Source organism: Carex rostrata, chromosome 29 (assembly GCF_964058835.1).
Source record: "Carex rostrata chromosome 29, lpCarRost1.2, whole genome shotgun sequence".
NCBI lineage: Eukaryota > Viridiplantae > Streptophyta > Magnoliopsida > Poales > Cyperaceae > Carex > Carex rostrata.
The window spans coordinates 4,476,030-4,548,118 of NC_135946.1; the positions used below are offsets into that span (position 1 = coordinate 4,476,030).

At 33.3% G+C, this 72,089-nt stretch overlaps 4 protein-coding genes across 4 annotated transcripts; 3 read left to right on the top strand and 1 right to left on the bottom strand.

Annotated features, from left to right (window-relative positions):
* Window positions 1-14,285: 14,285 nt before the first annotated feature.
* LOC144546178 (ankyrin repeat-containing protein At2g01680-like) lies at window positions 14,286-15,391 on the top strand. Its single transcript, XM_078294701.1, has 2 exons — window positions 14,286-14,633; window positions 14,798-15,391. Exons 1-2 carry the CDS (start codon window positions 14,286-14,288, stop codon window positions 15,389-15,391), a joined length of 942 nt encoding a protein of 313 aa, XP_078150827.1.
* A 5,527-nt stretch (window positions 15,392-20,918) lies between these two features.
* On the top strand, window positions 20,919-24,884 carry LOC144546179 (uncharacterized). Its single transcript, XM_078294702.1, has 4 exons — window positions 20,919-21,451; window positions 21,892-22,438; window positions 23,678-23,965; window positions 24,291-24,884. Exons 1-4 carry the CDS (start codon window positions 20,919-20,921, stop codon window positions 24,882-24,884), a joined length of 1,962 nt encoding a protein of 653 aa, XP_078150828.1.
* A 12,724-nt stretch (window positions 24,885-37,608) lies between these two features.
* On the bottom strand, window positions 37,609-45,927 carry LOC144546180 (uncharacterized). The gene is made up of 8 exons (XM_078294703.1): window positions 44,227-45,927; window positions 43,007-43,968; window positions 41,385-41,682; window positions 39,066-39,177; window positions 38,564-38,689; window positions 38,066-38,467; window positions 37,745-37,957; window positions 37,609-37,644 (listed from the first exon to the last, which is right to left on the bottom strand). Exons 1-8 carry the CDS (start codon window positions 45,891-45,893, stop codon window positions 37,609-37,611), a joined length of 3,816 nt encoding a protein of 1,271 aa, XP_078150829.1. The 5' UTR covers window positions 45,894-45,927.
* Window positions 45,928-66,204: 20,277 nt separating this feature from the next.
* LOC144546182 (protein ACCELERATED CELL DEATH 6-like) lies at window positions 66,205-69,745 on the top strand. The gene is made up of 3 exons (XM_078294704.1): window positions 66,205-66,862; window positions 68,097-68,632; window positions 69,152-69,745. The coding sequence occupies exons 1-3, from the start codon at window positions 66,205-66,207 to the stop codon at window positions 69,743-69,745; spliced, it is 1,788 nt and encodes a 595-aa protein (XP_078150830.1).
* Window positions 69,746-72,089: the final 2,344 nt, after the last annotated feature.

Consider the following 72,089-nt stretch of genomic DNA (forward strand, 5'->3'; position numbering starts at 1 on the left):
TTTCACATGATAAAAATCTAGTAACTATTGAACCAAAATAACATACCTAGAGAGAGAGTGGTTTGTGCTCGGGCTTAGAGAGAGAGAGAGAGTGACATCAGGGAGGACGGTTGGTTTGTGCTCGGTGCTCGGGCTTAGAGAGAGAGACAGCGGGAGAGGGTTTGTGCTCGGTAGAGAGAAAGAGGGTGAACACAGCGAGATGGCGAGGCGGAGATGAAGCGAAGAGGGAGAGGCAGAGAGGAAAGGCCCCATGTAGGGTTTGGGTTGGGAGACGAACTTTTTACAACTTGCGCAATTTTTGTTGTAGTGAAGAGAGGGAGAAGAGAAGTGAAAGAGATTGGTGGCGGAAAGGGAGAGAGAATGGGTAATTAGGGAGCGGCTGAGGGAGAAGAGAAGTGAAAGAGATTGGTGCGGACGGAGGGAGTGGCGGGACTTATGCGCGAAATATTTGATAAACCTAAAGAAAACGTGTATTGATAGGAATGAAAGGGTGGGTGCGCGGGCCTAAAAGAAAGAGCCGACACTAATAACTGAGAATTAGTGTCGGCTGTTATAAATAGCTGATACTAATACTATTAGTATCAGCTATTTCAAAAGAACTGACACTAATACTTAGATATTAGTGTCGGCTGTTTATAAAGAGCCGACACTAATAGCTAAGTATTATTGTCAGTTGTTTATAAACAGCCAACACTAATTGTATTAGTGTCGGCTTTTTGTAATCGATCGATACTAAAGTATTAGTGTCAGTTTTTTGAGACGACACTAATTGTACATTCTCCACTAGTGGAAGAGAGAAAGATAGGATCTGGGGGGGGGGGGGGGTCGATTGTCAGTGAGGGGGATAAAAGAGAGGAACGGAGGAAATTTGAAATGGATCCGAAATTTTTGTATTCATTTGAGTTAAATCCCTTTTGTCATTCAATCCAAATCAAGTGATTAGATGATTTCAAGATTCGTGCTATCTATGATCCAATGGTTCAAACAATTTAGAATTTATATGAACTCACTTAATTTGTTTTATAATTCATTATGGTTATAAAAATTTCGATCCAAACTCTTATAAAAATTTACCATTAATTTGCACGAATAATTCACATTTTTATCTTTCAAATTTTAAAATTCAATTTAATATACATGATAATTAGAATAATTATATTCCAAATAATCTAACAAAACTTGTAAATAAATTTTCAGATTTCGAATTTTCTCAAAATCCAGATAATACAATATCAATTAGTATATATGTATATATACATATAATCATCAACTCACATTTTTATAATTCCTAAATAAATAAAATTTACAATTTATATATAAAATTATTCATACAAAACTTGTATATTTATTCTACTAATTACAAACTTATTTATTTATTTCTTTACACGAATCATTTTATTTTAATTTCAAATTCTCATTTTATTTATATAATTTCATAAATTATTTATATCTCAAAATTTTCAATTTATATTTTAAATTAATAATATAAGTTCTAAACAATCATTGGATTAATTAGTAAAAGTTTTATTTGAGTGACAAATTTAAAATTTATCATGATTAATATTTATTTAAAATTTTGGGATATAACAATTTGAGTGTAATATTGTCTTAATTAACATAGTTTTTTTTAGAAATTATTTTTATCAATTTTTTCTTACTTTTTGGCTACAAAACAAGGCTTCTGCCAAAAATACCTGAGTTACTGATCTGATTCTTCCGATTCCGATTCTGACTCAGCAGTCAAAAATCCAATTCCGATTCCGATTCCGATTTTTTGAACCATGCTCCTACATATATAATTTGTACCATATGTTCGGAAATAATGTATTCAAGGACCAGAATTGATTTCTACCTGACATATAGAATTACGGATTTTTACTGAACATAAGCGTAATTTTATAACATGTCTCTATGTAGTGATATTTTCTTCAACCAATTTCAACAAATAAATGAAGATTTTTACTGTAAAGTGTCTAAAAGACAAAAATGTCATTTAATAAATTGCAGAATTATGGGCCTAGCTACGATTCCTAAAAATCTAGATTCCCCACACCTGATTGCTTTGGAACAAGTGTTTATTTATTATTATTATTATTTTTTACTTTCTTCTTGCTTAGAAAGGTGTCTCTTTTAATAACGAAAATGAGTATTCTCCCGGTAACCTATTTCTCCTCCCGCTCAGATTATCCAACTTCTTCAATGAAAAGAGGACAACGAATCATATATGACATGAATAATATTTTTTTCCTGAATAAATGATTATCTTTTGTTTGTAAGTTGTGTACAGCTAGATAACGTGTGAGAACGTGCGAGAAAGTTTGTTAACTTGCGAGATATATAAATCCATTTTATCTTCTCAAGATCAATACACAAATTAAGGCTACCAACCAAGAAAGAAAGAAATCATGAGCAATTCAGCTCGCTCTACTTCCTCTTCACCTAGCTCAGCTTCCCCTTCCAGCCCACCTGTTATCCCAGTGGACACTCAACTACCACAAAGCATGAGCAATTCATCTCTATCAGCTTTCTGTTCAGCTAGCTTAGCTTCCTCTTCCAGCCCACCTATTATCCCAATGGACCCACGACTACGACAGTTCCTCAACGCATGCAACAAAGGTGATTTCGGCCTCTGCAACCACTTGGTTATTGCTGACCCTGATATCCTGCTCTCTACCACTCCTCACAATAACAACTGCCTTCACATTACCGCAATGCTTGGACATGACGAGTTTGCAAGGGAGGCCTGGTCCCGAGCCCCTTCCCTCTTCTCCGGCACCAACATTGATGGAGAGACCCCACTGATAGCTGCTCTGATGGCAGCTAACCTTTCGTTGGCTTCTGATATCATCACTGCTGCATCACAGTATATGCAGCATGACGATTTGGAGGAAGGAAGCCCATTCAACCACATGCTCTTGAAGGCCGATAGGCGCAAAGAAAACGCATTGCATCATGCCATGCACAATGGCTTCCAAGATTTCGCACTACAGCTCCTGGACGTAGAACCAGAACTGTCAGAGCAAGTTACCAATACCGGGGAATCGCCCATGTATATGGCGGCCCGCAGAGGATATTCTAGAGTTATAGAGCGATTGCTACAGATCCCATCTTCGGCAGTTTTTGGCCCGCATAATGAATCGGCTATGCATGCTGCTGTGAGATTCGATCACCCAGGTTCATTACTTATATACCCAATTCTGTGAATTTTATTTTTCATAGTAATTAGATACTTCATATGCAACCTTACATTCTGTTGTGGTTAGTCTTATGTATGTATTTCAGTTGAGGAAACATTTTTTTTTTGGCTTTTGACTGGCAAATTTGACTCGGAATATTTGTTCTAATTATCTCAAGTCTATAGTCACAAGTCAAAACTAAAAAGTACTCATTTCGTTTTGTGAAATTAACATAGAAGGCAAATTCGGCTGAGTCAGACCGGAATCGGACCATTCGGAGAGGAATTGGACCAGACCGAGCCGAATTTTGTATGAATTTATGGTGAGAGTGAATTTTAGAGGAATACCGAGTGGGAAGACAGGTATCAGAGAGACTTCGATTGGGGAAAGAAGAAAGACAAAAAATAAATAAGAAACTGGGTTGGGGAAATGGGGAGAAGAAAGAAAGAAGAAGGGAACTTTTTAACTAAAACGTTTGAGTGAACTTGGTGCATAAGCCTATACATTTTCTTTTGTTTAGATATACTATCGGTTATTGGCTCACCGTGAAATCTGATATAATATTTGTTTAGATATTTTTTTAAATTACTTTTTCTTTGAAATAGTGAAATTTATTTTTGTGCCGAATTATTTAAATGTTACTATTTCTTAAATATTTTGTGTTTTCTATGTTTCTTTTAATTTAAAATTAACTCTATGATGTATTTGCATTTTTGTATTATATTATATTAGTGGATTATTTGAATGTATTTATTTGTCTCAATATAAATTATTGACAATTTTTTTTTATCATTTTTTTTTCTTTTTTTCTTTAAGACAAACAAGTTTCTGGCAAAAATAATCTGATTTAGTCGATTCCGATTATAAGGTCAAATAATCGATTCTAATTTTTACTTCTATGTCGCTCTTGCCATCCTAGAAAGTTTTGCATCCGTTATTGTTGCTCCATGCATTTGAACCACTTACATCTCATAGATTTTAGGCAGTCTTAATAAATGTTCTAATTTTATCGTGACATGTATTGTCAGGTATAGTTCAGCAACTGTTGGTAGGACAGTCCCAACTAGCATACCATAAAGACAAAAATGGAGCCAATCCGATGGGCAGAGCTGTACTTGAAAACAAACTCATGTTGGTCAAGATATTCTTGGAATATGATCCTAATTTGGCATATATTAAGCATGAACCAACCGGAAATACTCCATTTCTTAAGGCAGTGGTAAACGGCTATCTGCCAATTGCGAAAGAGATCATGAGCACTTGCCCTGATTCTGTGTATACTCCCGACAAAAATGGATTCAATGCACTCCATGACGCTATTTATTTTGAGAATCCACATTTAGTTGACTACATACTCACAACACCCCAGCTTCATAGGTTTATTAACCAAGCCAACATTGATGGCGAGCTTCCCCTGCATGAAGCTGCTCGCAAGTGCGACCCGAAGATCCTTCGTTCTTTACTAACCCATGCAGGACAGGATTATACTGCTGTTAATGTTTACAACAATCATGCTGTCAATGAAGTCTATGCGAAGACCTCCTTATGGAAGACTTTGAAGTGGGTAAGTTATTTAATTTTCATTGCTCTTACACACAACACTTATTTAATTTTATACAATTCATTAATTCCATACAGTTTTAGTAGAACTTGGGTGTTCCTAAGTTCACCAAGTCCTTTTGTGGACTCAATTCTAAAATCTATTGTATTGGTTTCAAATGACGAATTCAAATCATTGAAATCTTTCTATCTTATGAGTTATGCATCTACATGTAAAAGATTTTAAATTTTAAAATAATTTTGTATAGAATAAAGTGGTCAAAAGATGTCCAAAAAATGAATGCATTAAAATTAATTTATAAACCTTCTAATCTTGACCACTTGACTTTATATTAAAATAATTTGAAACTTTAAAATTTTCACATATGGATGAATCACTTGTACGGTAGAAGGATTTTAATGATTTGGATTTGTCGTTTGAAGTCAATTCCCTTGGTTTTAGAGTTGAGTTCACAAAGGGCTTTGTGAACTTAGAAACACCCTAGTTCTACTCAATTTTTTTTTATATAAGGTCAAGAGAGATCATGTATATATTTTACCTATTTTTATTTGCTGTCACAGAATGAGTCGTTCACATTGTTATCAAATGTAATTCCCTCCGCATGGAATTACGAAATAAGAGATAATGCAAAAAAGACGATCCAGAAGCAAGCAAGAGAGAAGGTCCAGAAACTTACAACAAAGTACACTTCCAACACATCTTTGGTCGCTGCACTCCTTGCTACTATCACTTTTGCTGCTGCTTTTACATTACCAGGAGGATTCAGTTCTGATTCCTCTGATGCCGGACAACCCCTTTTTGCAAGGAAAGCAGCTTTTCAGGTGTTCCTCATCTCTGACACCGTAGCCATGTGTTCTTCTCTTGCCGTCGCATTTCTCTGCATTTTAGCGACATGGGAGGACTTGGATTTCCTACTCAATTACAGGAAAACAACAAGGGCACTAATGTGGTGTGCCTATGGGGCTACTGCAATTGCTTTTGGTACCGGTTTGTTCACAGTGATAGCCCCCAAAAACTTGTGGCTTGCAATTCTTATATTAGTACTCTGCACGATCCTTCCACTCATCTCCAAGATCATCGGTGAATGGCCTCTATTAATGCTCCGCTACAGGCTTCGTGGTAATTTTCGAAAAGAACTCGTTCCAAATATTTAGAAAGGTGCAAAATACTAGGAACTTTGTTTTTTTTTGTACCGCATCTTTGAACTTTGAATTCCAATGCTATGGTTTCAATTTGAATTTAGTAATTATTTTTCCTGACAAAGGTTGTTTCTCCTTCTCTTCTCCTACTCCCTCTCATCTCATAATTTATCTCTTCCCTGTAATCTCCACTTCTGTGCTCCATTTGTAATCTCTCTTTTTTATTACAAATACTAATTTTCATTTTTCTCTTCTATCTCCTTCTTAATACTGATTTCATTTTTAATACTCATAATTTTGTACTTAATTTTTAGAATCGAGTAGAAAATAAGTAAATTGATTATTGAAAGGTTAATTACTTATCATCTGTACATGTACAATAACGACTACAGTTCATATAAAACAGAGCACAGTTAAGTAAGCGATATAGTTTTTCAAAAGCATCACCTTTGACTAATGCCTTGCACAGTTAAGTACTAAAAGTCTCCAAAAGCGTGGAAAATATAATCAAGGCCCAATCAAGTTATTACTAATTCAAGAAAGCGACTCCATTAGGGGTGTTCAAATGGTTTGGTTTATTTGGTTTTGAACCGAAGCGGAGAATTTTGGTTTAAATGGTTCAGTTGTTCAGTTTAAATGGTTCGGTTCGATTGATTTTATGAAGTAATTCGGTTTAAATGGTTCGGTTCGGTTTTAATTTCGCAAAACCGAAAAAACCGAACCGACCGGTTATATAATAATTCAAATATTATTTTGGTTCTTTTATTTATTTTGGGGTTAAAAATCAAGAATAAATATTGATCTAGAACTTTGGATATTTTAGAACATCAATATATTTGTATAAAATTGAACCATGTGTGTAATGGTATCTTAATTTTCATTTCTATGAAATTATGAATGTATTGGCTGCTGTAATGAGTTTTGATTTTCTGAGATTGAATTCCTCTACTCGGTTCAACCGAACAAACCGAAGTTTAGTTTGGTTTTATCGGTTTGGTTTGGCATTTTAATTCGGTTGGTTCGGTTAGGTTTTAATCAGTTCGGTTTTAATTCGGTTTGACAAATTTAGTTTGGTTTAAATCGAACCGACCGTTTGAACACCCCTAGACTCCATATATCATATGTTTGGATTACCAAGCCTACATTTAATTTCTCAGAGCCCATGAACTCAAGTTACCTGGGCTATTCATTGGATATGGCTTACTCGTGAAAAGTTTATTCCAAGGTTTATTTTATGGTGTTTCTTTTTTGAAAAAAAATATATAAAACTAATCAATATTAAATGTACAATCAATTATTGTCATTTTTCTTTTATTATTGTAAATGCACTATCAAAGGATATATATATATATATATATGATGGTGGTGATTTTCAAAAAATAAAAAAAAATACAAAGGGAGCAACATAAAAGGCAATAATTTAGATTAATACTTAATTTTGTTGTGTATCACACTATAATGTTCATTGGGTCACTAGTTTAATCAGGGGACGGTTTAATTAGTCAGATTATATCGCTGATTGTTTTATCATTTAAAAAAAATGATCCAAGTTATTTGGATAAGTACGATACAATCAATTTATAAAAAAAATGCAATATCGTTGTTATTTCTGGAAAGACTAGCAATGTGTACCATTGTAACAAATTCGAATTTGTTATTAATTTTATAAGATTTAAAAGGTCAGGTTTAGGATATAATTTATGACTAGCTGCGTGATTCAAACCGAGGACCCCTTGAATAAGGACTAAGACAACTACCACCACACCATGTTACATTTAATTTGTTGCTATAGTACATAACTAAATATAAATATAAGTGTTTAAACAATTATATATTGAAGAGGAATAATGCTTGTATTACATTGTATTACATTGTATTAATGGATTATTTGATTGTAATCATTTGTTTAAATAGAAATTGTTGATAAATTATATATTTTTTAGTATAAAACAAGTTTCTAACAGAAAAAGTCCGAGTTTCTGATTCGATTTGGCCAATTTCGATCGATTTACTCAATTCTGATTCCAATTTTTCCTTTATGGGTGATATAATTTCAATATTAAAAAGAGGAAAGTTGGTCTTAGAGCTCGGTTGAGGAAACAAAAACATAAAAGGTTCAAAGATAAAATAATATTTTATTGTGCCTATTAAAATCACCTTTTTCATATTGTTTTCAAATTAGAAAGGTAGGTATTCCACCATTTTTTTTTTTTTTTTTTCTCTCTTATCACTTGTGGTAGTTCGTGTGGCTGGTGTAGTAGTTGTCAAAAATGGTGCCCACTGCATCAATGTTGCGGTCCGACTAAGCTATCCTTATTGGACTGCACAAATGATGCGGTTTCATCTGTTTGTCGAACAACCACAGGTACCCTTCCGTTTCAAGCAATAGATGATTTTTTTTAATTTAAAAAAAATCCTGGATTAAATTGATTTGAATTTTAATCGGAGAGTAGAACAAGTTAATATGTTTGGAAAAACCCAATCATTCATATCTTTCTCTAATTGATTTTCTTAAGCACACCTTATAATTCAGATTGATAGATACAATTCATACTTAATCATATTATAATTTATAATCCATACATAACTTTGATATACTCCATAATGCTACTAGACAATTATTTTGTACCCATTAAATCTATTTTTTTTTAAATTTAAATCAAATTTACATAAAAGTATGATTTTACGAACTTTTATGATTAACCTCAACATATTCTAACCGTCCAATTAATTTAGTTCTATTTATGATGATGTCAATCCTAACACATTCAGGGGCGAATGCAATATTTCTGCTAGAGGGAGGGGAGGGAGGTAAGAATCGAGTTCAAACTCATTAACTAATTGAGTATATATATAAAAAAAAATTAACGTAACAAAAAAAAAAAAATAAATAATATACTCTTACATAATAAAAAAAATTCAAAATTCAAGAGGGAGCAAAGTGGTATCAGACCCGTATTTTTCTACTGAATTTCAAAATTCAAGAGGAAAGAGAGGAGCAAGTGAGCAACTATTTCCGTGGTCCTCTTTGGATCCGCCCCTGAACACAAATACGTTGTCCTTGGTCATAATACTTAGAGGAATGTAACTACCATTTTGAAAATTTCGTCCATTAAAGCCCAATATGGCCTTAATTCTAGGTGCCACCAATGAAAAAAAAAATATCAAACGGGGTGTGGAGGCCAATGCCAACCATGTTATACTATTTCAACATGTCTAGTATCTGTATCATGCTGAAATTGTTATTATCTTTTGTTTGAAAATAATGATTTTTCATTCTCCAGATTCCATTTGCATAATAACCCAAACAAAATGCACAATCATAGGTTGCAATTACATATCATAGGGTAGACTCCATGAAATCCGTACCAGTCCCTGAACACTTATGGACCGGCACATATTAAAAAAAAAAAAAAAAAAAAACGACAGAGAAAATTATTTTTTACATAAATTAATAAAATGGAAGAGAGAAAATGAAAAAAATAAATCAAATTTTTAATTAGTAGAAAAGTCCGTAGGAATTCTACCAATCCTAATAATTCAAAAATTTGAATCAGTATAATTCCTACCTGATGAGCTCTTTTTATTTTTGTCTCTTCCATTTTATTAATTTCAATAGAAAATAATTCTCAAAAGAAAAAAGCATTCAAAATCCCTAAATACTCCTGGGTCCACACATATTAAAACAAAAAGGAAAAAGTACTCAAAGGCCTCAGCTTAATTAACCTATTCAATTAAAAAAAAAAAAGCATTCAAAGACCTCAGCTTAACCTAAACAAAAGGGAAATAATGATCGAGCCCACTGTCAATCTCATTCAAGTTCAATATTCTTAACTTGTCGAGTTTTATAAATCTTTTTTTTATATCTTTCAAGAGTTATAAAAGTGTAAAAAGCAGAAAAGCAAAAAGAACAAAAGAAGCAACAAAGCAACAAGATCCAAGTTGAATGGAACCGCTAACGTGATGACCTTCCATCTTTTACCGAGTTATTGATAAATAGTATCTAGTTTTGCACTACTGATGCATAAAAAAACTGAAATGTAGCTAGATTTTGATAAAGAAAACAACCAACTTTGTACAAAGGATAATTACACCCTCAGATCTTTGCTCATAGGTTTGTACAAACCGTTGGATCAGACATGAAGTAAGTTGGTACAATCGGATTATCTAGGGGAAGCCGACAACACAGCACTTGCGATAATGTTGATCCCCCATTGGATCAGACTTTAAAGATATGATATCTATATGCTCATATCAACTGCCTATATATATTCCTTGTTGCACTAAATTAACTCTATTTTTCATTTTAGCCCGCAATATATTTATTACATTTTGGTTTAATCCAAATTCAACAGTCACTATTTTGAGTAATATATACGAGGGACAAAGTATCCACTCTACAATTGAGCAAATTCACTTTTAAGAAGTATTCAAGAAATAAAAATTTCAAAAGATAGTGATTTTAAGTCTTAATATGAGTTAGCTAGTCTCGTTATTTCATATATTATATAACACCATAAAAAGCACAATTCCAATCAAAATCAGCAAAATTTAATTAGAATATGTAAAACTTATTGAGAAATTCGTAAAGATTGTTGACATATTCATGACAATTAGAATCAAAATAGCATTCTCAGCTATTTATAGAGCTATTAGATCTAAACACACTAGTCTATCTATCTCGCTCTTAGAACAAACCTTTGAGTTTTTAATTGCTATATTTTATGTTTGTTCGGTTGAACTCATATAGAATATTAATTAATCACAAAAATAACCATGTTTTGTTAAAAATTTTAGTTTTTTTAAAAGATGAATTTAAAAATTTTGTTTGGTCAGGTTTAAACGGTTTTGAACTGAACAAAGCTATATACATTATGAAGTAATTTTTAATTTTTTTTTAAATTTTTTGATTTGGACTGGTGATGGGGTTTAAAAAATTTAGTCAATTCTAATCGGGTTTAAAATATCTAAACTGAATCCAACTGTACTATTAAACTGGTTTTAAAAAATAAACCGAACCGATCCATTTTACTAGAAAAACAGTACCTTTTTAAACCAAACTCTTTCAGTGTGATTTAAAACCGATTAAACCGGACTAGATGAAATGAACACCCCTACATCAACTTCTTTTTATCTGTAGCATTTTAAAAAATATTGTCATCTATGATATCATTTCTGAAACGCTGACAATGACATCAATAATTTATTATACAATTTACATCACGGAAAAACTGTGACTTCAATTTATTATATCACTCTTTGGTTAATGTTATTAAATATGGATGCTTCAAAAAATGTAGCATTTTTTTTATAATTTAAAATCGTGCTGACAAAATAACTACAACAATGTAAACAATATAGATATCAATTATTTAAATTATTTTTATAATAGTAATATGGTTTCTTACCTTATGATTTATGTAGACTACAATTCTACAAATACCCATATATTGGATAGCATGATCTTATCTTTGTAGTATTAATGTTCCCTACAAATTAATTCTCCATTACAAAGTAAAAAATATTAAAGAATAAGCATGAGTAGGCACGCACTTCACTCTAAAATTAAAGTTACAATCAAACCTCAATAAATGATATATTGTCAATTCAGAAATATTTTGTATATCATGCTAAAAATGGAAACCAATCCTTAGAATTAATGACAAATAATCAAATATTATCTATTGTCTATTTCACTAGATATGATTGATATCCTTCAATTTATTATTTCCTTCTTTTGAGTAGATATAGATCTTTTAAAGGATTCGGCTCGATCCCCAAGTTATGCTGGAACCGAGTGTAATCTTAACAAAATTTAATCATTTCGAAATTATTTTCGTGATTCAATTAATTACTCCTGCTGCACAATCTTGAATGGGTTGCGATTACATATCAAAGGGTACCAGTGTCTAATTAAACACTCCTAGACCCACACATATATTTTGGGGCTAAAAGCCCATAGGCCGACACATATTAAAACAAAAAAAAGATAAAGCATTCAAAGGCCTCAGCTTAATCTAAACAACTTCAAAAAGGAAAAGCATTCAATGGCCTCAGCTTAACCTAAGCAATTTAAAAAAGAAAAAGTATTCAAAGACCTGGGCTTAACCTAAACAAATTAATAAAGAAAAGCATTCAATTTAAAAAAGCAAAAGTATTCAAAGACCTCAGCTTAAACTAAACAAAACCGAAGTAATGATTGAGCTCACTGGCAATCTCATGCGAGTTCAATATTCTTAACTTGTCGAGTTGTATAAATCTTTATTTCATATCTTTCACTGGGAAGTACTCTATTTAAGGCAACTAAGCAAACAAGCAACCCAACCATCAGCTATTAAGTCCAAAGTAGTTTCTTAACTTGTCGAGATAATTATATAAATCCATCATATTTTCTCAAAATCAATACCCAAATTAAGGCGACTAACTAAGCAAGAAAGAAAGCATGAGCAATTCAGGTACCTTAGCTTCCTCTTCCAGCCCACCTGTTATCCCAATGGCCCCACGACTACGACAGTTCTTTAAGGCATGCAACAAAGGTGATTTTGGCCTCTGCAGCCACTTGATTATTGCCGACCCAGATATCCTGCTTTCTACCACTCCTCACAAAAACAACTGCCTTCACATTGCCGCAATGCTCGGCCATGACGAGTTTGCAAAGGAGGTCTGGTCCAGAGCCCCTTCCCTCTTCTCCGGCACCAACGATGATGGCGAGACCCCACTGATAGCTGCTCTGATGGCAGGTAACCTTTCGTTGGCTTCTGACATCATCACTGCTGCATCACGGTATATGCAGCATAATGATTTGGAGGAAGGAAGGCCATTCAACCGCATGCTCTTGAAGGTCAATAGGCGCAACAAAAATGTGTTGCATCATGCCTTGAGGAATGGCTTTGAAAGTTTGGCACTGCAGCTATTGGAGATAGAGCCACGATTGTCAGAGCAAGTTACCAATACTGGCGAATCACCCATGTATATGGCAGCCCGCAGAGGATATTCTACAGTTATAGAGCGATTGCTACAAATCCCATCTTCGGCAGTTTTTGGCCCAAATGATGACTCAGCTATGCATGCTGCAGTGAGATTCGAGCACCCAGGTTCATTACTTATAAGCCCAATCTGTGCATGTTGTTTTTCACATTCTGTTGTAGTTGGTTTTATGTATGTATTTCAGTTGAGAAAACTATTATTTTGGCTTTTGAACTAACCCAATTTTAATAGAAATATTTGTTCAAATTATCTCAAGTCTACAGTCATAAGTCAAAACTAAATAGTACTCATTTCGTTTTGTGAAATTAACATAGAAGGGAAATTCAACCGAGCTGATTTTGTACCAATTTATGTTGAGAGTGAATTTTAGGGGAAAACCGAGTTGAACAGTAGTGACTCAGCCGAATCAGAGGAGTCTTAACCTATATAAGTACGAATTTTCTACTTTTAGATTGATTCTCTTATAGCTAGGACTGGAGAGTAGGAAGACAGGTATCAGAAAGACAAAAAATAAATTAGAAACTGGGTCGGCGAATTGGGGAGAAGAAAGAAAGCAGAAGGGAAAATTTTAACTAAAACATTTGGGTGGACTTGGTGCATAAGCCTATACATTTTCTTTTGTTTAGATATACTATCGGTTATTGGCTCACCGTGAACTCTGATATAATATTTGTTTAGATATTTTTTAAATTACTTTTTCTTTGATATAGTGAAATTTATGTTTGTGCCGAATTTTTTAAATGTCACTATTTCTTAAATATTTTGTGTTATCTATGGTTCTTTTAATTTAAAATTAACCCTATGATGTATTTGCATTTTTGTATTATATTATATTAGTGGATTATTTGAATGTAGTTATTTGTCTCAATATAAATTATTGACAAATTATTTTTTTATTATTTTTTTTATTTTTCTTTAAGACAAACAAGTTTTTGGCAAAATAAATCTGATTTAGTCGATTCCGATTGTAAGGTCAAATAATCGATTCTGATTTTTACTTCTACGGAAATTAAGAACTTTGTGGACCAACTCTTTAGAGTCCTAAATCCACTTCACCCGTTGTCTCACCTCATCTCCCATCAACTCCTGAAGCCTTGGAGCGAGCCAATATTGCCATCGCCCCCAGAAAGTTTTGCATCCGTTATCATTGCTCCATGCATTTGAACCACTTACATCTCATTATTTTAGGCGGTCTTAGTAAATGTTCTAATTTTATCATGGCATGTATTGTCAGGTATAGTTAAGCAACTGTTGGAAGGACAATTCCAACTAGCATACCATAAAGACGAAGTTGGAAACAATCCGCTGCACATAGCTGTACGTGATAACAAACTCATGTTGGTGAGAATATTCTTAGAATATGACCCTAATTTGGCATATACTAAGATCCGTATAAACGGATTTACTCCATTTCTTGCGGCAATGGCATATGGCTTTCTGTCGATTGCAAAAGAGATAATGAACACTTGCCCTGACTCTATTTATACTCCTGACAAGCTTGGGCATAGTGCACTCCATTTGGCTATTTTTCTAGAAAACCCAAATTCAGTCGACTACATACTAAGCACACCCCAGCTTCATAGGTTAATTAACCAAGCCGAAAATAGTGGTGTGCATCCCCTACATTCTGCTGCTTTCAAGTGCGACCCGAAGCTCCTTCGTTCTTTACTAACCCAAGCAGGACAGGATTATACTGCTGTTAATAATCAGGCCAATACTGCACTTAACAAGGTTATTCAACAGACCGACTTATGGAAGACTTTGAAGTGGGTAAGTTATTTAATTTTCATTGCTCTTACACACAACACTTACTTAAATTTAGTATTAATTTTATGCAATTCGTTAATTCCAATCATGATGTAGCTAGTTATTTTTTATATAAGGTCAAGAAAGATCATGCATACATTTTACCTATTTTTTATTTGCTACCACAGAATGAGTCGTTCACATTGTTGTCAAGTGTAATTCCCTCCGCATGGAATTACGTAATAAAAGATAGAGTAGAATTAAAGATCAAGCAGCAAGCAATTATGGAGGTCAAAAACCTTACCCAAAAGTACACTTCTAACACATCTTTGGTTGCTGCCCTTCTCGCTACTATCACTTTTGCTGCTGCTTTTACATTGCCAGGAGGGTTCAGTTCTGATTCCTCTGATGCCGGACAACCTCTTTTTGCAAGGAAAGCAGCTTTCCAGGTGTTCCTCATCTCTGACACCATAGCAATGTGTTCCTCCCTTGCAGTCGCATTTCTCTGCATTTTTGCGACATGGGAGGACTTGGATTTCCTGCTCAATTATCGGAAAACAACGAGGGCACTAATGTGGTGTGCCTATGGGGCTACTGCAATTGCTTTTGGTACCGGTTTGTTCACAGTAATAGCCCCCAAAAACTTATGGCTTGCAATTCTTATATTAGTACTCTGTATGATCCTTCCACTCATCTCCAAGATCATCGGTGAATGGCCTCTATTAATGCTTCGCTACAGGCTTCGTGGTAATTTTCGAAAAGAACTTGTTCCAAATATTTAAAAAGGTGCAAAATACTAGGAACTTTGTTTTTTTTTTTCTACCGCATCTTTGAACTTTGAATTCCAATGCTATGGTTTCAATTTGAATTTAGTAATTATTTTTCCTGACAAAGGTTGTTTCTCCTTCTCTTCTCCTACTTTGTCTAATAATTTCTCAGTCGTTTGTAATCCCCAGTTGTACGCTGCACTTGTAATCTCTCCTATTTTGAATAGTACTTATTTTATTTTTTAATAAACATAATTTTCTACTTAATGCTTAGATTCGGCATAAAATAAATAAATTGATGAGTCAAATGTTACGTACTAATAATCTTTTGTACAATAACAACTACAGTTCATATAAAATAGAACATAATTAAGTGAGCGATAGTTTTGTAGTGCAATTTTTTGTTTAGCTATTTCTACCTTATAGTATATTTGCATAAAAAAAAAAAGCATCACCTTGCCTAATGCCTTAACTTGAACAAGAAGTCTCCAAAAGCGTACAAAATATAAATCAAGGCCCAATATGACCACAATTGAGGCCTTCACCAATTGTGGAGGCCCAACTAGTTATTACTATATCAAGAAAGCAGCTCGATCACTTGTAAATACGCAGAGTATTCGGTACAAAGATGCCCATTATATTTGTTGCTTACAACAATGGTTGCATCAACTTCAATGAAAGAGAGAGAGAGAGAGTGAATATGATATGAACCTAGATTGACATGCATCGACCTCAATGAATGCTACCAAGTCAAATTGATGTGTATATCGTTGCTAAAAAACGTGTCCCATATCACCTTGCATCAACCTTGCATCATATCACCTTGCTTATATCAACCTCAATTAATCAGAATATATATATATATATATATATATATATCATTGCTAAAAACGTGTCTCCCGCCTATTTTTTTTTTCTTTTTTAAAGAAAATATGGAGGTTTAGCATTTAAAATTTTAATATTTTTAAAAAATATATATATTTAGGTTCCGAACATGTGGTCTTCACACGGAGAATATTTATGAAATACCAGCTCTTGGAGATGTAAATTTTTATGATATTTATTATTTTTTTTTTTTTGTAATTAATCCTAATTACTTCTTCTTATGTCTAATAACTTGTCATTCTCTAAATAAGTAAACTAGCCTTGATTTATATAGAAGGGAAAATTAGGAGAGTGCTCATGAGAGAACCCATGTATGAGAGCTTCGAGCTATGCTCTCTTTTTTTTTCCTTTATATGTTTAGTTATCTACAAAACTACAATTGCCTATTGTTCCCTCAAGCAATTCAATGAGTCTATCTTTTGTTGGATAGTATAATTTTAGTGTTAGATTTGTTTTTGTTTAATTTTATTCTTTTAATCTATATATTGTACTTTGTACAAAGTTTAACCATCAGATTTTATTGTTAAATTTATATAAAATTATGTTGTCCCAATTAAATTGAGTTCGCATGAATAAGTCCTGAATTTATAAAAAAATGATACCAATTCATGCTTAATTAATTTATGCAAAAAAAATCTGATGCTGTATCGGATTAGCTATTGGTGGATCTAATAAATTTAACAACCATTTCTCAATCCCATAAATTTCATTTTATATATATCTTGATTTGATTGGATTCAAAGTTTCTCTTTTCAAAATTAAACAGCATTTATGAACTTTCACATTACATGTGACCCTACTTATTTATAGAAATTAATCCGACTTTTAGCATCATGTCTAGTAGGTCGTATAGTTTGGGCCGGGCTTTTCATACCTTGTTGAACTAAACATATATATCAAATACAACCAGAGATAAAGACCTTATCTTTGAACCCAAATTATAAATCGTATATTTCATGGAGTATAATGAGCAAGGTTAAATTTTTTTTTTTTTTTTTTACTTCAGTCATACTTCATATTTTTAATTTTATTTTCAAAATTTCAACGGTCAATCAGAACTACTCAACATAATTTTTATATTAAAACGTACATAGAAACCAAAGTTTATATTTTTTTTTAGGATTTCTTTACTGATTTTTGTAATATATACAAAATCATTATTTTTGAATAGTCCAGAATCTTCTTATTTTGTACTTATCTGAATAACATAAGGCTCCAAGCATAGTTTTCAAAATAGACAAATATACAATAATCAAGTGTGTTTTGTAATTCAAGTCTTGACACTAACCAGACCAATATCTCCATGAATGGTACCTACAAAACTTCATCCGACATGAATGAAGTGCTGCGCTTACCCCAAATATATGAGCGCATACATGACCATCATTTTTTCAGTTCCAAGTGCTATACATGCAAAGCTTACAAGATTACATAGCTCAAATACAACAATTTCATGATTCAAGTCATGATATGTACCATACATGCAATTTGTGCAATAGGAGGACTTTGTATAAGCTCATAATTTAAGTTGTTTATGCATGACATGCAACTCAAATATATCAGTCTCTCTCATGCAATATAACACGCCACGTATCATGCAATATCAGAACTAAAGAAAGGATTCATTTAGACAATTTCAAAAGCTCCAATTAATAAATAGCAAGCACACAAAATCAGCAAAAAGCACAAACAAATTGAGTAAACATGACACCCGCACATTACATCATGTGCTACAAATATAGTGTGTTACATGTGTAAAGCTTCCCTAATGTACATATCCCCTGTGATCGGCTACTATGGGGGTGTTACTTCTATGTTATTTAAATTTCACCACAATTAATTTTTAACAACCTTATATTTTCAGTCACACACACAATTCATCTATATTATAATTAACAATGTTCAATCAAACCTTGATGAACCATACCGAGATCGGGTTTTGGATTGACACTTCAAAATTCATTATTTCTATCACATAATATAATTTCATGTTATCACTGAACACGTCAAATCATGCTATTTCTTAGTATATAAGCAATTATGTTCATGCACTCTTTTAATTCACTAGAGGAATATAAATTAATTATAATCCAATTATAACTAATGTTTCAAGACATATGCTTAACATCAAGTCATACTTATTTTCAGAATATATGATCATGCTTCACATGCAACGTTATGCCTTCCTGGTATGCTATAGCTCTAGAAAATGCGACAAGTGAATATATGCAATTGATGCCATGTATCTCAAAACCACATCAAGAATTTAACTACATGTAACTAGTAATTGAGCAAACCAACAAGCAAATGACAAGTAGACAACAAAATCAGCGGATACAACAAACAATAATATATATGTTGGAAGAATCTAAGAATAACTCGAAACCCACACCTATTAACGATGGCACAACGTGGTTCAAAGTCGAGTCCGCTGCTCATAATCAAGCCTATAGAGTTATTTAAGAGCAGCCATGCATAGAACTGCAAGAAAACAATCGAGAAACTTTCTTCACCTCCATGCCTTTCTCGTCACCCTCGCATAGGACTGCTGATCGACACGTACCCCTCCTTTCTTCTATCTTTTCCTCATTCCTTTGTTCACCATTTTTCTCATTTTGAGCAGAAAATAAGTAAATTGATTGGTGAAAGGTTTAAGAACTTATCGTCAGTGTACATGCAATATTAAGCATCTTTGAGGTTTCTTTTAGTATTTATAATTATTATATTTTATTTCATGTTAAAAATATATATCAAGATATTTATAGCTCTTTTTAATAAACTGTGAACAGACATAATTTAGAAGTGGGATTAAATATTGTACCCGACTTAAAATTGAAATATCAATCGATGAACTATTACCAGGGTTTACCATCTTTGCAAGGGAATATGAGAACACATGAAGAAAGAATCACATCACCTAATGCCTTGAACTACAAGTCTCCAAAAGAGTGAAAAAACAAAAATTAAAGCCCAATATTCCCTCAATTGTGGCCTCCACCAATGAACAAAAAAAAATTCTTAGACAGGGTGTGAAGGCCCAGATATCTTTTGTTTGAAAATAATGATATTTCCTTCCTCCATATTCGATTTGCATGATAACCCAAACAAAATGCACAATCTTGCATGGGTTGCAATTATATATCAAAGGGTAGATTGCATGGATTCCGTACCAGATTCACTGGTACCAGTCCCCAAACACTCCTGGACCCACACATATTAAAACAAAAAAGAAAAAGCATTCAATGGCCTCAGCTTAACCTATACAATTTAAAAAAGAAAAATTATTCAAAGACCTCAGCTTAACCTATATATACAAAAAGGAAGTAATGATTGAGCCCACTGTCAATCTCATGCGAGTTCAATATTCTTAACTTGTCGAGTTGTATAAATCTTTATTTTCGTTATTCAATCTCATGCGAGTTCAAAAAGGAAGTAATGGGGTCAACTTTCGAATTCAATTAATTAAGAAAATTAATCTTTTGGAAGTTAAAAAACTTCAAATTATTTTTGTGATCCAATTAATTGCTCCTGCTGAAAAAAATTGCAGTTTTAATTTCAATGTTGTGGTTTGAATTTAAAGGTTGGAAAATTTCTTATAATTTTCAAGTAACGAACAAATTCGCATGGTTCTTAAAATTCTATCAATCAACTTTAGTTGTGATACTGACGCTACGCAGTTACAAATTAACAGAAATGTGTAGGTTGAATAAATTACAAACAAACAAATAGTTACATTTTTTTATTATTATTTTTCTCTGTGGTGCCCAAACAGCTCCATTCTATACTTATCTTTTGTTATTATCTTCTGTTTGAAAATAATGATTTTTCATTCCTCCAGATTCGATTTGCATGATAACCCAAACAAAAGGGTAGACTGCAATTACATGTCAAGGGGTACCAGTCTCTAAACACTACAAGACCCACGCATATCTTTAATTTTTGGACCAACACATATTAAAACAAAAAAGATAAAGCATTCAAAGGCCTCAGCTTAACGTAAACAATTTTAAAAAGCATTCAATTTAAAAAAGAAAAAAGCATTCAATTTAAAAGAAAAAGTATTCAAAGACCTCAATTTATAAAAGAAAAAAACATTGAATTTAAAAAAGAAAAAGTATTCAAAGACCTCGGCTTAACCTAAACAAATTAAAAAAGAAAAGCATTCAATTTAAAAATGTAAAAGCATTCAAAGACCTCAGCTTAACCTAAACAAAAAGGAAGTAATGATTGAGCCCACTGGCAATCTCATGCGAGTTCAATATTCTTAACTTGTCGAGTTGTATAAATCTTTATTTTATATCTTTCACTGGGAAGTATCCTATTTAAGGCAACTAAGCAAACAAGCAAGCAACCATCAGCTATTCAGCCAAAGTTGTTTCTTAACTTGTCGAGTTAATTATATAAATCCATCTTATTTTCTCAAAAGCAATACCCAATTTAAGGCGACTAACTAAGAAAGAAAGAAAACATGAGAAATTCAGTTACCTTAGCTTCCTCTTCCAGCCCACCTGTTATCCCAATGGTCGCACGACTACAGCAGCTCTTCAAGGCATGAAACAATGGTGATTTTGGCCTCTGCAACCACTTGATTATCGCCGACCCAGATATCCTGCTTTCTATAACTCCTCTCAAAAACAACTGCCTTCACATTGCTGCCATGCTCGGCCATCACGAGTTTGCAAAGGAGGTCTGGTCCAGAGCCCCTTCCCTGTTCTCTGGCACCAATGTCGATGGCGAGACCCCATTGATAGCTGCTCTCATGGCGGCTAACCTTTCGTTGGCTTCTGACATCATCACAGCTGCATCACAGTATATGAAGCATGACGATTTGGAGAAAGGGAGGCTGTTGAACTGCATGCTCTTGGAGGCTGATAGGCGCAAAGAAAATGCACTGCATCATGCCATGCGAAATGGCTTCGAAAATTTTGCTCTGAAGCTATTGGAGATAGAGCCACAATTGTCAGAGCAAGTTACCAACATTGGAGAGTCGCCCATGTATATGGCTGCCCGCAGAGGATATTCTGAAGTTGTTAAGCAATTGCTAGAAATCCCATCTTCAGCGGATTGTGGCCCAATTGATGAATCAGCTATGCATGCTGCTGTGAAACACAACCACCCAGGTTCATTACTTATAAACATTAATTTTGTGAATGTTATTTTTCACACTAATTATAGACTTCATATGCCACCGTACATTCTGTTGTAGTTAGTCTTATGTATGTATTTCAGTTGAGAAAACATTCTTTTGGCTTTTGAACTGACCCAATTTTACTCAAAATATTTGTTCTAATTATCTCAAGTCTATAGTCATAAGTCAAAACTCAAAACTACTCATTTCGTTTGGTGAAATTAAGAACGTCGTGAACCACAGCTGCGAGCCCCACTAACTTTGCCTTCCAACTCCCACACCAACTCTATATGTCGCTGTTGCCAGTACTTGAGAGTCCTGAATCGACCTTCGCCCATTCTCTCACCTCATCTCCCATCCACTGCTCAAGCCTTGGAGCGAGCCAATATTGCCATGGCTCCAGAAAGTCTTGGAGCCATTATGGTTGTTCCCTCCATGCATTTGAACCACATACTTCTAGATTTTAGTTGGTCATAGTAAATATTGTAATTTAATCGTGACATGTACTGTCAGGTATAGTTAAGCAGCTGTTGGAAGGACGGCCCCAACTAGCATACCATATGGACAAACGTGGAAACAGCCCGCTGCATAGAGCTGTAATTGAAAACAAATTCGTACTGGTGAACATATTCTTAGAATATGACCCTAATTTGGCACGTATCAAGCATGAATCAACAGGAAATACTCCATTTATTGAGGCAGTAGCAAAAGGCTATGTGTCAATTGCGAAAGAGATCATGAGCACTTGCCCTGATTCTGTATATACTCCCGACAAACATGGATGCAATGCACTCCATTTTGCTATTCGCTTTGAGAAACCACATTTAGTTGACTACATACTCAGAACACCCCAGCTTCATAGGCTAATTAACCAAGCCAACAACGATGGTGTTCTTCCCCTTCATGATGCTGCTTGCAAGTGCGACCCAGAGCTCCTTCGTTCTTTACTAACCCATGCAGGACAGGATTTTACTGCAGTTAATGTTTCCGGTGGTCAAGCAGTTGACGTAGTCTATGGACAGACCACCTTATGGAAGACTTTGAAGTGGGTAAGTTATTTAATTTTCGTTGTTCTTACACACAACACTTATTTAATTTTATACAATTCGTTAATTCCATACAATTTTAGTAGAACTTGGGTGTTCCTGAGTTCACAAAGTCCTTTTATAGACTCAATTCTAAAATTTATCGGATTGACTTCAAACGACGAATTGAAATTATTGAAATCCTTCTATCTAATGAGTGATGCATCTACATGTAAAACATTTTAAATTTTAAATTAATTATGTATAGAGTCAAGTGGTCAAAATATGTCCAAAAAATGAATGCATTAAAATTAATTTATGAACCTTCTAATTTTGACCACTTGACTTTATTCTAAAATAATTCAAAACTTTAAAATTTTCACATGTAGATAAATTACTTGTTCGGTAGAAGGATTTCAACTGTTTGGATTCATCGTTTGAAGCAAGGTTCTGAAACTCGGAATTGGAATCGGAATCGGATTTTTGACCGCTGAGTCAGAATCGGATGAATCGGCCGGAATCGGAAGAATCGGATCAGTAACTCGGGTTTTTTTGGCAGAACCCTTGTTTTGTAGCCAAAAAATAGGAAAAAATTCATAAAAATAATTTGTAAAAAAACTATGTTAATTAAGACAATATTACACTCACATAATTTACTAATTATATAATGTATTACAAACATTACAAATAGAACACACTTAAGAAAGAGAATTCGTTACCATCGTGAAACTTAAGAAAGAAAATGAACCAAATTAATTCAATTCGTGAAAATAAATAAATATATTGAGTTCTAATTAGGAGAATAAAAATACGAATCTCTCGTACTAATAAAAATTATAAAAGTTACAAATCTCGTTAATAATGAATTATATAGCCAAATTAGATATTTATATGCATATATGAATATTATAACGAAAATTTTCTTTTCAAACCAATTTAGTTGGAAATCCCATTTTAATTCTGGATTTATCTTAACCCTTGGATCTCATCATAGCACGGATCTTGAAGTCATCTCAACCTTTGATTTTGAATTAGATGAGTTCATATTGAAATTCTGAATTTTTTTGAACCTTTGGATTAAATCAAGCACAAATCCTAAAGCAATCTCACCCTTTGATCTTTGAATGGAATTGAAAATGGGGAATAAGCTCCATTGAGTTAAAATTTTGGGTCCATGACCCATTTCTCTTTTCCTTTCTCTGCCGACGGGCCCCACAGACCCCCTTTCTTCCTTTTCCCTTCTCCTTCTCCCTTTCATGCAAGAGTGGTCTCTCTCTCTCCTTCTCTGCCACTGAGCACGGGGCCCACTCCGCCTTCCCTCTCTCTCTTTTCCTTCCTGCCAGGAGAAAGAAACGACGGGATTTGATTTCCCCGCTCTCGCCTCTATGCCGTACGAGCCCGTCTCGTCGGCTGTTGGCAGAATCGGCCGATTCTACACTGTTCAACCCGTTTTTTCCTCCAAAACCCGATTCTTCTCTTCTCCTCAGCACAACTCAGCCTACGATAATCGGACAAAACTCGCACAGGTTAGTGAGAATCGGGCAAAATCGGGTAAAACTCGGCTGACTCGGCCGAAAAAATCGGAAAACTCGGCTAACTCGGCACTGTTCATCCGAGTTTTGCCAAAAAACTCGCACGGGCGCGAGAATCGGGTAAAACTCGGCTCGGACACCGCCGATTCCGAGTCGACTCGGCCGAGTCAACTCGGAATCGGCCGATTTTCGGAACCATGGTTTGAAGCCAATTCCATTGGTTTTAGAGTTGAGTTCACAAAGGGCTTGGTGAACTTTGGAACACCCTAGTTCTACTGAGTTTTTTTATATAAGGTCATCAAAGATTATGTATATATTTGACCTATTTTTATTTGCTGTCACAGAATGAGTCGTTCACATTGTTATCAAATGTAATTCCCTCAGCATTGAATTACCTAATAAGAGATAATGCAAAAATGACGATCCAGAAGGAAGCAATAGAGAAGGTCCAGTCACTTACAACAAAGTACACTTCCAACACATCTTTGGTTGCTGCCCTCCTTGCTACTATCACTTTTGCTGCTGCTTTTACATTGCCGGGAGGATTCAGTTCTGATTCCTCTGATGCCGGACAACCCCTGTTTGCAAGGAAAGCAGCTTTTCAGGTGTTCCTTATCTCTGACACCATAGCCATGTGTTCTTCCCTTGCAGTCGCATTTCTCTGCATTTTGGAGACATGGGAGGACTTGGATTTCCTACTCAATTACAGGAAAACAACAAGGGCACTAATGTGGTGTGCCTATGGGGCTACTGCAATTGCTTTTGGTACCGGTTTGTTCACAGTGATAGCCCCCAAAAACTTATGGCTTGCAATTCTTATACTAGTACTCTGCACCATTCTTCCACTCCTCTCCAGGATCATCGGTGAATGGCCCCTATTAATGCTTCGCTACAGGCTTGGTGGTCTTTTTAAAAAAGACCTAGTTCCATTTATTTAAAAATGTGCAAAATATTGGGAACTTTGTTTTTTCTATCGCATCTTTGAACTTTGAATTACAATGTTATGGTTTCAATTGAATGTACTAATTATTTGTCCTGACAATGGTTGGTTCACCTTCTCTTCTCATACTCCCTCTCATCTCATAATTTATCTCTTCCTTGTAATCTCCACTTGTGTGCTCCACTTGTAATCTCACTTTTTTTATTACTAATACTAATTTCATTTTTCTCTTCTATCTCCTCCTTAATACTGATTTCATTTTTAGTACTCATAATTTTGTACTTAATGCTTAGAATCCAGCAGAAAATAAGTAAATTGATTATATTATTGAAAGGTTAACTACTTATCATCTATACATGTACAATAACACTACAGTTCATATAAAACAGAGCACAGTTAAGTAAGCGATATAGTTTTTCAGTGCAATTTTTAGTTTGGCTAGCTATGTATTAAGAATTTAAGGCTTATTTTAGTATTTGTGATATCATTATATTTTTATATCATATTAAAAATAAGTATCGAGATAATCATTAGGTGAAATGGTTTTTGCTATAACACTGCAATTTACTTGGCTCTTATATATTTAGAAGAGAAAAGGTTCCCATCCACGGATCTTTGTCCACGGTCTGTCCACAACATTATCCACTCCTGGTTCAACTGTCTTTGACTACCTCCGGTCCCCACCTATTTAAACATGTCATCGCGCGATGGACGAAACTTCCATTTTTTTAATTTCATTTCCATTTCCGATGAGATTTGCTTCGCATCTGGCGATTTCCTTCCGCTTCCGTCACGATTTCTTTCTTCTTTCGGATTTCTCTTCCCTAGTTCGTCGCGAGTTCATTCAAATTATTTAAGCATGATCGCGATGGAACCTTCAGGAGTGGATTTCGATCGGATAGAAGTTGTCAGGGTTGAAGAACATGGCGAAATTTAAGTCTAGTGAGTTATTTCTTTATTTCTGTTGAATTTGTTGTTTGATTTTATGCAGTAACGGATCTAGCATTGTTTTGAACTTTTATTTTACTTTTATTTGAACTTTTTTTTGAATTTGTTGTTTGATTTGATGCAGTAAGGGATCTCGTAATTATTTCTTTATTTTTGTTGAATTTCGATATGGAGGAGATATGAGGAGATGATCTGAGAGAGGCGACATGGATAAGAGATGATAGAGAGGCGATATGGAGTATTGATCTGTTAATTTTACAATATTCCCCCTGTTAATTTTACAGTATTCATCTTGTGATTTTACAGTATTTATCTTGGGAAAATATGGAGGAAATTGATGATAGAGAGGCGAAATGGAGTAGTGATCTTGTCATTTTACAATATTCACCCGTTAATTTTACAGTATTCATCTTGTGAAAATCGGGAGAAAAGAGATAATAGAGAGGCGATATTGAGTATTGATCTTGTCATTTTACAGTATTCACCCTGTTAATTTTACAGTATTCATCTTGTGATTTTATAGTATTCATCTTGTGAACAGTTACTAATGTTTAACAATGTGGTTGTGAATATTTGATGTATTGATGATTTATAGTTTGCATCTATTAGTTTTACTGTTTACATCTTTTAAATTTATAGTATTGATGATTTTATAGTTTGCATCTGTTAGTTTTATAATTTACATTTGGAAATTTTACAGTATTGAAGTTTTATAGTTTGCATCTTTATGTTTTACAGTATGTCTAGTTTTAATTTATAGGATATAGATGCGTATAAAAATATTAATAATTGAAGAAAAAAATTATGAATTTTTTTTCAAAAAAATTAAAATTAATTTTAATATCAAAAAAGAAAATTTGATTCAAAAAAATTAATTTTGATGCCAAAAATTTAATTTTGTATAATTTCTGGAATTATTTTGAAAAAACTGCAAGTTTGAGATGTGGTTCAATTTTAAAATATTCTAGAAGGTTTTAAAATTGTCATTAACTGTAAGTTAGAGAAGTACATCAAAAGGTCATGCATCAAGTACAGTTAGTTTGGCAAGTTGTGCAAGATGTAAGTACACAAAGTGGTCTCGCTGAATGTTAGAAATTGAAAGTGTGTTTTTTGTAAGATTTGTCATACAAGTTACAACATTTAATTAGTAATTTTACAGGATTGGCGTAAGTCAAATGACAGTTTTTCTGTGGACAATTAGACGCTTCCTATTTAGAAACTAGCTGCAATATATTGGAATCGCCATATTAGAAGTGGTATTAGATATTCACTAGTGAAAAATATGGAATCAGGATCGGTTATATACACATATCAGTATCGGAATCCAACCGATCCTGATGAAGGCGATACTGATACTATCAGGATCGGTTTTATATTTTTTAAAGAACCGTTCCAAATAGATACTATTAGGATCGGTTTTTTAATAAAACCGATCTTAATAGATGTTATCTAGATCGGTTTTAGAATAAGAACCGATCCAGATACGCACTATCAAGATCGGTTTTTATATAAAACTGATCTTGATAGTTTTTTTGAAATTTTTTTTTATTAAAAATTACATATCTAGATCAGTTTTTGAATAAGAACCGATCCAGATACATACTATTAAGATCGGTTTTTATATAAAACTGATCTTGATAATATTTTCGAAATTTTTTTTTATTAAAAATAACATATCTAGATCGGTTTTTGAATAAGAACCGATCCAAATACGCACTATCAAAATCGGTTTTTATATAAAACCGATTCTGATACTTTTTTTTTTTTTTGGAATGAGGATCTGAAATCTGGATCGGTTTTTTAAAAAATAACCGATCCTAATAGTAGTAATCTGGATCAGTTGTTTAAAATAACCGATCCTGATGTTTTATTGAAGCTAAAAAAAATATTTTTATTTATTTGACCAGCTTCCATATATATTTTGCTGGCCAGCATCCTAAATATATTTTTTTTGCACAGTAAGAAACAATAATCAAATATCATATACACATCATAAATTAAATATCATACACATCTTAAATTATTACAAAAAATTCATGTTCATACAAAGTTTTGTGAAGCATTACATATTATAACAAGAAATTTAAATCCAAAAAAAATTAATTAACAAACATACAAGTGACTAATTGAGCTATTTCTTCAATTAACACATATTTATGCAATTAATGTAAAGCACAACAATAAAAAAATCAATAATTACCACTTTTGCAATCACATCACTTGAGATTAAAAAAGATCCTAAAAATAAAAACAAAGGTAACAATTAGATGGAAAAATATTTTACAATAAAAAATACAAAAAAATGTGTTTTTAAAGTATAATAATGAGAAAATTAGATAAAGTTAATACCGTGATAGTTAATCGGCCGGATGATTAAGTAACTTGAGCGAGATGTCCTCAAGACTGTAAAACAATATACAAACACCATTAATTAATTTTTGAAACAATAAAAAAAATTAAAAACTGACACAATTGAGCCGGAGGTGCGAGAGGCTCGGCTTTGAGAGGAAGAGACGGAGAGAAAGAGAGAGAGAGACACGGAGGAGAGGGAGAGACGGAGACAGAGACAGAGACACAAAGAGTATAGAGGGAGAGACGGAGACAGAGAGAGAGACGCTAAGTTGAAAATGAGAGGCGCGAAATGAAAATTAGAAGAACCCTAAGCAGGTTATATAGGGAGTTATCATTAGGATCAGTTGTTTATAAAAAACCGATCCTAATAGTATCAGGATCGGTTTTTTATAAAAAACCGATCCTCATACTAATTTTTTTTGGCGGACCAACTTTGAAAAAAATAGTATCAGGATCGGTTTTTTATATAAAAACCGATCTTGATAATCTTTTTTTTTCAAAATGGGTTCTGCAAAAAAAAAAAAAAAAATCAGGGTCGGTTTTTTATAAAAAACCGATCCTGATACTATGAGGATCGGTTTTTTATAAAAAACCGACCCTAATAATTTTTTTTTTTTTTTTTTGCTGCAGAACCAACTTTGAAAAAAAAAATAGTATCAAGATCGGTTTTTTATAAAAAACCGATCCTGATACTATATATAAGAAAGATCACTGCGGTAAACCCCACTCATATTGATGGTCTATCAACCATCAAACGGCTACCATTTATTTTCTTTTCTGTTTGGTAATGCATGTACACAGATAAATATTAAGAAAAATGTGAAAAATATAAAATTTATTTATTTGTGTTTGTATGGCCAAATCAACTCTACTATGATCAATTTTGTACAATTTTATTATTATTAATGGCATCAAATTGTTAAATGGAATGCAGACCGTTCATTTCTGCATGATCATCCAACGGTGGGTCTGTAATTAAATGACATGTAATAATTTTTAAAATGATCAAGATATAACATGGAACATTAATAACGTAAAAGTGCCGAAGGCCCGACAACTGTAAGTTTTGATCCAACGTAAATTATTTACGGCCGTGCGATGTTGCTATATTGTTTTGCTTTGATGAACTAGTACACGAATCCCGAATTGTATCAAATTTTATAATGGTGAAATTAATATGACATTCTTTCATTTTAACGGTTCCGATCGACCAAATGCTAATATTCGTATTCGTTCCTTCACAACCCCACACAACAAGGGTTCAAGTCCTATGTATATTATTATATGGCACAAGTCATTGATGCATCATGCATAATTGTATAAAAAAATTCAATAGTCAAAATGACTTCAAAATGAAATATCAATGTCAAATAACTAATTATATTATCACATAAATTTTAATAATATAAATTACATTAATTTTCATCAAAAAAAATTTATAATTGAACCATATGCCATATACAACAACCATATATATATTCTATTAATCACCACACTAATTACATATAACACAAATGCCTAATTACATATACTTCTCAATATTAAAATTACAAACATAAATATTTTAAAATACTGAAAAAAAAAACTAATTATAAAATGAAATTTGATATCTCAATTTTGAAGCTGTCACTGTGCCAATTTGCTTTCAATCCGAACAGAGCATTTTAGACTACATACAGCGCACCACACAAAGTTGGTTCTGCAAAAAAAAAAAAAATAGTATTAGAATTGGTTATTTGAAATAACTGATTCTAATACTATTTTTTTTTTTCAAAGTTGGTTCTAAAAAATAAAAAAAAAATAAAAAAAAAGTATCAAGATCGGTTTTTAGCAATAAAACCGATCCTGATAGTATCTGGATCGGTTTTATTGCTAAAAACCGATCCTGATAGTATCTGGATCGGTTTTTATGTACAGAACCGATCCAGATGCTATTTTCTGATATATTTTAATTTGTTAGATGTATTTAAGTTATCTGGATCGGTTTTTAGCAATAAAACCGATCCAGATACTATCAGGATCGGTTTTTATGTACAGAACCGATCCAGATTCTTTTTTCTGATATATTTTAATTTGTTAGATGTATTTAAGTTATCTGGATCGGTTATTATGTATAGACCCGATCCAGATGCTATTTTATGATATATTTCAATTAATAAGATTTATTTGAGATATTTCAATTATCAGGATCGGTTTTTTGTTAGAACCGATCCTGATACTATCAGGATCGGGTTTTATAAACAACCGACCCTGATAGTTGAATTATTAAGATCGGTTATTTAGAATAACTGATCCTGATAGTATCAGGATCAGTTCTAACAAAAAACCGATCCTGATAGTTCATAAATCAGGATCGGTTGATAATAAAACCCAATCTGAATAGTTTTTAAGATCGGTTTTTTTAAGAAAACTGATTCAAATACCTTTTAGGATCGGTTGGCTCATATAACCGATCCAAATAGGCTGATCATGATTCCAGTTTTTACACTAGTGATTGTACCTAGTTACACTTGAAAAATCATTTGACAACTATTACCATTTCCCAGAGTTTCAATATGAGAAATTTATTACACCGGCAAATCTTCCTATTTCTACCAGATAACATATTTGCATAAAGAATATAAGAGCACAAGGATAAAGGACGATATTTATTTTAATATCCATCATTAAATAAAAAATATCAAATATATTATGCAAAACTGGGTATTTTAAAAATTCCTAGACCTGCTATTTTTTGGCCGGTTGGAATAAAAATACGAACCGAACATGTTTTTGGCCGGTCAAGACTTTTTTTTTAAAAAATATTCAACCATATATTATCATTTTTTAAACCTTCAAATATAAGAAGTAATTCTTGATGGTGTGCGTGGTTGGAGCTTATGCTTTAGTAGAAGAGGTCCTTGGTTCGAATCGGGTGTTGCAATTTGTTTTGTTTTCAAATGAGGACTCTAATACAAATGTCCAAAATTAATTATTGCTAGAAGCGGGACTCAAACCCGGGATATATGGTTCTCAATTTTGCCAACAACTATCCTTTTGTGTTGGAGTATATATCTATTGCTATAATACAAGTGTTGGATTAGATAAACTAAAATAAAAACACGATTAGTATAATTACTTTATAATTAGTAATTAATTAGTATATTTTTTTTATAAATAGTTATTAATTAATATTTTTTAAATAGTTATTAATTAATATATTTATTTATTAATTAGTACAATTTGTACCAAAATTAGTATAATTAGTCAATTATTTGGTATACTTAGTTATAAATTACTATACCAATTTATAACTAAATATACTTTTTTTAGATAACTAAAATAATACTAATTAGTATACTGAGATGGGCTACGGTGAGTTGCGAAGTAAAGCGACTATTTTACTTCACGCTCATATTTTACAATTTTAAAGTTCGAAACGTCGATCCGAACTGTTCATCTTGTTCTCCATATTGAAATGTGCTTGGAGACCAAATTTTACATTTTTTGGAATTTTTTTACTATTTATTAAGCAATTTTGAAAGTCGCTGATCTGATGGTCCAGAAAATTTTACTGTTTTTTACTATTCATAGCAAGACAGTAATTTTCAAAAATGCTTAATAAATAGTAAAAAAATTCCAAAAAAATGTAAAATTTGGTCTCTAAGCACATTTCAATATGGATTAAACATCTAACGGTTCGGATCGGTCATTTGGACTTTCAAAATGAAAATACAGCGTGAAGTAGAAATGCGTTTTACTTCGCAACTCACCGTAGCCCATCTCTTAGTATACTAATTTTTTTAGATAAATATACTAATTAGTATACTAACATTTTAGTTTATCTTAAAAAATTAGTATATTTACTTATATAACTAATTAATAACTAATTATATTTATTAATAACTATTTATAAAAAAAATATAGTAATTAATAACAAATTATAAAATAATTATACTAATCGTGTTGTTATTTTAGTTTATCTAATCCAATACCTGTATTATAGTAATAGATATATATTCTAACACAAAAGGATAGCTAGAGTAGGGGTAGTTGACAAAGTTGAGAACCATATGTTACTGGTTCGAGGTCCCGCTTTTAGCAATAATTAATTTTGGACATTTTGTATTGGAGTCATCATTTGAAAACAAAAAAAATTGCCTGCACCAGAAAATTCGAATGAGGGACCTCTTTTAGTGAGGCATAAGTAGAGGTGCTACTTTTACCCGATTATCCGGATCCGATTTGGAACCGGATCTGACCCAGAACCGACCCGGATCCGATTAATTTGGATAGGGTATGGTTTAAAAAATATAACCGGTTAAATTATGGATATGGTTACAAAATTATTAATTTAATATCCGACCCGGATCTTAACCGGAACCGATACTGTAATGAGTAGGATGTGGGTTTCATTTAATTATCCGACCCATAACCGAACCCGACCCGATACCCGTATAAATACCCGATAAAATATATATTAATAACTATTAATATATAAAAATACAACTTTGCATATTAATTTTTGCATAAGCTATGGTGAGCCCAGTACTTTTTTGAATGTGAGAAAACATAATGCAGTGACATATTCGCTATGTTTATACATATAAATGGATACCAAATTTATTTCTTCCATAACAGCAGAATTAATTTTTTAAATAAAATTCATTACTATGGATACATCCTTCAATATTTGTCTTGATATCCTCTGCATAATAATGGAAATTTATTGCTCTCATTGATATGTCATTTCTACAAATTTAACTCGAATTGGATCCTAGATTGATTATTATCAGGTAATTGTATTTGCCTATAATATGTGTTTTCAATTTGTTAAGTTAAATTGGGTACTGGATTATGATGCATATTTAATGGGATAGCGAATCTGAGATTTAAATTTGATTTGTGAAATAATATGATTGTGTGTTCTAAGAAATTGTGAAATGATAGGATTGTGTGAAATGAAATGATACATATATTGTGTGAAATGAAATGATACATATATTGTGTGATTTGTTTTATTGATAAGCTAGACCCAGGTGCTATTGCCGGTGAAATATGTATTCATAATTTAATGTGAATTTGTGTGGATTAATGCAGTCTGTTTGAATGGATTAAATAACCAGTTACTGAGATTTGTAGCTTATTCCGTATTGTTTCTTGGTTGTGCTTTTTGTTTGCGACGTAGGTTGACGGGGCAAAGGATCGATGGATGCGATGGTGCCTCTCTTGTTGCAACTTCTGGCCCGACGACGAAGTTGTGACTGTTATTGCTTTCTCACATCGTATTAAGTATGGTTCTAAAAATTAAAATCGGAATCAGAAAGTCCACAAAAAAATCAGAATCGGATAAATCGGTATGAATCGGCTGAATCAAATAGGAAAATATGATTTTCCGAAATAAAAAAAATGTATTAAAAAATAGGAAAGAAAATATAAAAGACCTTTGTTGATTGAAAGCACGTTATGGGCGTATAGTGTGTTGATATATACTTCATATTATAGAAAGGCCACCATTCTGAATTCGTATCCTCTGAATTAACTCAAAAAAAAATCTTTTGAGTTAATACTCAAAATGCATATGGACCGTCCGATCAGTTTTAAGATTTCTGCAAATTAAATCTGCACTAATATTAAAGACCTTCTATGTTTTAGACAGAGACTGAATGAGCTCCGATTACAATCGAACGGTCGATATGTATTAACTCAAAAGATACTGTTTTGAGTTATTGCAGACGATGCGGACTCCACCCTTCTCTACTTAATAACTTCTATGGACATAACTCACAATGAATCAAGTTATATTCTCCAAACAAAACAGTACACGCACTCGTACATCATGTCAATTCAATATTTTACAATGTTTAATCTTCTTCTCTTTTCTTTTTTCGAGTTGCATGTCACATCTATATTTCTGCCCCAAATCCCTTCGATTGGCCATGCAAGAATACAAAATTGGTTCAGACATTAACCATCAAAAAAAAAAAATTGGTTCAGACAAAATTATTAAAATAGTATAACAGAGAACACAAATATAATCACTTCCATAAAACTTTCTTCTATCCCTTAGTTTTATTAATTCAGAATAAAATTACAAAATATTTTTTTCGTATCAATTTTTCTAGGCAGCATACCTTCATATATGTAAATCTGATTACTGATCTATTCTGTCTTAAATTTATCTTTTCTAACCAAAAAAATCAGTTCGCATCCGGCCGATTCCACTACTAATTGGCCGAGTCAACTCGGTCACTTAAGTCGTGTACATTTTTATCACATTCTTAAGTTTAAACTAGAGGCATATATTTACTAAAAGCACTTTAAATCTAATGAATACTTGAATGTAGTATATATATATATTATATTGTATATTTAGAAGATAAATTAATTGTTACTTTGATTTTGTAAATTGGTAATAATGTTAATAGAGACAACTGTTGGATTTATTGTCAATCTCCACTACTACAGAATAAGTGATTATACACGGACATAAACAAGCGAGCTACACGGATTTCCCGCCGCGTAGGCTGTCACGGTTTAGAAATCCTTGTATATATACACACGGATATTTACCGCGTACAATTACCGAATAGCTACACGGATTATTACATACACAGCCGTTTACAAATACTTGACACTGGCGCTCTCCATAACCGAGCTTCGCGGATTATTACATAAAAAACCGTGTACAATTAGATTTCTACACGGTTATTTATCTAAATATCCGTGTAGCTCTCTTATTTTTTAATTTTGTTTAATATTGAAATATCTTTCTACACGGATGTATAAATAAATATCTGTGTAGCTCTCTTATTTTTTAATATTTTTTTAATATATAATTTTATGTATTAATTTTCTTCTTTATTTTTTTAATGTGGAAACACCTTTCTACACGGATGTATAATTAAATATCCGTGTACCTCTCTTATTTTTTAATATTTTTTAATATTGAATGACCTTTCTACACGGATGTATAATTAAATATCCGTGTAGCTCTCTTATTTTTTAATATTTTTTTAATATATAATTTTATGTATTAATTTTCTTCTTTATTTTTTTAATGTGGAACACCTTTCTACACGGATGTATAATTAAATATCAGTGTACCTCTCTTATTTTTTAATATTTTTTAATATTGAATGACCTTTCTACACGGATGTATAATTAAATATCAGTGTACCTCTCTTATTTTTTAATATTTTTTAATATTGAATGACCTTTCTACACGGATGTATAATTAAATATCCGTGTAGCTCTCTTATTTTTTAATATTTTTTAAATATATTATTTTATGTATTAATTTTCTTCTTTTTTTTTAATGTGGAAACACCTTTCTACACGGATGTATAATTAAATATCCGTGTAGCTCTCTTATTTGTTAATATTTTTTAAATATATTATTTTATGTATTAATTTTCTTCTTTATTTTTTTAATGTGGAAACACCTTTCTACACGGATGTATAATTAAAATCCGTGTACCCCTCTTATTTTTTAATATTTTTTTTATATTGAATGATCTTTGTACACGGATGTATAATTAAATATCCGTGTAGCTCTCTTATTTTTTAATATTTTTTTAATATATAATTTTATGTATTAATTTTCTTCTTTATTTTTTTAATTTGGAAAAACCTTTGTACACGGATAAATTTTAAAATGTCCGTGTATAATTGAACTACTTTTTTTTAAAAAAATTTTGCTTTTTTTTGGCTAGCCTCCAGTTTTGCCAGCCATTTAAAATCAGATCAATTCCAGAACAGAGAATTTCCAAAATAAGAATACCAAAACCGGTAAATTTTCGAAATTTCCAAATTATATAAAAAATTAATACAAAATTCATGTACACTGAATTATACAAAGATCATACAAATCCATATTCTGGTTTACAAAATTCTTTTATAAAAAAATCTGCCCACATACATCTAAAGTGATCTAACTGCTCCTTGGAGTAACTCTTTGAATCTGGTGAATACTACAAAAAATTCGAAACATGCAAGTTACAAAAATACGGCAACTACATCTCTGTTTTGCTTTATAGAAATAAATTATTGCAATTATAACAATGCAACTAATAAAACAAGTTTAGAGGAAATCAATATTAATTGTATGGACAAGTCAAGGCAAAACATATGAATTACATACCGGATATGCTGGCCATTTGAATTGTATGCTCTCAACAAAGTGAAACATAAAAATCATCGTGTAATAACCGCACTCCCAACCGCCAATCTGTTGCAGGCACTGATATTTACATTCAGCAGCATATGTCAGAATGACAATAAATTTTTGAACCCAAAAATATGAAATTATAAAATTATAGTGTGCTCACCTCCTTCCAGAGCCCATTCATTTTATTTCTGCTCTTACCCGTGCTCTGCACTCCACCCTCTTTAAGATATTGCCGAAAAGCCCTTACAAAATTGAGTGACTGTAATTAGCAATTCCACAATTATAAAAAAAAAAAATCAAACCAAGTGATATTTAGATAACTTACTTAATTATAACAGTCATGACTCTTTTAGACTGCTGAGTGGTGATGGATTTGTCGGGCCGCCTTGAATCCATGACATAAATCGTATTTTCAAGTGGCACAATCACCAACAAACACCAGTGGGAGCTGTGGGGGGAGAAGAATTGTAGTACTTTAGCATAAAATTAGTGACATATATATTTCAGCATGTAATGGTGACACAACTGTTTGCTATGGTTCATTGTGTAATTGTTTAACTGAAAATATAAACAATTAAGAGTTACAACTAACCTACTTTTGGTGGTATGGCAGGAGAAGAAATTTCTTTTGATCCCCACGAGCATGATGCATCGCTTTACGCAAGTAGTCGACACAATCATCCTCATACCATTCCAACATGTTTCCATTAATTCTGCCGGGGTCCAAAAGTGCACACAAGTTCACCTTACCTTTCGATGCGGTCTCACGGCATTTCTGGACTAGGAACCTGAAAAATCATCATTTTACATTAGAGTATATATATTTGAGTGCTATACACATGATATAAATAATTGATTGGTCACTAACATGAGGAAAACGGTGATGACTCCCACATCGAGCCATTTATCGCTTGACGAGGCGCCCTGTAGAAAGTCGTTGAATTCTGTGAAAGGCAGCACGACCTCCCTGCCATCGTGTAGAAACATACCGGGGGGGACACTGAAGGTAACAGCCGTCATGTCCTTGGGTGCCTTGATCAAGTGGGCGTGGAGAGTCTGCAACTGACCAGGCAAACGGCTAACCTCTTCTGCTGTGAGCCCCGTACGGTCTAGTGGCGCATCCACTGGCGCATCTACTGGCGCATCCACTGGCGCATCCACTGGCGCATCTACTGGCACATCCACTGGCGCATCAGGCACTTCTGGCGCAACAGACACCAAGTATAATTCCATGTCCCGTACCGGTGACAACGCTTCATCCTCATTGATTGTCTCACCTCTTCGTATCTGTATCAAATTTTGTATATGTCTTTTTCAAGTATTTGAAAAGAATGATTTGAATAAGATATCCCATTAATTTGGAGTTTACGTACATTGTCCAAAATAATTTGATTTTTCGGCCATTGGACTGTCGAATAGCGGGCATCATCAAGCACCACCATTTCATCGACAGGGACAGGAAGAGGTATTCTCACAGCCCAATCCTGCGTGATCTTCTCAATCGCTACGCGGAGATAGTTGGGCCTCAACTGATCACCGGCTGCAGGAGGATATACAGTGCCCTTAGCAATGGTCAGAGGAGTAGTACCGAAATACATGACGAGGTCGCATGCTGTGGCCTCCTGCAATAATTATCAGCAATTAGTTGTCTTTAGAATGAAATAATATTGTCTAGCGAATTAACCGCGAGAATCAACAATACCTTTCGATTATGAACAAGTAGTGGTTACCTTTAGATTGTCCAAGCCGCCTATCACTTCGGTCCCGGATGCCTGACTGCTTCGCCGAATTCCCGGAGAAACGGGAGGTCGGTCCTCGGATGGCTGCCTAATTTGGTGCATTTGGTTCACCATCCTTGATTCCAGCTCAGCCAGCTTCTGGTTGTACTCCATTGAAAGCTCCTCGCGTACCTCCTGGCGCACCTGCGCCAACCTTGATTCCATCTCGTCTTTGTTGACCTTGGCACGAGGTCTTCTCCGGGGTTTTGCTCCATTGAATTCCTCCTTCCAGCCCGTGTAGACCCCTCTGCCCCTAACTCGACCGGTGTGTTCTGGATTCGGGAGCGCCAAGGACAAGGAATCTTCTTGACTTGCGACAGTCCGGGCACCAGAATTGACCTCCTCCACCTCCAACTGTTAATTAAAAAATTGGTTATAACAAAACACTAAGTAATGTACACAGAGTTATGATTTTGTTTGAATGACACAGTTATAACAAAAGGCTCTTACCATTTTATGAGCAATGGGCTCCACGTCTTTTGGGAGTACTATCCGCCCCTCAAGGGTTACCTCAGATCTTCCCATGAGCCAATCTTGGCCCCTAGGATTTTTTATCTTAACCACGGGTGAGTCAGACTGTTGGTTTTTCAAAATAACTTTTGCCCATTCTTTCGACTTACCCTCGTAACCACCTGACCCTAATTTGTGCGGGTACTTGTTCATTTTGGCGATCTTCCTGCCCTTCTCACTTTTTTTCTTCGAACATCAAAGTAAATCCATTACTTAAGGAAGATGGGTACAGATTGAGAAAGAACAAAAACTAAGAGCATCTCCAATCCAGCAATTGAAATTAATTGCTAATTTGTGCGGTTATGAAATTAATTCCAACAATTGCTAAATAAGCAATAGCCGTACAACCCAGCAATTACAGAAACAATTGACGCATCAGCATAAGCAATCCATAAGCAATCACTGTTGGAGATGCTCTAATGAGTTACCTAAATTTACATACCTTGAATTCTTCTGTTTTCTTCAAAGCTTGGAACTCCTCCCACACCTCTTGTGTCAGCCAAGGATACACTGGCAACGGATCTTTCCCTTGATCCATGTAAAGTGTTTTCAACCTGCTCTTGAATTGCTTCCAAGCTTCATTCATTATCTTCAAAGACACTCCCTTTATCTTTTCTTTTGGGTCGTCCACGATGTTCCACTGGTCCTGATTGACAACGAAACTACTGCATGTAAGTTCATCTACTCCAAAAAAAAAATTAGAATTGTTAGGTACTTTACCTTCACAATGTTCCACCATTGGTCCTTGTCCTTCTTTTGATCAAACTGATCCCAGCGCTCGACCAGGATAGATGCATGTTTCTTCACCGTGGAGGCGCAAAAATTTGAGTACTTTGCCCGATTATCACCCGTCGCACAGCCGTTCTTGTGGAATTCGATTGGCAATATTTCCTTCTGCTCAGTGATCTTCTTGCACATTGTCGGACCTCTTTTCCTTTTTTCAGGCCGAGCCTGCGAGACCTCTTCTTCCATGACAGCTACATTCTCTCCTTCTACAGCTACATTCTCTACATTATCCATCACAGCTACATTCTCTACATTATCCTCACCTGAATGTGTCATCGTTCTTTCTACAATCTACCGAGCGAGCGAGAGGAGCTTAGAGGTTCACCAACTACAGGAGGACAGAGCGAAACACCAACAGTGGCAGCACCAAGAGAGAGGAACCACGGAAAGAGAGAGGAGGAGACGCGTGGGTTTAGGGTTAAGAGGAGACGAAGGGATTTTGAAAAGAAAGTGACCAAGTGACCAGGCCGACCCAGCGCGCATTTTATTTCGCGCAAACCATTTATACACGGATATTTAATTAAACATCCGTGAAGGAAGACATTTCTAGATGGTTATTTCATTAATAATCCGTGTATAAATTCTATGCGTTCGCGGAAACAAATTCGCGCCTTGGGAAGTTCGAAATGTAAAGACATATTTTTATTTTTTTTTTATATTTTTAAACTTAATTTGCATCTAAACTCAAATATTTATAAATAATAAAATTTCAGAGTTTGAAGCGACGTCGTTCCGACTTCCATTAGATAATTATTTAAAAAGCACATTTTCAGTTTAAATAGCAAATCTTTTAACTTTCTACACGGATGTTTAAGTAAAAAACCGTTTAGAAATGATAGAGAATGTCTCCACGGATATTTCATTAAACGTCCGTGTGCAAATATTTATTAATTTAAAATTCTTAGAAGACGAAACGGCTCTTCAAAATTCTATATGAAACTAGTTCGATCAAGATATTTATATAAATTTTATTTGCAAGTAGAAATGGCCGAAGTCCCTCCGGCCGGCAGTGCTCACCCCTCAAATGTGCCGTGGCCATTGCCCTCCGGCTACGTCTCGCCCGAAGAGGTTGATGTTAATTTCGAACTCCCCCCCGGTTTCGAAGTCCCTCCTGGCTATCTCAGGCCTCCTCCCAACTACAGGAGGACATGGCCGTGGCCGCCTTCAAATGTGCCACGCCGAAGTCCAAGGGGGCATCCACCACCAAAGCCGTACATAAGGAGGGGCGATCGCTAGATCAGGCCAAAGAGCCCCTGGATTAGGAGGACATGGCCGGGGTCGCGCCAGGGCCTTTATGAAGGCATGTTTCATTAATTTAGCTATCTTTTTTTGTTTTCTTCTTCTGTATTTTGTTTAATCAGTTTTTTTTGTGTTATATGATGTATTAGCCAGGATCCTTTTTGATGTAATATATTTTGTTTAATTTAATCAACATTTTGTTTTCTATAAATTTTTCTTTTTTGTTAAATAAATGATGCTATCTAAATAATTAATAATGTTAATATGTTATAGATATAAATTAACGTGTTAAATTAAAGTGTTAAATTAAAGTGTTAAAATACCTTTCTACATGGATATTCAATTGAAGTGTTAAAATACCTTTCTATTAATAATCTCATATTTATATTAATATTTAAGTAAAGATTCATAAAATATAAACAGACAAAATATAAACAATTGAAATATAGACAAATGAAATATAAATTATTTAATATTAAAAATAAAAATAATCTATTTCTTGGTTTTATTTGAAGATTCATCTTTTTTGTCTTTATTGCTTTCTTGATCTTCTTCATTTTTTTTCTGCTTCTTCCTCGCCCTTCTCTTCTCCTCGTCTTCCTCTTCTCCTTCCTCCTCATCATCTTCTCCAGCAGCCTCTTCCTCTTCCTCCTCTTCCTCCTCTTCCTCTCCCTCCTCTTCTTCTTCATCGTCGTCTTCGTCATCATCTTCTTCTTCTTGGTCATCGTTCTCGCACCTAGGGCAGATCCATGAATTGTATCTCGGATCTCTGCTGCCTTGGTAAGTATTTGAGCAGACGCATAACGGGTGGTATGAGTCTTGACAGTGGTTGCAATGGAACAACCACTCATATTTTCCGACCTCTTGGCACACTGTGCACTGTATGCCTCCAGTGGGTAAGTCGTTTTGTGAGTCGTCTGAGTCTGAACCTTCAGTTTGCTGGAAGAACTCACTCTCAGAACTATTTGAATCGTTAGAGTTTGAGTAGTCACTGTTATTTTGTGAGTCATCGGATGAGTAGGGATCCATTTTTCCTGGGAACAAATTAAAGAAGTAAGTTCAAAAGAATTGTACAATTCAGATTGTTTTGTAATGGAGTTTCTCGGATTATATAGAATTATGAAGTTGTTTTGATCGTCTTCTCAGATAATTACATAGAAAGGCAACTATTCGAATTCCGCGCTTCAAAATAAATGCAACATTTTACAAGATTCATGCATAACGGACGTCTTAATTAAAATAACTATTTCTACACGGACGTTTGATTAAACGTCCGTGTACGATTCTTTCTAATAGTTTTGGTCAATAAATATGGCTCTAATTACTAAAGGGTTAGGGAATGAATATGGTGCCCTTTCAATTTTCTTTTATTTAATAGTCATAAGTTCCAACGATGCAAAAGCCTGCTCATAATTAATACATGTAAAAGAGTAAAAACTAATTAATAAAGAGTAGGGCTAAAAGTCCGTGTGGAATACCTTTCTACACGGATTTTTAGTTAAAAGTCTGTGTGAAAAACCTTTCTACACGGAGTTTTAATTAAAAATCCGTTTAGAAAGGTTTTCCAAACGGATTAAAGGTCCGTGTGGAAAACCTTTCTAAACGGATTTTTGTTGGTACTTACATAAATAATAAGTTGCCTTTATTTTTTTATTCTTAAATGATGCACTTAATATGTCAACTAAAAAAAAAACACTACATATAAACAATGATACGAAATCATAATATTGAACAACAGATCATACAAAACCATATTAAACAGTAAGAATAAATGCAAAATTTCATAATATGGAGCGTAGTTTCCTTTTCCAGTTTAAATAATAAATGTAAAAACTTAAGAATAAATGCAAAATGGCTGCGAACATTTAGAAAGGTTTTTAAACATTTTAAAATATTCAAAAAAAGAAATACAGAGCTAAAAGAGAGCTACACGGACATTTAACTACATGTCCGTGTAGAAAAGCAATTTGTCATTAAAACTCTTCTTAATGGAAAAGGGGGTTGTTCGATGGGTTCTCTCACCATCGGTTCTGCTTATCAGATATCTATATTCATAAAATTTATATTTAAAAGGAATAAATAAACAAATAAAATGTAAAATACAAAAACACAGTAAAATATTATCGATCGGTTTACAGTCATCCAAAGATCTCATCAGTAATGCAAATAAACTATGCTTATCTATTCGGCTATTCATCTCTGAAATATTATAAAAGAAATAAATATTATAAATTGTTTTTTTCTGGAATATAAATATGAAATTGTTCACGGTTAAACGAAATAAATATTATACATTGGTTTTTTTTTTCCTTTTTTTCTTTTTTTCCACTGTTTGAACATTTTCCCATAGTCCTTCACTGTGGTCAGATCTCATGTAATTTGCTTCGTCTTGTTCTTCAGTAGTTGTTGCTATCTCAGCCTGCACATCGGCACAAAATGGAGGTATCTCATCGAACTGGTCGTACTCTTCTTCGTCGATTACGTTTTCTATCCCAACAATCCTTCTTTTTCCGGGTAAGACGATGCTCCACCTAGCATCACTCGGGTCAGTGACATAAAAGACTTGGGTTGCTTGCTTGGCGAGTATGAACGGATCATCAACATACCCGACTCTGTTAAAATCTACCACTGTGAACCCGTCGTTATCAACTTTAACACCACGGTCTTCGACCCATTGACACCGAAACAAGGGAATGCTGAGGTGAGCATTGTAAACGAGCTCCCAAATTTCTTCAATAACACCGTAATATGACTTTGATGCCATTACAGGCCGGGCATCCCCTGATCTACTAAATTCTTGAGACGTCGCCACCAACGTCACCCCACTATTTTGCATGGTGCTCTTATCACTTTGTAATTTAGTGTAAAATGTATATCCATTAATCTCGTATCCTTGGAATGTTCTAACAACCATTTGGGGTCCTTGGCCCAGCAATCTAACCGTTTCACTTACGGGCGACATTTCGGAGTGTGACTTCACTCTTTCTTTTAGCCATCCTATGAAACAACGGTTATGCTCGTCAGTAATCCACTTCTGACTTCTCGTGTAGTTCTGTTGTCGAAGGATTGCCATGTGCTCATCTATATAGGGAGTGACATCTGCCATGTGCTGTAGTACAATAAAATGTGCCTTTAACAGTTCATCTCTATCAGCAAGTATGGCTTTCAACCCAATAGTCCCTACTCCTTGGAGCCTTCCCTCGTATCGAGATTTTGGAATGCCAATAGGACCAACACCGGTCATGTAGTTGGTGCAAAACTCAATCACCTCTTCCGTGGAATATCCTTCTACGATGCTACCTTCGGGCCAATGTCGGTTCCTTACGTAACTTTTCAAAATACCCATGAATCTCTCGAATGGATACATATACCGCAGGAACACGGGACCACAAATCTTAATTTCCCTCACAAGGTGAACAACAAGGTGAACCATAACATCGAAAAAAGATGGCGGAAAATACATCTCAAGATGGCAAAGAGTAACGACGACCTCCTTTTGCAGAGAGTCCAATTTTAGCGGGTCTATCACTTTGGAATTAATTGCATTGAAGAAAAAACAAAGCTTCGTGATGGCTTGCCGAACGGGCTTTGGTAAAATTCCTCGGATTGCAACAGGAATCATATGTGTCATTAAAACATGACAGTCGTGGGATTTCGGACCAATCAATTTCATGTCCTTCATGGACACAAGCTTCTTAATATTCGAAGAATACCCTGATGGGACTTTAATACTATGAAGGCATTTACAGAAGCTTGTTTTCTCGGTCTTCGACATTGTGCACATTGCGGGAGGTAGGTATGCCTTTTGCTTCCCTTTATCCTGCGGTGCAAGCTTGGGTCTTATTTTCATTTCCACCATGTCTTTTCGAGCATTGATACCGTCTTTAGTCTTCCCCGGAATATTCAACAATGTGCCGATCAGACTGTCGCAGACATTTTTCTCAATATGCATGACATCTAGGCAGTGTCTCACTTCTAAATATTCCCAGTACGGTAGCTCCCAAAATATGGACTTCTTTTTCCAAATATTTTTCGGTGGTGCTTTGGCACATTTTCCGAAAACAACTTTAAGATTTTTAACCAGCAGGAAGACACCCTTCCCGTCTAACGGACGACGTGCCACTCCAAGCTCAGTGTTCCCGTTGAATTCTTTCTTCTTCTTACGGTATGAGTGATTAATAGGAAGAAACCTACGGTGCCCCATGAAAACATTCTTTTTACAATTTTTCAACCTCAGCACCTGCGTGTCATCTTCACAGATAGGGCACACTTTTGCTCCTTTAGTACTATAGCCCGATAAATTTCCGTACGCGGGAAAATCGTTTATGGTGCAAAATACCATGGCCCGCAGCTCAAATTGCTCTTTACCGTACGCATCCCACACCCGGACGCCATCCCTCCACAATTTTTGGAGGTCCTCAATTAATGGTGCGAGATATACATCTATGTCATTTCCGGGTTGTCTGGGTCCTTGGATTAGTAATGACATCATTATATACCTGCGTTTCATGCACAACCAAGGAGGAAGATTGTAAATGCATATAAGAACTGGCCAAGTACTGTGCCGACTGCTCATGCTTCCAAACGGACTCATTCCGTCTGTGCTCAACCCTAGCCTAAGGTTTCTTGATTCGCCACCAAATTCTGTGAAATCTCTATCAATGTTTCTCCACTGAGGAGAATCAGCTGGGTGTCTTAGTTTACCGTCCCTTTTGCGCTCGTCTTCATGCCAACGCAATAATTTCGCATCTTTGGGATTTGCAAATAACCGTTTGAATCTCGGTATTATCGGAAAATACCACACCGACTTAGCCGGAGCCCGGCCCTTGTTTCCTTCATCGTTACCATCGTCAGTGTCCTGGTTCTTACGTCTGTACCGTGAAACACCGCATTTAGGACAAACATGCATGGCCTCGTACTCTCCACGGTACAATACACAGTCATTCGGACAGGCATGTATTTTTTCGACCTTCAAGCCCATTGGACAGATCAACTTCTTCGCTTGATATATTGTACAGGGTAACTCGTTGTTATCTGGGAGCATTTCTCGTAAGAGCTCTAATAAGGACGTGAAACTCTTGTCGCTCCAACCATTGTCTGCTTTTAAGTTCAACAATTTCAACACAGCTGACAGTTTTGAAAATTTGGTACACCCGGGATATAACGGCCTTTTGGATTCATTAGACATATACTGAAATTTTTTATAATTTTTATCACTAATTTCATCTTCCACATCACGTAACATGTCTTCTAGATTTTCAATAAAATCGTATTCTGCATTTTCATCAATATTCACACAATCATCCTCGTTGTAATTAAGTTCAAGTAGATTATCAAAATTTTCGACATTCTCAAAATCATCGTTGGAATGAAGCTCAAAATTATCATCAACTTCTACATTAATATCAACATTGTCTTCCAAAACAAAATTTCTATTGGTAGCACTACATTCCCCAATTTTCTCACCATGCATAAACCAACACGTATATCTCTTCTGAAATCCCCGACAAATCAAATGAGCTCTAATTTCTTCCAAGTCCCCAAATCTTTTAAAATTGCTACAATCTCTACAAGGACACAAGATGTCGTTATCCTTTGTCTTCGCTCTATAACTCTCGGCACATTTTATGAACTCATCAACGCGAGCCAAATATTCTGCAGTATCACGTCGCAATTCGTACATCCAACTTCGATCCATCTGTAAATTAAATTAAAATGATGATTCCAATTAGTCATGGTGGTCGAGCAACATACATTGTTACAAATTCTTGGCTTACAAACGGGCCGGTTTACAATCGTAACCTACTCCTTGAATATTATGCCTCATATGTGAACACATTAATTAGCGGGATTTAATTAGTGTTTAAGAAAAATTCGACAGCATTTCCCCTTAACTCCCCAAGTATGCGTAAACCACATACTCGTAGGAGCAATAAGGAGAAATGCTGACGAATTTTTCTCAAACACTAATTAAATCCCGCTAATTAATGTGTTCACATCCTAAATGAGACACAATATTCAAAGAGCAGTCCCAAACGGGGGACTATCCAAAATTAATCCCTATTAGATTAATTTTGAACGGGCATGGACCTAAAAGCATCAATAGGTCGGTTATTGGACCACAATACACTAATTATTTACATTACCTTAACAGATCAAGCATGCATGCATTAATAAATAATTGACCTAAATAATTAAGCAATAATAAGTACCAGAAAATTAGCGAGAGAAAAGAGGAAGACTAACCCTAGCAAGATAGAGAGGAGAAATGCAAATTAACTTCAAAGATCTCAGCTTCGGTCTCGATCCTTCTGCGCAAAAATCAGACCAACAGAGAGAGAGAGAGAGTAATTGATCAAAACGGCGCTGGAAGAAGGCCTTTTTGTAACCCTAAACCTTTCTACACGGACATTTATCTATAAAGCCGTGTAGAAAGTCGAGAGAGCTACACGGACTTTTATATAAACAGCCGTGTATAATTATTTTTTAACTCTTTTTAATTAAAAGAAACAACCTTTTTTAATTCTACCTTTCTACACGGCTCTTTATTAAATGTCCGTTTAGCATTGTATTTTTTTTTGGTTTTTTTTTTTATGTTTTTCAGATAGCAAAACAAACAATTTCCAAAAAAGAGGAAGACATTTAAAATCCTGAATTCCAAAACATATATAGCAATTTGAACAAAAAATTCATGTACATTAATTTATACAAAAATTACAAATTCTTATTGAGCATTAATTACAAAAGTTAAATCCATATAAACTAAAAAATTCTATCAAGGACTGGAAGAGGTGGATATATGAAGGACCCTCAGAATCGGATGGAGAGTCAGATGAAGACGATCTCGTCCGACTCCCCACCCGGCTCTGGTCCTTCATCCGACTATCCGGCTCTGAAATTATCCTCCAAAAAAACTTTAGCGCACAAATCAGACCAATTAATTGGGGAAATGAAGCAATTCGCATGGGAATTCGAGATGTAGGTTATCAATTATATCGGACTGGTCATCTTATGAGCTCCAAAAACAGTAGCTCATCTTTATAGATTTGCGATCCGAAATAATTGATAAACCTAAATTTCCGCCCAATTGTTAACTGCGAGAGGGAGAGTACAGATTGATCAATATGTTCTAATAAAGAAAGAGTTCAATAAAGATTCATATGTAAACTAAAATTTCCATTAAGGACTGGAAGAGGGGATCCCCTCTTCCAGTCGTTAATGGATATTTTTAGTTTACAAGTGGGTGATTCTTTCCTTTTGGTGCCAGTAGGGTTTAGAGAGGGTAATATGAAGATACATATTTTAATAAAGAAAGAGCTAGCTGAAAATAAAAAGTTGGATGAAGGACCTTCAAAAAAAAGAGAAGAGGTGGATGAACAACCTTCAGAGTCGGATGAAGAGTCGAATGAAGAGTCGTCCGACTCTTCATTGGACTCTTCATCTGACACTTCGTCTGGCTCTGAAGGTCATTCATCCCTCCTCTTCCATTTTTTTTGAAGGTCTTCATCCCAACTCTTTATTCGATCAGCTCTTTCTTTATTAAAACATGATCTTCATATTACCCCCTCTGTAAACAATCAGATTACAGAGAGAGAGAGAATTGATCAAAACGGCGCTGGAAGGAGAAGGCCTTTTATATAACCAACTTGGTGCTCGAAAAGGCGCGCCCTTACCAAAACCCTAAAATAACCTTTCTACACGGCTTTTTATTAAACGTCCGTGCAGCTCTCTCAAGCTTTCTACACTGTTATTTAAACAAACATCCGTGTACAAGTTGGACATTTCTTCACGGTTCTTTAATTAAATATCCGTGTAGCTCTCTCAAGCTTTGTACACTGTTATTTAAACAGACATCCGTGTACAAGTTGGTCATTTCTTCACGGTTCTTTAATTAAATATCCGTGTAGCTCTATCAAGGCTTTCTACACTGTTATTTAGACAATAAGCCGTGTACATTCCCTAATAAACGTCCGTGTAGCTCTCTCAAGGCTTTCTACACCGATTCTTTAATAAAAAACCGTGTAGAGATTTCACAGATATTCCGGGCACCCAAAAAATTACAATTTCTCCACGGGTTTTACGTAAAATTGTCAAATCCGTGTACAATGTGCAGTGTACAATGACCATTTTTGTAGTAGTGCTCGTTGGATTTAATGCTAACATTGAGCATATATGTAATCTAATTATGGATTGTTTACTATCATATATGGTTGTCAATTAAAGTGATCAAATAAAGTAATAGACAATTAATATATTCATTAGGATGTGGTTCATAAATGTGTATAACAATTTAAGCAAAGATCAAATAATTGATGGACTGATTTAGAAATTTGCAATTCAGAAAAGTACATTTACAGAGGTTAGAAATCTGATTTTATGGAGAGTTGAGCTGTCAGCACGGATATCGATAAAAATAAGTAGAGATGTTCAGTAGAGATGTTCAACCAGTCGAGTAAGCACAAAATATAAAACAAAAGAATGTTCAAAGGGCCAGAACAATAATTTGACATATATATATTTTTTTAAATGCTTGGTAGAGTAATAATTTTGACAAATTCAACGAGTGAAACAAAATTAGATTTAGATTAAATTAATATGGGGTTGGAACTTCCGGGAAGTTAATATAAAAGGAAATAAAAGACGAGACGTTGATGTCCCGTCTGACATTCGTCAACAAAACAAAATAAATTATTGATGAGATAACTGTCCTTTAATGTATGCTACAATGTGAATGGATTAATTATAGAAACGACTAAAATATAATAATTAAAAAATATATATATATGCTTGGAAGGAATTATAGCATGATTTCCACTTATTTAATTAATACGGCGCCGCGCAATGGTTGATGGATGCATCCGGTCATTGTCATGTGGGGTGTCAAGATTGGGCTCTGATTGTTATACAGTTGGCAGGATTTGTTTTGCAGACCGGTTAGTAGAAAATCACCATTTTCGAATGGTCCACAATATTTAGATGAAAAGATTTTTTAACATATCTAAAAGAAAATAATAAAAAAATTGTGAATATGTAAAATTTGGTTTTTATTTACATTTTTATATGAAGATTATGTTCGGATCAGCTGTTAAAAAAATTTAGGATGCTAGCCAGCAAATATATATGAAAGCTGGCCAAATAAAATATTTTTTTTTAGATTCAATATAATATTAGGATCGGTTATTTTGGAAAAACCGATCCTAATAGTACCATTAGGATCCGTTGTTTCAAATAACTGATCCTAATGTTACCATTAGAATCCGTTGTTAGAAAATAACCGATCCTAATGACCAACTATTCGGATCGGTTGTTTGAAACAACCGATCCTAATTGTACTATTAGGATCGGTTATTTGAAACAACCGATCCTAATTCAAATTTTTAGTATCAGTTTTTTAACCGATCCAGATTAGTTTAACATTTGTATCGCCTGGATTAGGATCGCCTAGGTCCAATCCTAATGTGCCTAAATAACCGATCCTGATTAGTGTTTCTCTACTAGTAGAGGCAGCGGCTAAGTAAATCTAGAGTTTGAGATTTTTTTTATTTTTGTTTGTGCTGCACTATTTTTGAAAATCTCTTTTATATGTCCACCCATCCAAAGATTAGAACTCCGTCTTAATTTGTGTAAGAAACCAAGCATTCACATGGTGGGAATAATTCTACTATATTGTAAAGTCAACTCAAGGCAGGTCTGTGTTGTATTCATCTTATGAATTAATTAACTGAGTTGTTTGATGCATAAATAATCTTCTCCATCTTATGAATTAACCTACTTTATAAATTCTCTCAACTCTTGAAACACGTTATTTTTCCCAATGCGTTAGAACTATTGACTTTGTCACATCTAGGCAGGGGCGGATTCACATAGTTCTAGGGGGGCAGCCGTTCCCTTGCATTTTGAGTTTTAGTGGTGATCTATTGGTTCCGATCGACTTCGTCCTCTTTGAAAAAAAAAAAAATTTCTCCTCTGAATGTTTGATTTGTAATTTGGATTAAATTTAGGGTTAAAACTAAAATATTTTTTTGAATTATAATTTGTAATTAATTAGAATTATCAAGTCAAGAATCAGAAATTATAATTCATAACATTAAAAAGTATAAGTCAAACTGTTGTTTTTTTTTATAGTACTCAATTAGTTAATGGGTTTAAAGTCGATTCGATATTTTTTTTCGCGCCCCCCCCCCCTCCTTCCCCGGCCCCTGCCCCCTCTCCCCGGACAAAAATCCTGAATCTGCTCCATCTAAGCTGCCCCAATTTGATTTTTTATTTTTTTTAAATATTCACGTACACTTGGGTTTCATGCATGATCCTTTCAAATGGTTATCCCATTCCCACGTCTTATTTAAGTTATGATATCATGCACTAAGTCTAAACTAGATGCATATTTACTAAAAATAACTTCTAAATAAAATCCTATTGTGTTCTCGTATAAGAAATATAAAACCAAATGAATACTGCATGTAGTATTTAAAACCCAGACTTTACAATATATATATTAACTGAGTATGCCAAAAAAAAAAAAAAAAAAATTAATACCAAAGATTCATCACCTGAAACTTGACTTCATGAGTACATTACAAAGGCCAATATCTTTTTTTATGTCTTTCAAGAGTTATAAAAATGTAAAAAGCACAAAAGTAAAAAAGAAAAAAGAAGCAACAAAGCAACAAGATCCAAGTTGAATGGACCCGCTAACGTGATGACCTTCCATCTTTTACCCAGTTATTGTTAAATAGTATCTAGTTTTGTACTACTGATACATAAAAAACTGAAATGTAGCTAGATTCGGATAAAGAAAACAACCAATTTTGTACAGACGATAAATACACCGTCGGATCTTTTCTCATAGGTTTGTACAAACCGTTGGATCAGACTTTTCTCATAGGTTTCTACAATCAAGCACGTGGCGACAACACAGCATGTGCGATAATGTTGATTCCCCGTTGGATCAGACTTTAAAGATATGATATCAACTGCATACATTCCTTGTTGCACTAAATTAACTCTATTTTTCATTTTAGCCCATAATATATTTATTACATTTTGTTTAATCCAAGTTCAACAGTGACTATGTTGAGTAATATATTTAATACAAGGGACAAAGTATCCACTCTACAATTGAGCAAATTCACTTTTAAGAAGTATTAAAGAAATAAAAATTTCAAAATATAGTGATTTATAGTCTTAATATGAGTTAGTCTCGTTATTTCATTATATAACATGTTAGAAAGCACAATTCCAATCAAAATCCGCAAAATTTAATCAGAATATGTTAAATTTCTTCAGAAATTCGTAACGATTGTTGACATATTCATGACAATTAGAATCAAAATATTTAAAATACCATGTCATTCTCAGCTATTTGTAGAGCTATTAAATATCTAATTAAACACACCAGCCGATCTATATCAAATAAGAGAAACACTAATTATAAATTAGTAAGATAACTTTTTTTTCCTTGACAAGTTTGTAATATCTTGAAAAATGGAGTCCCATCATCATCATCATCATCATCATCATCATCATCATCATTATTATTATTATTATAATTATTGCTAACAATGTTTTTTTCTTAATAAATAAAATTGTAGATATTTTGTAAAAAAAATTATATATGATAATAAAAAATATATATTCTCTTAAAAGAAAGAAAAAAAATAAACTTCGGAACAAATATGATCGTTAAAAGAAAATTGAAATATTAAAAATATCGTTCCCTAAATCATGGATCGAATTGGCCGCATTTATTGTCACTGTTAATAAAAAGAAAGGGGAATAAAATATAAATCTTTCCATGGTTAACAAAAACTTTATTATTTTCTATTTGTTACCACCATTCCTCTCTTTATTTCTCTTTATTTCCATGCATTAAACGATTCTTTAACCGACCTCCTAAGTACTCATTTAAAGGGTTGAATTCCTCTGGCTCTCCGTCAATAGAAAAAAAAAACAGAAATCCAATAAAAATAAAATAAAAGAGAGAGAGAGAGTGAGCAATTAGAAATAAATAAGTAAATAAAAGTTAGTGTGATAAACAATTTGATTTTGATTTCAATGTCCGAATTGAATTCCGACTACGTCGCAGTGATTTTGAGCTACCATTGCAATCAAATATCTCGGTATCAGGTAACCAGACTTCTCTATAATATGTGTTTTCATTTTGTATGGTTGATTTGGATATTGGTATTGTGTATTAGATTATGATGACATATTTAACAGGATAGCGGGTCTGAGGTTGGAATTTGATGAGAATGTGTGTTCTGGAAGTTGGGAATTGCCTATGTGACGGGATTCTAACTATGTGAATATGGTGTGACATGTTATAGGGATAACCTAGACCGACGTGCTATCGTCGGTTAAATATGTGTGCATAATTTGATGAATATTTGTGTGGACTAATCCGTCATGCTTGAATGGTTGTTAAAATAAGCCAATTATAGAGAAGCGTGTCGTTAAATAACCGGTTACTGAGCTTTGTAGCTGACTCTATTTTAATTTATTATTTTATTTTCCTTTCTTTTGCGACGTAGGTTGGCGGACCAAGGAAAAGTGCAATGATGATATTATAATCACACTCTGGATGGTCAAAATCTGAGGTGTGACATATGGTATCAGAGCATTCGTTCCTCGGACTATGTTTGGATTCAAAATTTCATTTGTTATCTATATTCAATCTGAATAGTTTGAGAAATTCTGTTTGATTATCCATTTCAAAACATCTATTATTTGTATACCATTTGATTATTATCGGCTTTTTATATTCCCTGTTTATATATGACTCTAGCAGAATAAATATGATATTATAAATTTTAGAGGTGGAAATACGTAATTTTTATGTTTTTGAGTGGTATATAAATTCCTCCTTGTAAACTAATCTACACTAATGGAATAAGCGCAAGTTAGTTTCTCATAAATAAAACGCAGTAGTTGTTCACCCTTTTGGTATTATAAGTATTTTTTGCAAATTTCATTCTGTAATTGAAAAAATACATGTCTATTTGAAGAGCGCATTTAATTATTTACGTTCTAAAATTAATCATGTACATAAGATAAAACGTGTTTGGAAGTAAATAAAAAACCGAAGATGTTTTATTGTTATTGTTCTAACAACCTCCAATTAATTGCAAATGGATGTGTCCATTACTTTTTGAAGTGGATGAATCATCTATTTATTATTAAATAGAGTCAAAAAATTATATCGATTTTACCGATCTAAACTAATTTTGGACCTATCTTAAAAATAAAAAAAATTTAAAAAAAAATTGATCTCCAAGCACATTTAAATATGGATATCATGCTGAGCAGACCAGATCGTATGCTTATACTTTTAAATCGGAGATAAAGATCTGGAATATGATTGGAGCATGAAACAATGGGGCATTTGAGCCCTCTTCTATTTTCACAAGTAAACAGAAAAAAAAAAAAATTGCCCATGTAGGTCAACATACACAAAATAAAATTAAACTAAAATTAAATCCAACAACAGCTAGCTTAGTTTCCCCTACCTGCTGCCGCCGATCTTACTGATATTGGACCGACAGCCCCTCAAGGCATCCAGCAAAGGTCAAAAAACCAGATTATTTATTAGATAGATCCTACGTAACTGGTGAATTCACATCCCCTCAGGTTACCGGACCGAGTACAATTGAATAGGATGATCCAAAATTGTTCTTTTTAACTTGGCACGAATCTCAAAGCACAAATAATACTGCCCCCTGCATCATCCCGAAGAAACACAGGCTGTTATTTAGCAAATCAAGTTCAAACTTATTTGAGATTGGCTGTATTTCTTTCCATTGTTAATTTTTGGCAAATCAAGTCGAGAGGAAAAATAATCTCATCTAACAACAACTTGCCAACTCATAAAGAAATACACTGCTACAAAGGGGGACGAAAAATGAAGCATGAAAAGAGGACCCAAAAGAAATCCTATCAATGGATTTCAATAGATATATATGTTGAAGCAGTCAAGCAAGCACAAAATATAAAACAAAACAACGTTCAAAGGCCCAGAACTTCAATTTGACATATTAAACGAGTAAAACAAAATTAGATTTAAATTAACAAGGGATTGCAACTTCCGTGATGGTAATCATATATATAGTAGAACAATATAAAAAGAACTAAGGGTCTAGACATTGATGTCCCATCCAATATCTCTCAAGAAAACAAAACAAAACAAAACAAAACAAAACATAAAGACTGAGTCTATGGTACTATGCATATCACGGGGTGGTCCGTAATACTAATCAATATTTTTACTTTAAAATTCCAATGATCAATCTGAACTGTTCAACATAATCCCCATATGAATATGTATTTGCAGGCCGAATTTTATAATTTGTAGAATGATTTTACTATTTTTTAAGATAAGTAGAAAATCACTTGCTCTGAAAATTGTGGACTATCTAAAAACTGTGATTTTCTACCTATCTTAAAAAAATGTAAATAAATTCAAAACAAATTTAAAATTCGGTCTACAAGTATATATTTATATGAAAATAATGTTGAATGGTTCGAATCGGCTGTTAAAATTTCAAAAAGGAAAATATTGATCCGTATTATAGACCAAATCGTGCTATGCATAGTACCATACACTCAATCAAACAAAAAATTAATCAGTAATTAAACAACTGTCCAAGCTAGAATTAATGTGAATGGATTAGAGGAAGGTCTAATTAAGCAATAATAAAAAAAGAATTTAGGTCACGAAGGAACAATAACAATTAATATTAAAAACAAATTATTTCAGGTCGTCCATGTGCTACTTGTCGTGATTAGCTAGATAATTGATGGCTATTGCCTCCTAATCAAATCATAATAAGCAAAATAATACAAAAAGGAAGACGGAAACTCATAAAAAATTTAAGTGCCCATTTTACCCATCGTAAAAAATAATTTTTTTGTAACGTTTTAGAAACATACTAGTCTTCTGATTTGACGGTTTTCGAGGGCAAATGGGTTATTTTTTGGTAGGTTATATAAACATCCACCCATACCTATCTTAAACATTTCATTATATATAAATATCATTCAATCACAAAACATATCACATATGTTTTTGTGAGTTTGTATGTCTCTTGCGAAAGCATATTCGCAACTGTTGCTCCTTCCACCAACTCCATCTCATCTTGAGCAACCTAATTAGTTATGTCCTCACAAATTCTATTTAGAACTATTCTAAAGAGAAATTGAAATTACATTTAAAATTCTCCAATCCTAAATATAATAGGCATGCAAGCCTCAAATGAATTACATGGAAAACAAGTTAACATCATTGCTTATTTAATTAATCTAATTATTTAATATCATAGAGCACCAAAGACCGCGTTACAAGCATTCACACAAGCATTCTTTATTTCACACAAGGCATTGAATAGAGACAAACAAATCCACTTTGATTCCTACAAAACAAGGTTAGAGTAGCATTGCATACATATGAACATTTTATACCTTCTAGCTAATTCCTTTATCTAAAGCAAATATGGTACACCAAATTATTTAAATCCCAGAAAAATAATTTATAATATCTCAGTTAATAAATATCTCATGTCATGGTTTATATATAAAGCAACTCTTTAGGCATTTAAAGAAATAAATCGTTATGGTGTTATTTACATGCCTTTCTTTGTCAATTACTTACTACAAAATCATTTAATATCAAAATGACTTTTTAAAATTTAGAAATAAATCTAAACTCCTTTCTACTATTCATATGAACCATTTAATCATTTAAAGGTCATACAATATCCTTTTAGAAACCGTAAATTTACTATTTATTCTATAATCGATCCTCAAGACTTAATTAAAATTTTAATTGCCCAAAATTAAAAATTTTAATTTTTCATATATCATATTAATGAGATCTAGTTAAGCATAATTTATAAAATTAATTTGGAACAAAGTGGAAAAATACGATCCATTCAAACCGTGGACAACTCCATGGGAGCTGCTGTGCAGTCTGAACTTTTTATATTTTTCCAAACAACATAATATATTTTTTTGAAGAGAAATTATCCTTTCTGGAAACTAGACTCAAATATCTTTAATCTGATCTAAAGTACAAAATTTTTGGTGCAGCCAAACTCCCTGAATCTTGAATTTAATTTCAGAAAAATCTAGAACTGCTTGCTGGAAATTTTCTGCTGAGTTCCGTTTTTATTATTTTTGTATATCTATATGAATCTGAATAAAACCCTTGATATATATTTTCGTCTAATTCTAAACATCCTAAACAAACATTAGAATTTTATAACTATCAAAAATAACATATCCAAAATTCTTTTGACATTTTTGAACAAAAAGGACTAACATCATGAAAGAAAAATTGCACCATATTGCAAGAGATAGATTAACTAAGCACTTATGAATTAAATGACATAATTAAAATATTGCAATTAGCATAATAAATAGCCAAAGCTTTGATACAAATTGAAGGATTTCATGATGCGTTAAGGTGTTAAAACAAAAAAAATTTATCCCTTTTATAAGCATTTACGGATCTACTTTATTATGCTAATTCTATTAAAGCAATTTATATGCATGAATGATCATCTACTCATTCATCTATCATAAATCTGTTTACAAAAAAAGATTCGGATATACGTCTACCAAATGTCAATTTGGTAAGTAGAGAGAAGTCGTATTCTCTTCTACATCTCTTGAATGCTTTCGTTTGTCGAAACAGCCTCCTAAAATGTCTTGCACCAACTTGAGACTTCAAAGTAGAAGCCCTCCACGGTATCCACTAAGAAATGAATTAGAAATTAAAGTTTTATCTTGCTAGAGAGTACTACTTCAATCGGTCCTTAATCGCTATTCTCCAACGAAAGATCTTGAGTTTAGTGTTTGTGGTTTTTCAACACATGAGAGAGATCAAAACAAGAGATTAATAGTTTCGGCTCTCTTTGGACAATGAGAGATCAATGGAATGAAACCCTAGGAAGTAGGGATATGTTTAAATAGCTTTGATACTGTTTAGAAGACTCTCCACCGACCTAGGCACGATTCTCACGTTCTATCACATTCTCCACGATATTGCATGCGACCTAGGCATACTACATGCGACATAGACCTACAGCCTATTTTATATCAAATTGTAGATCTTTTCACAAGCTTTCTGAAAAAGTCATAGCACACTGAAAATGGAGCTACGGTTGATGAGATATGCATGTTTTAAATTTTGTACACAAAAATCGTGGTGGAAATACAGAACTCTTTGCTGCACACAAAAACTCTCTTTTGTGTCTCACAAAGCTTCTTCCATTTTGATATTTTCCCGATATTTGAATTTTATTAATCATTTAATTAAATTCAAACATCTCATAACTATCCTCATAATTATTTATCTCATGTTTAAGTAGAGAAACTCATTTATTAGTCATGTCACACATGTCAAATAAATCTAGGAGCTAGCATTTCTAAAATTCTTTATTAGTGTGACCCTGTGAGATCTATGTCATGTTGGCAATGACATAATAACATTTTATTAACATAAACTATAAGTGGTACTAGCTATATATTATAGTTACCCAAATGACACAGATGTAAAGTATTATTTTACAATACACGATCCCTTAAAGTAATACTATAAATAACATCGCTTGTGTTTATTCCTTGCCACATAATATTATGAATTTTATACAAAGTAGGGTTATGTCATATTTGTAATATATATTCGTTTCTTGGTCTCTTAAGTAAATTATAAATACATAATTGTACTTCAGTTATATTGCATGTATTATAATTCTACTTTACAAGGTGCCCATAAAATATCATCACTCGTTATAAATGAGGGGCAATGATACTACTGACATATGACTTTCTCCTGCACAAGTTATATATAAAGAACTAATATCTTTATCACCACTTATGATAAGTAGCTTTTAATACTAATTACATTATATACTTCTTATGTGAAAAAAAAATACATCTCCTATCTTAGAATTCAGAGGCACAATGAAAACATTAATGATATTAACATAATCCATATAATGTTTCCATCTATTGGGTCTATTCAATATATAAAATATTTTATATACTCATGTTATTAAACGATAAACCTTTATCAACATTTATAGAACTACAATATACTTTAATCAACATGACAAACTTATCATGGTATATTAGTGTTCCATACTAATAACCAAGTTTGTGAAAATTTTAGAGATTTATGTTTGTCATCATATAGAATTCTATGGTTCAAAACCAATAGCATCTTCTTGAACACTTCTATAGATAAACATAAATTTCATGCAACAAAATGCATATAACATCCAATTTATAAACATAATATGCAAAAATAATCAACATAAGATAACTTTTAAAATACATAACTCACATTTTTGTCGGTTGTTTTTTATCCAACCGTTGGTTTTTAATAACTATGCGACATCAGTTGGGATATTACACCGATGGTGTAGATGGGGTGATCTTTATCATCCATGATGTAGATGAGTCGTCCGCATTAGTTTGATCAATACCAGCTGTGTTACTTGTTGAAGGGATGGCGATGTTCTCAACTGTGTTCCTTGTGATGTATTGTGTCTCTAAGTTTAGAGCTATACTCGGCAATTATAATGGAATAATTATTTAATAACATAAATATATAATACCAACTCAATAATATCTAATTAAATAATAAGGATTACGTACAAGCTCCTGAAATTTTTGTGTTATAATTTTTTAACATAAAAAAATTCATAATTAAAGTGCCAAGATTAAAATAATAAATACTCATTGTTATCATAAGTTCATAATCAAGATTAAATTAAGTACCAAGGTTAAAGTAACAAGATTAAAAATACTCATCGTAATTAAAGGACCTTATCTCTATCTCTCTCTCTCTCTCTTAAAAAATGACTGAATGATTTTCTCCTTAAGCCATTTTTCATTGGAAATTGGAGAGAAGTCGAAATGTTATGCAACGAGATTAATTTATGCTTTGATATATTAATAGTCTAACAAAATTAGATTTAAATGAACAAGGGATTGCAACTTCCATGATGGTAATCATATATATGCTAGAACAATATAAAAAGAACTAAGGGTTGGAGACGTTGATGTCCCATCCAATATTCCTCTACAAAACAAAACAAAACAAAACAAAAAATTAAATTAATTGGTGATTAGATAACTTTCCAAGCTAGAATGTGAACGGATTAGAGGTAGGTGTAATAAGCAATAATAGAAGGAACAATAACAATAATAAAAATTGTGCTTTGTCGTCCATGTATTAGCTAGATTCTTGGTGATTAGATAATTGATGACCAGTATGAATAATTGCCTCCTAATCAAATCGTACTAAGCAAAATATTACAAAAAGAAAGGTGGAAATCAGAGGCGGAACTAGAATTTAAATATAGGGGGAGCTAAACATCATTTAAAAAAAAAATTAAACAAATTTATAGCACAAAATCTTTCACTTTTTGATTTCATAAAAAAATACAATAGATAACTAACACCAATAAAATACCATGTCTATCAAAACTAAACTAAAAACATGAAATCTGATAGTTGGAGGCATTTCTCTGAATTTCTTTCATATTTAAATAATCTTAAAGAACTATGTGAAGGTTGCTTTTGATCAATATTCATCACAAGCAAAATTTAAAGAACTATGTAATCAATTCAGAAATCTAATTATCAAGACTTGAAATTCATGTCAGAGTTTGAGTTGTTTTCCTTCGCCTTGAAATAAAAGTCTAATGTCTTTCTCTTAGATATAATTTTATCTATACAAATTATACATAAATTAAATAAATTATCATTTTATCCCAAAGTTATAATGAATAATAATTTTAAAAACTATAAACAAACACAAACCTTAATTAAAATTGAATTTTCGCTACACTTCTGATTAACTCTGCTTTCTATAATTTTTGCACATCGCAACTCTTCTGAAGAGATGATTGATTTGTTTTTTTTAATGAACTGGAGATCAATGCTACATGAGATTTCATATTTAATTAAGAAGTTTTCTTTCTTTCAATGACATTTAATGTTTTTATTTCAATTCTTTGTACGTTGATAACTTTTCAAATTAAAAAATGTCTTCATTTTTAAAATATTGATGGTGCAAAAGTCAAGAGTACATATGAAAGCAAAATTCACAGAATCAAACATATTGCATAATTATTTTTCATATTTTATCTTAAGACCCTATACATTTGTCATATTACATAGAGGGGGCTACTATGTACAAAAAATATATTTTACTCAAACTTCTATATACTTGACAAAAAATAATTGAAATGACAGGGAGGCTTAGCACCCCCCAAACTCTATTATGTTCCGCCACTGGTGGAAACTCTAGTTCCCATTGGCCTTCCACTCACCCATCACCAATTCTTAATTGGTGGAGCCCACTGTCATTGTCATGTGGCTTCCATATATATATAGCACATTACTTATGGTAGGTGAAATATATAGAAGGGCCTATATACGGAGCAGCCTATCTTTCATGTGTATTGAAGACGGAACCTAAGCAACCAAAAGACGGATATCAATAGAAATGTTGGAGCAGTCAAAGTAAACACAAAATATAAAACAAAACAACGTTCGAAGGTCCAGAACTTCAATTTGACAGATTAAACGAGTAAAACAAAATTATATTTAAATTAATAAGGGATTGCAACTTCCGTGATGATAGTCATATAAATGGTAGAACAATATAAAAGGAACGAACGGTCCAGACGTTGATGTCCCATCCAACATCTCTCAAGAAAGCAAAATAAAACAAAACAAAACAAATCATAAAATTAATTAGTAATTAATTAGACAACTGTCCAAGCTAGAATTAATGTGAATGGATTCGAGGAACGTCTAAAATATTAAGCAATAATAAAAAAAGAATTTAGGTCATGATGGAACAATAATAATTAATAATAAAAACAAATTAGTTCGGGTCGTCCTTGTGTGCTACTTGTAGTGATTAGCTAGATAATTGATGGCTAGTAGGATTGCCTTCTAATCAAATCATAATAAGAAAAATAATACAAAAAGGAAGACGGAAACTCATAAAAAAATTTATGAAGTGCCCATTTTACCCATCGTAAAAAATAAAAATTATGTAATGTTTTTGAAAAATACCAGTCTTCTAATTTGACTGTTTTCTGGACAAATGGGTTATTGTAATAGATTATTTAGCAAATCAACAGATCAACAGTTATCTTTAATCATATTTAATATATTTTTTTTGTAATTTAAATTTGCTTATTGTAATAGATTCAGAAAAGTTCCTAAAAAATATGAAACGATTATTGACAAATTTAGATTGAACTAATGTTGGAAAAACAACTTGCCATGCGGTATCTTGAGCGTTTCTTCGTGTCATTTTGGAACTTTTTCCTGTCATTTTGTGCCGTGTTTCATGTTGTGTTGTGTCTTTTTTTTGCTGAGAACTTGTCACGACATGTGACACACGAGTCACGACATACAATTAGCACATGTACCGCTACGTGCCACAGCTAACTCGGAGGATTGTTAATTAATTGCAAATGTTGTTTTGATCGTACGTAAGGCTTGAGTGCTATGGATAGCATAAGGCCATCCGTGCTACGGCTTCAAAAATCTATCGTATGAAATTGAAACTTCAATTTAAGTAGCTCAATAATAAATTGGTTATATAATGAACTTGTAGAATACTGAATTTTTACTATTTTTGAGATTTTTTTACTATTTTTATGATTTATGAAAGATGGCAAAACATGACTTAAAAGTTGAGAGACCAACGACTAATCCCTTCCACTCGTCAAAAAGAGAAAAAAATAAAAGGTAGAACATAGTTGAAACAAACATTGATTAATGTACAGTCTGAGTCTAATATGCACTCGTCAAGTACTCCCATTGCAACTTCCTCCCCAGAGTAAAACAAAATTATATTTAAATTAATTAATAAGAGGTTGCAACTTCCGGGAAGTAACCATATATATATAGAGAGGGATATACTTGATAGAAGAATATACAACGACTCTAGATTCCAGACATTGATGTCCCATCCAACATATCTAACAATAAAATAAAGAGTTAGTGATTAGATAACTGACTAATGCTAGGAATGTGAAAATATTAGAGGAATGTTTAATTAAACAATAATAGAAAAAAAAAACTTAGGTAAGGAAGAACCAAGAACAATTAATTATAAAAATAGTGATTTCCACTCGTTCAGGAGCTATACTTCATTAACAGTTACTTGATAATTCATGACCAGTACTAAGACTGCTTTCTAATCAAATCATACTGAGCAAAATATTACAAAAGTTTATGTTTTGGTATTAATGGATGCAATAATAGTCTAACAAAAGTTCATGTTTTGTTATATTTTTATATTATGCGCATGTTACAGTTTTTGAAATTATCTATGTTTGTTCGCTGTTTATCCAAAATATACTATATATATATACAAAAAGAAAAAAAAAATGGTGTGTCTACTGCTAGCTACAAGGGAGGACAGAGGAGGATGCATGAAAAGAGGACCCAAAAGAAATCCTAATTAACAATGGATTTCAATAGAGATGTTCGAGCAGTCGAGTAAGCACAAAATATAAAACAAAAGAACGTTCAAAGGGCCAGAACATCAATTTGACATATATTATTTTTTTTTTAAATGGTTTGTAGAGTAATAGTTTTGACAAATTCAACGAGTAAAACAAAATGACATTTCGATTAAATTAATATGGGGTTGGAACTTCTGGGAAGTTAATTACCGGATGCTATAATATAAAAAGAAATAAAAGACGAGACGTGTTGATGTCCCGTCTGACATTCGTCAACAAAACAAAATAAATTATTGATGAGATAACTGTCCTTTAATGTATGCTACAATGTGAATGGATTAATTATAGAAACGACTAAAATATAATAATTAAAAAATATATATATGCTTGGAAGGAATTATAGCATGATTTCCACTTATTTAATTAATACGGCACCGCCCATGTGAAAATTGAAAATTGATGACCAGTATGATTGCATCGTAATCAAATCATACAATGCAAAATATTACAAAAAGGAAGGTGGAAAGTGGCAACCATTACCTAATTATACCTATGGTTGATAGATGCACCCGGTCATTGTCATGTGGTGTCAAGATTGGGCTCTGATTGTTATACAGTTGGCAGGATTTGTTTTGCAGACCGGTCAGTAGAAAATCACCATTTAGATGAAAATATTTTTTAACCTATCTAAAAGAAAATAATAAAAAAATTGTGAATATGTAAAATTTGGATTTTATTTACATTTTTATAAGAAGATTATGTTCGGATCAGCTGTTAAAAAAAATTTAGGATGCTGGCCAGCAAATATATATGAAAGCTAGGCAAATAAATTTTTTTTTTTTTTTTGATTCAATATAACATCATAATCGATTATTTTCAAAAAACCAATCCTAATAGTACTATTAGGATCGGTTGTTTCAAATAATCGATCCTAATAATACCATTAGGATCGGTTGTTACAAAATAAGCGATCCTAGCTAATGGTACTATTAGGATCGGTTATTTGAAACAACCGATTCTAATTCAAATTTTTAGTCTCGGTTGTTTAACCGATTCATATTAGTTTCGCATTTGGATCGCCTGAATCAGGATCGCCTCTAGATCCGATCCTAATATGCCTAAATAACCGATCCAGATTGGTGTTTCTCCACTAGTGGAGGCGGCGGCTAAATAAATCTAGAGTTTGAGATTTTTTTTTATTTGTCTGTGCTGCATTATTTTTGAAAATCCATTTTATATGTCGACCCATCCAAAGATTAGAACTCCGTCTTTGTGTAAGAAACCAAGAATTCACATGGAGGGAATAATTCTACTATATTGTAATTAAAGACAACTCAAGGCAGGTCTGATGTGTATTCATTTTATTTTGTTTAATCAATTCAGTTGCTCTCTTGATATAGTCTACTAATTAATTTAAACTTCGTAGGTGCAGCCCAAAGCTGCTCATCATTTGTATTTAATTCATTAATCAAATTCAATGGCAGATCTCAAGATCTACTCACTTTATTTGTTTAATTGATCAATTGATTTAATTGAGTTCAGATCTCAAACCTGCACCAAGCTAGCTATTAATGTGTACTAAACAAAAATTCTATGGTGTTCTCTTATAATAAATAAATTTAATGAATACTGCATGTAGTATTTACTATTTTGAATTTAAAAGATAATTAGGTGTTTTCTTGTATTTTGTAATTTGGTAATATGGTTAATTGTAACAACTCCAAGAGAATTTGTGAGAGTATTTTGACTATTTTATCATTTTACCGAATCAACATATACTTTGATTTTATATATAAGAAAAATAAAATATTATCTTTTTTTATGAAAATCTTTGCAGAGGCTGCGGAGTCTTGAGATGAAATTGAACTCTCGACCTTAGATAATCAACCATTATAAAACTTCTTCCTCTTGCTAACTGTGGTACCTCTCTTTGAAAAATAAAATATTATCTAGAAAATTAATTAAAAGACCAAAATATCTAGAAAATTATGCAACAAAGTAGTCATTTATAAAAAAGAAATATTAACCATTAGCCTTGGATGCATCACCTTCATCCCTCCTTAATTCGGCCAATAATGACTTATCCCTCTCTCTAAAATCTAATTACCTAACCTAGTCTAAGTGGTATTTTTGCTCAGTTTAATTTTGAGCTAAATTTGAAACTTTTTTCAAAACTTGTCAAAATCACTAAAATGGCGGAGCTGCGGAAATATGATTTGATTCAAATAATCCCGTAATGTGAAACATAATCCAAAATTAGAGAACCTGAAATCCGTTCCAATAGAATACGATTGGATTGAGTGGCACGGTACCTTCACTGAATTAGATTAAATAGTTAATATATAGCGATCGAGTCTTGTGATATAGATCAGATTCGTTCGAGTGGCACCTGTGTTCCAAAAGTTAGCTGCACAGATATAGGTTTGAATTTGATGATGTAAAACCATATTATTTATTAGATATCTCCTACATATATAATTTGTACCATATGTTCGAAAATAATGTATTCAAGGACCAGAATTCATTTCTACCTGACATATATAATTACGGATTTTTACTGCACATAAGCGGAATTTTATCACATGTCTCTATGTGGTGATATTTTCTTCTACCAATTTCAACAAATAAATGAAGATTTTTACTGTAAAGTGTCTAAAAGACAAAAATATCATTTAATAAATTACAGAATCTAGATTCGCCACACCTGATTGCTTTGGAACAAGTATATTTATTTATTTATTATTTTTTTTTTTTTACTTTCTTCTTGTTTAGAAAGGTGTCTCTTTTAATAACGAAAATGAGTATTCTCCCGGTAACCTATTTCTCCTCCCGCTCAGATTATAACTTCTTCCATGAAAAGGGGACAACGAATCATATATGACATAAATAATAATTTTTTTTTCCTTAATAAATTATTATCTTTTGTTTGTAAGTTGTGTACAGCTAGCTAATGTGTGAGAACGTGAACGAAGTTCCTTAACTTGCGAGATATATAAATCCATTATACCTTCTCAAGATCAATACATAAATTCAGGCGGCTTACGAAGCAAGCAAGAAAGCATGAGCAATTCAGCTCGCTCGGCTTCGTCTTCAGCTAGCTCAGCTTCCTATGCCGGCCCACCTGTTATCCTAGTGGACCCACAAGAACTACGACAGCTCCTCAAAGCATGCAAAAAAGGTGATTTCAGCCTCTGCAACCCTGATATCATGTTCTCTACCACTCCTCACAAAAACAACTGCCTTCACATTGCTGCCATGCTCGGCCATCACGAGTTTGCAAGGGAGGTCTGGTTCCAAGCCCCTTCCCTCTTCTCCAGCACCAACATTGATGGCGAGACCCCACTGATAGCTGCTCTGATGGCAGCTAACCTTTCGTTGGCTTCTGACATCATCACTGCTGCATCACAGTATATGCAGCATAATGATTTAGAGGAAGGAAGGTCGTTCAACCGCATGCTCTTGAAGGCCGATAGGCGCAACGAAAACGCGTTGTATCATGCCATGCGCAATGGCTTTGAAGATTTCGCACTACAGCTCTTGGACATAGAGCCAGAACTGTCAGAGCAAGTTACCAATACTGGGGAATCGCCCATGTATATGGCGGCCCGCAGAGGATATTCTAGAGTTATAGAGCGATTGTTACAAATCCCATCTTCGGCAGTTCTTGGTCCACTTAATGAATCAGCTATGCATGCTGCAGTGGAATACGATCACCCAGGTTCATTACTTATAAACCCATTCTGTGAATTTTATTTTTCATACTAATTAGATACTTCATATGCAACCTTACATTCTGTTGTGGTTAGCCTTATGTTTGTATTTCAGTTGAGGAAACATTTTTTTTTTGGCTTTTGACTGACAAATTTGACTTGGAATATTTGTTCTAATTATCTCAAGTCTATAGTCACAAGCATAGTAGGAAAAATCGGCCAATTCCGATCCGATACTCCGATCCTGAGCCGATCCTCACATAGCAAATCATAAAGAAAAATGAAAAAAAAACCCGATTCTGAGCCGATCCTGAGCCGATCCCGATCCGATACTCCGATCCCGTATCGGTATCGGCCGGGACCGATCCCGATACCGATACCGATTTTTCCTACTATGGTCACAAGTCAAAACTAAAAAGTACTCATTTCGTTTTGTGAAATTAACATAGAAGGCAAATTCGGCTGAGTCAGACCGGAATCGGACCATTCGGAGAGGAATTGGACCAGACCGAGCCGAATTTTGTATGAATTTATGGTGAGAGTGAATTTTAGAGGAATACCGAGTGGGCAGACAGGTATCAGAGAGACTTCGATTGGGGAAAGAAGAAAGACAAAAAATAAATAAGAAACTGGGTTGGGGAAATGGGGAGAAGAAAGAAAGAAGAAGGAAACTTTTTAACTAAAACGTTTGAGTGAACTTGGTGCATAAGCCTATACATTTTCTTTTGTTTAGATATACTATCGGTTATTGGCTCACCGTGAACTCTGATATAATATTTGTTTAGATAATTTATAAAATTACTTTTTCTTTCAAATAGTGAAATTTATTTTTTTACCGAATTATTTAAATGTCAGTATTTCTTAAATATATTGTGTTTTCTATGTTACATTTAATTTAAAATTAACTCTATGATGCATTTGCATTTTTGTATTATATTATATTAGTGGATTATTTGAATGTAGTTTTTGTCTCAATATAAATTATTGACAAACCATTTTTTATCATTTTTTTTATTTTTTTTTCTTTAAGACAAACAGGTTTTTGGCAAAATAAATCTGATTTAGTCGATTCTCATTGTAAGGTCGAATAATCGATTCTGATTTTTACTTCTATGTCGCTCTTGCCATCCTAGAAAGTTTTGCATCCGTTATTGTTGCTCCATGAATTTGAACCACTTACATCTCATAGATTTTAGGCAGTCTTAGTAAATGTTCTAATTTTATCGTGACATGTATTGTCAGGTATACTTAAGCAATTGTTGGAAGGACGGTCCCAGCTAGCATACCATAAAGAGAAAGATGGAAACAATCCGATGCACAGAGCTGTAATTGAAAACAAACTCATGTTGGTCAAGATATTCCTAGAATATGATCCTAATTTGGCATATATTAGGCATGAACCAACCGGAAATACTCCATTTATTACGGCAGTGCTAAAAGGCTATCTGCCAATTGCGGAAGAGATCATGAGCACTTGCCCTGATTCTGTGTATACTCCCGACAAAGATGGGGATAGTGCTCTCCACAATGCTATTTTAGAAGAGAAACAACATTTAGTTGACTGCATACTCACAACACCCCAGCTTCATAGATTTATTAACCAAGCCAACAATGATGGCGACCTTCCCCTACATCAAGCTGCTCGCAAGTGCGACCCGAAGAACCTTCGTTCTTTACTAACCCATACAGGACAGGATTATACTGCTGTTAATGTTTCCAATAGTCATGCAGTTGACGTAGTCTATCGACAGACCACCTTATGGAAGACTTTGAAGTGGGTAAGTTATTTAATTTCCATTGCTCTTACACGCAACACTTATTTAATTTTATACAATTCTTTAATTCCACACAATTTTAGTAGAACTTAGGTGTTCCTAAGTTCACGAAGTCTTTTTCTGGACTCAATTCTAAAAACTATCGGATTGGCTTCAAACGACGAATCAAAATCACTGAAATTTTAAATTTTAAATTAATTTTGTATAGAGTCAAGTGGTCAAAAGATGTCCAAAAAATGAATGCATTAAAATTAATTTATAAAACTTCTAATTTGGACCACTTGACTTTATACTAAAATAATTCAAAACTTTAAAATTTTCACATGTAGATGAATCACTTGTACGGTAGAAGGATTTTAACGGTTTGGATTCGTCGTTTCAAGCCAACTCCAATGGGTTTAGAGTTGAGTTCACAAAGGACTTAGTGAACTTAGGAACAACCTAATTCTACTCAGTTTTTTTTTTATATAAGGTCAAGAAAGATCATGTATATATTTTACCTATTTTTATTTGTTGTCACAGAATGAGTCGTTCACATTGTTATCAAATGTAATTCCCTCCGGATGGAATTACCTAATAAGAGATCATTCAAAAAGGACGATCCAGGAGGAAGCAAGAGAGAAGGTCCAGAAACTTACAACAAAGTACACTTCCAACACATCTTTGGTCGCTGCCCTCCTTGCTACTATCACTTTTGCTGCTGCTTTTACATTACCAGGAGGATTAAGTTCTGACTCCTCTGATGCCGGACAACCTCTTTTTGCAAGGAAAGCAGCTTTTCAGGTTTTCCTCATCTCTGACACCATAGCAATGTGTTCTTCCCTTGCAGTCGCATTTCTCTGCATTTTGGCGACATGGGAGGACTTGGATTTCCTGCTCAATTATCGGAAAACAACGAGGGCACTAATGTGGTGTGCCTATGGGGCTACTGCAATTGCTTTTGGTACCAGTTTGTTCACAGTGATATCTCCGAAAAACAAGTGGCTTGCAATTCTTATACTAGTACTCTGCACCATTCTTCCACTCCTCTCCAAGATCATCGGTGAATGGCCCCTATTAATGCTTCGCTACAGGCTTGGTGGTCTTTTTAAAAAAGACCTAGTTCCATTTATTTAAAAATGTGCAAAATATTGGGAACTTTGTTTTTTCTATCGCATCTTTGAACTTTGAATTACAATGTTATGGTTTCAATTGAATGTACTAATTATTTGTCCTGACAATGGTTGGTTCACCTTCTCTTCTCATACTCCCTCTCATCTCATAATTTATCTCTTCCTTGTAATCTCCACTTGTGTGCTCCACTTGTAATCTCACTTTTTTTATTACTAATACTAATTTCATTTTTCTCTTCTATCTCCTCCTTAATACTGATTTCATTTTTAGTACTCATAATTTTGTACTTAATGCTTAGAATCCAGCAGAAAATAAGTAAATTGATTATATTATTGAAAGGTTAACTACTTATCATCTATACATGTACAATAACACTACAGTTCATATAAAACAGAGCACAGTTAAGTAAGCGATATAGTTTTTCAGTGCAATTTTTAGTTTGGCTAGCTATGTATTAAGAATTTAAGGCTTATTTTAGTATTTGTGATATCATTATATTTTTATATCATATTAAAAATAAGTATCGAGATAATCATTAGGTGAAATGGTTTTTGCTATAACACTGCAATTTACTTGGCTCTTATATATTTAGAAGAGAAAAGGTTTCCATCCACGGATCTTTGTCCACGGTCTATCCACAACGTTATCCACTCCTGGTTCAACTGTCTTTGACTACCTCCGGTCCCTACCTATTTAAACATGTCATCGCGCGATGGACGAAACTTCCATTTTTTTAATTTCATTTCCATTTCCGATGAGATTTGCTTCGCATCTGGCGATTTCCTTCCGCTTCCGTCACGATTTCTTTCTTCTTTCGGATTTCTCTTCCCTAGTTCGTCGCGAGTTCATTCAAATTATTTAAGCATGATCGCGACGGAACCTTCAGGAGTGGATTTCGATCGGATAGAAGTTGTCAGGGTTGAAGAACATGGCGAAATTTAAGTCTAGTGATTTATTTCTTTATTTATGTTGAATTTGTTGTTTGATTTTATGCAGTAACGGATCTAGCATTGTTTTGAACTTTTATTTGAATTTGTTGTTTGATTTGATGCAGTAAGGGATCTCGTAATTATTTCTTTATTTTTGTTGAATTTCGATATGGAGGAGATATGAGGAGATGATATGAGAGAGGCGACATGGATAAGAGATGATAGAGAGGCGATATGGAGTATTGATATGTTAATTTTACAATATTCCCCCTGTTAATTTTATAGTATTCATCTTGTGATTTTACAGTATTTATCTTGCGGAAATATGGAGGAAATAGATGATAGAGAGGCGAAATGGAGTAGTGATCTTGTCATTTTACAATATTCACCCGTTAATTTTACAGTATTCATCTTGTAATTTTACAGTATTCATCTTGTAATTTTACAGTATTCATCTTGTGAAAATCTGGAGGAAAGAGATGATAGAGAGGCGATATTGAGTATTGATCTTGTCATTTTACAGTATTCACCATGTTAATTTTACAGTATTCATCTTGTGATTTTAGAGTATTCATCTTGTGAACAGTTACTAATGTTTAACAATGTGGTTGTGAATATTTGATGTATTGATGATTTATAGTTTGCATCTATTAGTTTTACTGTTTACATCTTTTAAATTTATAGTATTGATGATTTTATAGTTTGCATCTGTTAGTTTTATAATTTAGATTTGGAAATTTTACAGTATTGAAGTTTTATAGTTTGCATCTTTATGGTTTACAGTATGTGTAGTTTTAATTTATAGGATATAGATGCGTATAAAAATGTTAATAATTGAAGAAAAAAATTATGAATTTATTTTCAAAAAAATTAAAATTAATTTTAATATCAAAAAAGAAAATTTGATTCAAAAAAATTAATTTTGATGCCAAAAATTTAATTTTGTATAATTTCCGGAATTATTTTGAAAAAACTGCTAAGTTTGAGATGTGGTTCAATTTTAAAATATTCTTGAAGGTTTTAAAATTGTCATTAACTGTAAGTTAGAGAAGTACATCAAAAGGTCATGCATCAAGTACAGTTAGTTTGGCAAGTTGTGCAAGATGTAAGTACACAAAGTGGTCTCGCTGAATGTTAGAAATTGAAAGTGTGTTTTTTGTAAGATTTGTTATACAAGTTACAGCATTTAATTAGTAATTTTACAGGATTGGCGTAAGTCAAATGACAGTTTTTCTGTTGACAAACTGTGGACAATTAGACGCTTCCTATTTAGAAACTAGCTGCAATATATTGGAACCGCCATATTAGAAGTGGTATTAGATATTGTACCTAGTTACACTTGAAAAATCATTTGACAACTATTACCATTTCCCAGGGTTTCAATATGAGAAATTTATTACACCGGCAAATCTTCCTAT

What these genes read in the sequence shown, in the direction of transcription:
- LOC144546179 (XM_078294702.1), top strand. Translation starts at nt 20,919, where the DNA reads ATGCTCGGCCATCACGAGTTTGCAAAGGAGGTCTGGTCCAGAGCCCCT. An exon ending in TATAGACTTCATATGCCACC is followed by an intron (nt 21,452 to 21,891) that starts GTACATTCTGTT and finishes TTAATCGTGACA; the next exon opens with TGTACTGTCAGGTATAGTTA. An exon ending in TATGGAAGACTTTGAAGTGG is followed by an intron (nt 22,439 to 23,677) that starts GTAAGTTATTTA and finishes CTTTCATGCAAG; the next exon opens with AGTGGTCTCTCTCTCTCCTT.
- LOC144546180 (XM_078294703.1), bottom strand. Translation starts at nt 45,893, where the DNA reads ATGTTACGTGATGTGGAAGATGAAATTAGTGATAAAAATTATAAAAAA. An exon ending in TTACATGAGATCTGACCACA is followed by an intron (nt 41,683 to 43,006) that starts GTGAAGGACTAT and finishes ATTTGTTCCCAG; the next exon opens with GAAAAATGGATCCCTACTCA. An exon ending in GCGGCTTGGACAATCTAAAG is followed by an intron (nt 37,958 to 38,065) that starts GTAACCACTACT and finishes TAATTATTGCAG; the next exon opens with GAGGCCACAGCATGCGACCT.
- LOC144546178 (XM_078294701.1), top strand. Translation starts at nt 14,286, where the DNA reads ATGGCATATGGCTTTCTGTCGATTGCAAAAGAGATAATGAACACTTGC. An exon ending in TATGGAAGACTTTGAAGTGG is followed by an intron (nt 14,634 to 14,797) that starts GTAAGTTATTTA and finishes TTGCTACCACAG; the next exon opens with AATGAGTCGTTCACATTGTT.
- LOC144546182 (XM_078294704.1), top strand. Translation starts at nt 66,205, where the DNA reads ATGAGCAATTCAGCTCGCTCGGCTTCGTCTTCAGCTAGCTCAGCTTCC. An exon ending in AGTGGAATACGATCACCCAG is followed by an intron (nt 66,863 to 68,096) that starts GTTCATTACTTA and finishes ATGTATTGTCAG; the next exon opens with GTATACTTAAGCAATTGTTG. An exon ending in TATGGAAGACTTTGAAGTGG is followed by an intron (nt 68,633 to 69,151) that starts GTAAGTTATTTA and finishes TTGTTGTCACAG; the next exon opens with AATGAGTCGTTCACATTGTT.